Below are 60948 nucleotides of genomic sequence, written 5' to 3' on the forward strand. Positions count from 1 at the left end.
GATGAATGTCAAGATGAAATTTATTTGATTTTTTTTTGTTGTATTTGTCCTCAAGTGAGGAGAAAAATGTCTTTAATATACATGATGATGAATGTTTGATGCAAATTTTATGTATCATGTATGTATGTGTATGTATGTATTGATGTATGTATGTGTTGATGTATGTTTTTCTCGATCTGGAAGGAGAATGGTTGCGAAAGCAGTCTTCACTCTATCATTGATTCAACTTGTCCGTTTTCACCATGGTGTACTCTTGCAAACCTTGACCTGAGACCATTTGTTTGTCCCATCAAATTTTGCCCCAGCAATTTGGCTTTCTCTTGCCCCAGCTTCGATCTTGAGCTTCAGATAGATATATTTTTTTTGAATTCCAAGATACGCCTCCAGAGAGATTATCTTATTTGAAAATGTTTTTCTTCTTCTTTTATTTTCAAAAGTCTGAAAATATCAATAGTTTTGAAAAATGTTTAATCAAAAGTTTTGAAAATATTGCTCCTTTCAAGGTTTCACAATTGACAAATCATAAAACAAGAGTTCATTGGATATCAAAGAATTAATTACTCTTTTAATCCTTCAATAAGTTATAGCTATTTGACAAGTGTCAAGATCAATGCTATCTTTGAGAGATGGTTAAGTAAGGAAGGATAAAAAAAGTCTCAAGTGGTTATTTTTGGTCAAAAGTATAGTGTTCTCATTTATTTGATGTTCTCTGATCTGATGGAGTAGCTTCTGTACTCAGTTATTGGAAGTGTTCTCTGACTCCCAACTCTCATGTTCTCATTCATGTTGTGTGATGCCTCATCAAGGGATTTGAGCAATCGTCTCCTATGTAATAATCTTCATATTTGAGCCGCCCTTTCAGGTTTTCAACTCGAATCCTCCTTTAGTTTCAAGACGTTACTCAGAATTTTACGTCTTTAACCCCCCTTTGTTATTTTTCTCTATCATGCATTAAAGATTTTAGAAAATCTTTATAAGTAAAATATTAATCCTGATAGGCGGGATGAAATATGAGGATAGTCTCTTCCGCTTAGAAATCCATGTATGATTAGAAGGGACTTGTAAGGCACGTAATGTAGGTCATGGTTCAGGGTTATGAAAGAAAGGGATAAAAGGCCCAAACATGTGTTTTAAGGATATTTGAACCAAGGATCAATTAACTCTGATGCCTTCGATCTTGTTTTGCTCAATTTGAATCTACTCGCATGTCTTTCTCTTGATGTTTTATGATCTTCGAGTCAAGTGATTCTAGAGTGATTGTGTTTGATTAATCTCACGGTTTGAAGCTCAATGCGTCATTTGAGTCAGGAGACTCTTTGTCTGTGTTCTTTGTCCTCTTTTTGTTCTTTGCTTTTTCTTTGATTTTTGCTTTGATTTTTCTCTTTGCTCTTTGCTCTTCTTTTCTCTTCGCTTTAATATGATCTTTGCACTATGTATTTGGTTCACCTTTTGGTATCTTATCTGGATCAATGGTCTTCACTCATACGAGCATATTTCCTCCAACTTGCCCCCCAATATGGAGGGTGATCCTTGATTATGGTTGAATCAGAAGAAAATATCATTCAGGCTCAAATGAGGACACAAGGGATATATTTTCTCCTTTTGTGAAGGGATAAAGAAAGAAAGCCGTTCATCATCTCATACACAGAAGTCCTTGCAGAAGAGGTATCCCCAGGGGGATAAATTTTCAGGATTAATTTTTATTTAAATGAAAACAGTAATTAATGCATGATAGAATTATTTTGAATGAATTCTATTTTTTCTCTTCGCTTCTTGCTCTCAACATGTCTCAATTGCTCATGCTCGTCTTCAGAAAATTGAAGCGAGATGCCCCACACGGTGTCTTCTTTGTAGGAATGTTTATGTTCAAGTGAACATCTTGTACTCAATGTCTGTAAGTTTTATTGGTAGAAAATGTTGGTTTTACGTCTAAGAAGTCGATGGTGACTTTATTGGCTCAAAGAAAGGTATGGGTATGACTTTTGTGTCTCAAAAAAAATAAATACAGTGTTTCAAGGTGGAAAGAATATTTCAAGGTCTCAAAGAGATAGAATGTCAAAAATTGGTTATTTGGTAGTGACCAGGAATTATTTCGGGTAAAAATTGAGAGATTTTATTTTGGGGTTTTAGACAGGATAAAATAGGTCTAATCTTGGCATATGTCAAAAATCTATAATTCTTGAAGAATTAAAAGAATATGTAATTCATTCGATATTCAAAGAACTAAAGATTAAAATTTGTTCAATTATTTAACCTTAGAAGGTAACATCATTTCAGTCATCAAAGATTAAAAATATTTAAGCAAATATTGAAGAAAGAACAAAAACGAGTTCAAACAAAACAATCTCTATGGATGCCAGTGGTTGATGCAATGACTTCTCTGGCTTAGTATTAGGATACCCCTGAATAAAACATATTATGGATTTTGTGCTTTAGTGTCTTGCAGTTCTCGGTGGTATGCCCCGAGCTCCCAACATGATAGCTGCATATGGCGTTAATATCATGGCCTTCAGGATATGGGGTCTCTCTTGGTTTGGATTGAACTGGAGTCACAAGGTTCCTCTCAACTAGCATTGGGAGCAATTCTTCATATGTCATTGGGATTGGATTGATGCGACAGAATGCCTTATGAGGTTTGGTCCCCAGATTAGCTAGATAAGATCCTTCAATGTTAATATCATCTCTTTCCTCATTGTCGGAATGACTAGTGCCTCCTATCTGGCCATTCTTGACTGCTCTTTCGATCATTTCTCCACACATGACAATGTCAGAAAAACTCTTAGTGGCAACCCCTATCATGTAGTCGATATATGGAGACTTCAATGTATCGATGAATAGAGTGATGAACTCTCTTTCAGTCATTGGTGGATGCACTTGAGATGCGACATCCCTCCATCATTGAGTATATTGTCGGAAACTCTCATAATTCTTCATCTTCATATTCTGAAGCATTGTTCTATCGGGGGCCATATCAATCATGTACTTGTATTGGCCCAGAAAAGCACTAACCAAATCCCTCCAGGAGCGGACTTGAGTATGACTCAGTTGATTATACCCCCTAGAAGCGGGTCCAATCAAACTATCTTGGAAACAGTGGATCAACATCGGATCATTGTTGGTGTATCCAGTCATCCTTTGGATAAACATCGTGAGATGTGAATTAAGGCAACTGGTTCCACTATACTTTTCAAACTCGGGCATCTTGAATTTGGGCGGAAGCACCAGGTTAGGAACTAGTACTAGTTCTGTTGCATCCATCCCGTTGTGAGAGTTTTGTCCTCTCATTCCATGGAATGTCTCTCTGCACCACTGTTTCAAATTATCTGGGATCTCGTTCTTGGCTCTTCTCGTCGCTAGGTGACTAAGAATCCTGTTGGGCGAGATAATTGGTTGCGAACTAGCCTGTGCTTTCACACATTTAACTGTTTCACGGGTCAATGAAATCTTTTCTTTGCCTTTTTCTTGGTTGAGCTCAGCCATCTTTGCTACCATTTGGTCAACTAGGTCTTTTTGGTTTTGCAAGATACGATCCACGGTGGTCTTTTGCATCTGCTCCATTTTAACCTCCCACTCTGCTTGCAACTTTTGCAAACTCTCGTTCAGCTCTTTCTTCAATTCCTCAAATTTTGCATCCATTTTCAATACTGTGTGAATGTAGTTGCACAGTTAGAAGCGCTTCCTCAAAGTTTCCCACAAGGTATGATTAATGCACGTAACAATGCTTAAATGAATGTTGAATAAAATGCAATGATGAAAATGCAGATGCAAAAATATTAATCCCAACGATGAATATTTTAGAACAATTTTCACCAGAGATAACAGTTTTCACATTACAAGACAGTCCACTTTACAGACTTGACTTCGCTTAGATGGTTGAGTCTGAAGTAGATCAATGCTTCGTCTCGGATCTTCGTCCTTGAAAATGATGCCCCTCAAGCGTTCTGTAATCTGAAACCATTAATGCCCCCAACAGTGCTGAAGTCAGTGCGTCGCTCCTTGATGGATAGTGATGAAATGATTGTAGATGAGAATCTACTGCTGGATTACTCTTTGGCTCAATGGATCATCTCTCTAATCTCGAATGTTGCACGATCTTCTAACAAGTCTCATTCTTGTATTCTGAACTTTTTTAGCCTTCGGTGCATGTCTGTGTATGCGACTTCTTGATTGAAAATTTTCACCTCTTCTTGTGAAAATTTTCTCTCGAATATCCCCTTACGGATCAACACTTTTGCATTATGATGATGCAATGCAATGCACAAATGATGAAAAATGACACGAACAAAATAAATAAGTTAGTGTGCAAAAACAAAAGATAAAAACGAGTTAGTATATGTAAAATAGTTGATACGAATAAAAATATTATTCAGAGATGAATATAACACCTACCCTATCATGATATCTACTCGAACATGCTTTCAATAGATAGCAATCCTACCTGGACATGCTTTCTACCCACAATGATCTATTTTCAAGAAATTAGTCCTAACCGCATGGTATCTAGTTCGCATGCTTTTATTCAACAGGAAAATTTAAAACAAAATGAAAGGTTCAGAAGCGCTCCTCCTTTGTGTACACCTAATTTGGGTACCTACTGACGGAAAGAGGTTCGGTATATTTATACCTAGGGTGATTGTTCTACGGTTTACTATATGCATGGTTTTGGCTCTAACAGGAAAAGAGAACTCGAATTGTCCTTGATGTCGGTGCCCCCTTGGGCTGCCAAACCCTCGATCCTCACCCATTACAGGTTTCAAACGGGACGAGTTCAATTCGAGGGGATTCACTGCCTTATACCCATACGAGGAATAAATCCCTACGAAGGTATAAGGTATGTATCCCATGAGTTATTTGCTAAAACTCATACGAAGAATAAATTCTTACGAGAGTAAAGCATTCACCCCAACTAATTTGGATCGAAGCTCGTGTCTAGAGCTTATGTTATGCCAATGCGAGTGATGTGTGTGAGGAGGAACATACCTACCTTTGACTCAAAATGAAAAGAAAAAAACTCGACAAAAATTTGGACAGCCTGAAAGCAAAAAGATAAAATGTTAGTATGATAATTAAAATGAAGCAATTAAAACTTCAATAAATGGATCATAAATTAACTAAAAACTAGAAATCATAATTTCCACCAAGATGACAATATGTAAACGACATACAGCCTGACTCTCTAAAAAAAGTTCCCCAGCAGAGTCGCCAAGCTGTCATAACCATTTTTTAGGTAAAAACAATTAAATATTATTTTAAAAAACGATTACGACTTTATTTTGGAAAAATTGGGTGATTTTGAATTGATTTGAATAAAATAGAAAAGAGTCGCCATCGACCTTTGGGTTAGGTAGGTCGAATATCTAAAAACGTCTTTTTAAAACAATTTTAAGGAAAATCATTTTTAAAGACAAAAATGGTCTGCGTTTACCAAATGTTCGATTTGATGGGTTCGGGAGTCGGTTACGCGTGGGGAAGGATTAGCACCCCACAACGCCCAAAAACTGGTACTGTGTCGCTTACATGTTGTCGTAAAAGGGTGGAAATTACAAATCGAATATAAAGTTAAAATATGATCCGTTTATTGAACATTAATTAATTTGCTTCAAATCAATTAATTAGAGAAAATTCTTTAATTCGAAAAGAAATCTCGAAATTAGCAATCCTCCATCGAGAAAGCTAACTCGACTATTTCTTATCAATAAAAGAATATTCCCTCGTTAATAAATATATGAATCGACTAAAAATGAAAATCGACTATTTGCACTCGCATTCAATGAAATAAATTGATAAAAAAAAAATCGACTATACAACGTAGAATGAAAATTAATAACTTACATGAAATGAAATAAATTATTATTTAGAGACATTCATTGCAATGTTCGATTTAAAATGAAATGGATTAACAAAATAAAATCAAATTAATTTCAAGTTCACATTTGTTCGAATGTCATATCGGATTGTACCACTTCGATCAAGCGATACTTTCCATGCACGTTCTACAAATTTGTGTTCTCAAAATTATTCGAATTAGTTATGAAATGTTTAACCAAATATGAGAGATACATAAAGTGCTGACACAAAATAAATTAATATGAATATAAATCATGGAAGAAAAGCAAATATATGTATATATATAAGGCACAAAGGTGGGCTCCACACGAAATACACATAAATACACTTAACATAACACTTATATACATAAAAAATAAATAAATCCCGAATATCATTCAATTTGCAAATTAGAAATTTAATAGGAAAAATAAAGTAAATAAATCACATTGCACATACAATTTATATATATATATGGAAAACATAAATAAATAAATAAATAATTTAATCGATGTAAACATGATCTATGCACTAATATAAATATATTTACACCAAGCAAGCATACACATTATAATTTAATATTAGGGCCTAAATGAACAAACATCAAACCTGGCAAATCAAAGTATGAAAAAGTAAAACTAACTGCAAGGAATAAAATAAACACATCACAAATTAATAAGTGAAATCAAACATTTAACTAAAAACAATTAACAGTGTAAAATGACTAAAATATAAGAATGATGAAAGTTAAAGTTCGAAGTAAAATACCCAACATTTCAATTAAGGACTGAAATATAAGAAAATAAAATACTATGATACTAGCAGAAACTTACCCAAAGATAAAATAACAAAAAAAGGACCTAAATGAAATAAACACAAACATGAAGGCCGAATCATAAATAAACCAAATGTAAAACAGTGACCATAATAATAACTTTACAAATACCATGACTAGATTCTAATATTAACAGAACATGATAACACATTAAATCAGTGACTAAAAATAAAATATTTACAAATGTCATGTCCAAAATCAAATATCCATAAAGTATACAACACATGAAATTAGTGACTAAAATACACTAATAAAAACATATACAGGTTAAATAAAAATAAATAAAAGTACCATGGCCTCAGCTTAAATAAACGCATAAAATATTTACAAGATAACATGGAAGAAATTGCAACATTTACAAAACAAGAGCTCGAATTAAAAGTAAACAAAGTTTTATTGATGACTAAAATAGACGGTTACAAAATAGAAAGGACCTTTAGGGTAATAAACCCACGTGTGTAATTGCCATCTGGGTCCTCTTCAAAACGGTGCCGTTCCAAGCCATACATAAATACAAAATCCCACGGCCAAAATAGGCCACCCTCGCCATTTGTTTTCATTCCACACAAGAGACGAGAGAGAAAAAGGGTGAGAGCTCCAGAGAGCTCTCGGGAGAATGCGAGCCTCGGCCGTGCCGGCCGCCACAGATCGGCGGCCACCGCCGTACGCCGGCGCCGGAGGAGAGAGGTGAAAACGTTATCCGAAGCACCTCCTAGCCCTGAACACAAATCTGAGACTCGTTTGGCCTGAAAATGGCCTAAACGCCACAGATCTGCTAAGAAACCAATCGGTTTCTTTGGCTCCGATGGCTGCGTGAAAGGGGAATCACCCTAAGGTAACCCCTTTCTTTGCCTTATATCCTATTTCCTTTTCCTTTTTCTCTCGGTGTCTCCCTCTGTATTTTTTTTCTTTCTGTTTTTCCCCAAAACCCGAATCTCCCTCTTGTTCTTCACTCCCCTCTTTTTTTTCTCAATCCTCCTTTAAAACCCGAATCTCCCTTTTTTTTTTCTTTTGATTGGTGATGGCTCTTGATAGATTGTCTGGGATTTGCTGTTGATTTGTTTTCCATTGTTTAATGGGTTTGTTGATGGACTGCTCTTACTTTCGGTCACTGTAGATGATAGCGGCGGCGTCAGAGGCGGTCGGAGCTGACATCAACAAAGGACGGCGGCGGTAGAAGCTACCTAGGGTTATGATGAAACCCTAGGTAGTCGGGTCGGATTGCTGAGTGGGTCGGATTCTGGGCTAGTTCGGGTTTTGGGTTAGCTGTTGGTGGGTATCTGTTGTTGGGTCAATGGTTGGGCTTGTCACTTGCAATCTGGGCTTTGGGTTGGCTGCTGATTTGGCCTTGGGTGTGTAATTGGGCCTGTACAAAATTTGTAATATATAATTTAATAATAATAATAATAATAATAATAATAATAATAATTAATAAAATTAAATAATATAAAAAAGACCCGAACAAAAACGGGTGTCTACATTACTAGTACTAGGAAAATTGAATTGTTTAATGTGCATCGATATGTAAACCAAGAAAACAAATCTTGTTAAAGATTGAAATCCATGATCGCACAGTTTCACAACGTGAAGCTGAGTGTATCGCACAATTTTTTTTAATCAAGATTTTAGTCCCAAAATTATAAACCCTAGAATAAAAATATTCTCAACAATTCAACATATAAGGCGATGATACCACTTGTAATAACAGAAATAATAATTAATATGAAATCAAATCAGGATCTAATCATGTCAAATCATCAATAATAAAATAAATATTAGATTTACAGAAACATACCTGAATATATTATTGTAGATTACCTAGAAGGTTGAGATCTTGAAGATTGTCTTTCGGTTATGATCTTCCAAGAAGATATAATTCTCTTTAGTATAAACTATCTGTTGGGATAAGAGAAAATATGAGATATATATTTCTTGGGGACTATAACGTTTTATATAGCTGATTAAATCAATTATTGTTTGTACTTATAACTCTGCTCCTCATTGAATTATAAATAGAACTTTAATACTATCTACATTTTTATTTCCATAACACTTTTAATACCTTATGACTTTATAGCATAATTGGTCGCTTAATTTTTTTCATATTTTATGATAACAATATACATTATAAATATGTGTTCATAATTATAGATTTTAATCCAACACCAAAAGCTTATTAGAGTTTCTTCGTTTACCAGCCAACCTATCTTCTGTGAAGCTGAGCCTGTAGCGGGAGAACTTGGCACTAATAAAGGGTCCCTCCACATCTTTTCCATTAACACGGTGTGGAAGAGGTAGGATTTTAGAAGAAGAAGAAAGAAATAACCTGGAGAAAAAGAAGGGTGGGTTAACAGCTGTTAAGTGTCACGTCAGTAAAATTAATAGGAGGTAACGACAGGGACAGAAATGAAAATAAATTAAAAATTCGATGATTGTATTACAAGTTTTTAAAGTTGGGTGACCAAAATGCAATCGTCCTAAAAGTTTAGGGACTATTTATATTTTGCCCTTAAATAAATTTTGAAGCTTAACAACTTTATAATAAATACGGTGAGGGAATTCTTATTCGTTATTCCTCTTTTTAATTTTAGTCGGGTCTTACATTTCTGTCTATATGCAGAGATTATTATGCAGAGATTTATTAGCATGGATTACTTCTCATTACAGACGCGCATATGAAGACTGTATATGAAGACTGTTCAAATATGTATTTATTTATTTATTTATACATGCATTGTATTTTATCTTTATTTTTAATTTTCTGACTGCCAGAGGTATTCCACGGAAGATGGTCTCAACCATGTGTTGGGAGCAGCCTACTATCCTACCTCCCCTTACCCCATTGCATATGGGAATAAGGTTTTGTTGTTGTTGTAATTCTTATTCGTTAGGTACATAACAATTTCTAGTAGCAAAGCTTTATGAATGTTTAATAAATGAAAAGAAGTCATGCCAGAAACCAGCTTATCCGAGATAACTCCCCAAAAACGCCAACTTTTTCACTGTTTTATGAATTCAACAGCTTGCAAATTTTGCAGAAATGATGAGCAGGAGAAATCGATGCACCATTTATATCTCAGTTGGGTTTCTTTCATAAATAAGCCCTGGACAAGTGGTTGGCATTTGTTTCCTTTATTAAAAATAAATAAAAATGGTGATCAAACTTTTAATTGTCTCCCTACCCGTGATCAACTTCTGCGAATAAGAATTATCACATCGGGGGATTGTGTACTTTGCAATGAAATGATGTAAACTCGGTCTCACCTATTCTTTGAATGTCCAATGGCTGCTAATTTATGGGATTCTATTTTGCTTCATAATGGGTTAAAGAAATCAATCTCAACCTGGGAAGACTTGATCACATGGGCAAGCAATACCTGGAAAGGCAAATCTCCTATCTCAACCATTTTAAAGATTGTTTGGTGTGCCAAAATATGTGATATGGGAGGAACGAAATAGACGAATTTTTCGAAGAAATACAAGGACTGCCGAAGAACTTCTTGCTTGCATCAAAAATTCTGATTCTATTAAATTGAGGGGAGTAAATATTAATATGTCTGATAGTATCAATACTTTCTTATGTAATTCTTGAGGTATTAATTAACCGATCTTTTGTCTTGTAAGTATAGTGTAATACGATTTTGTGATCGGTTTTTTTTTTGTAGCAGTTCTTGATTCGTTGGGTAATAAAATTAACTGAATTGTCCAAAAAAAAAAGTTAAAAGGAAGGATTTGGGTGCTGATGTTAGGATGGTTCAATCAGGAAGTCGAAGATGGTGAGAAGCAAGAAGAAAGGGCCGAGGGAAAAGCTCGTATTAAAGTTTTCCGCCAACATCGAAGCCAAAGGAGCATAAAGGGAAGGATGGCCTTTTTACACAAAATAATCCTTGCCATTGACACGAGACTGAAGACGACGAGGCAAAGTAAAATTGAAGTTAAAACTCGCCAATAAACACTATCATGGATGCATGTTTGTTTATGTGCTCGCATTGCATTGTGCTTATCAGCTCCCTATTGCATTCCAGAAAGATGCTTTTCTAAAGGCATAAGGCTTCAGTAAAATGCATACGAAGATAACTAGTTCGAAAGGCGTACATTAAACAACTGTGAAAAGGAGGAATCGGTGAACGAATTCGACAAGAATCATCACTGTCTACCTCAAGTTTCAAACCATCACCGAGTATATGCATTGTTGGTATTTCAGATAAGCAAACGATGTGAATAACTCAGCTCGGTCACTGATAAATACATGATTGTGTCAAATTATGAGGCTTCCCAAGCTTGTTACCTCTGAGAGTGACAGAACATCGGATTCGCCCGTAGAACTTGGTTTTCACTAATCTGCCCAAAATGTTGGCCCTTGACCTCATCACAAATGTCAAGTTAAGAGGCACGGCAACGGTGTTCAGATGCTCTCTAGATTTCACAAGAGACGGTATCCCACCATACAGTGGAACTTGAGACCCTCCGACGATCGTCACCAGTTTCCGCTGACTCTTCCGTGACTGCGTAAACTTCTTCGTCTGCTTCATACATTAATGACATCAGTAACCAAAACAACATCAAATGAAAACAGACGGGATAAGGCCCCAGTTTAAAACCACGGAACATTCCTTACAATCCTAGGGATGAAAGTGTGAAGCTATATTGTGGTCCAATGTATGCAAGCCAGCTAAGCAGCAAAGGTCCTTTTCGAAAGGCGTTTTTTTCAAATCAATTGGCCACATTCATAATTGAACTTGAAACAAACGATGAAACCAATTGAGATTATGTTGGGGCACTCCAATAAAGACATGGATAACAGTATTCAAATCCCTCTGTTTCAATTTCCCACTTCTCTAGGCTGCTAACTACTAACCCAAAAGTCCTTGCTTTCCCATTTTTAACCAAAGCTATCACTTTCCACCCTTAATTAACCCTTATTTTAAAGGCTTAAGGATCACTTTTATTCATGTAGTGCCAAATTTATTTTTTTAACTCGTATCGTATTTTTACTTCAATTTAACACTTAAAGTTATTTAATTGCATCTCTTCTCCTAACTTAAAACTCTAAATTATAAATCATAAGTTAGTGTTTAGAGGTAATAGGGTTTTAAGGATTATAATTTAGGCGTTTTAAGCTATAAGTGGATTATAAAATGATGTAATTGAACAATTGCAATGTATAAATTGATACGAAAATAAGATAAGATCGAAAGTGATAAAATGAGTCTACTAGGAGAGTAAAAGCTACCCTTTTGACTATTTTAAACTACTAATACAAATGATGTTTTACAATTGAGTGGAATATCGAGACTACTAGAAAAATAATATTATCATTTAGCATCGAGATTATTTGATGGATTCTACTAGTGCAAAAGATTAGAAGGGGAAATGAGTTTTATTTTTTACCAGTCCGGAGGCAATTTTGAGCCGGAAATAGTGAAGCTCCCAAGGGGTAGAGGTGACATGGACGGCATAGAATGTAGCTGGGTTTCTGTATGAAATCTGAACCGTTGAATTTAGTGAAATCATATCTGTTGGCACCCCAGATTCATCATTGCCTGCCTGATAATGGAAGTTCTCAAACACTATGTGCTGCTTACAAGATCAATACACATACTTTAGGGAATGTTTAGTCGTAATGATTTTATTTGATTTGATTAATTAGCAAAATAAGGCTCAAATTACGGTATAAAGCAATTAAACCGGCGTCCATTCCACATTCCTAGGCCTCCTAGATATCTGTGAATGGCTAAATGCCCCATATTTCATGAGAAAAACTAGTTAACTGAGTCACTGAGTTGACTCATGGAGTCTGGGTTTAAAATTTCATCAATCAATGGAAAAGAAAAATCCTTTTTTGTTTTTCAGGAGCATTCAATACTTTAGGTGCCGGATGGAGAGTGCCAACCACGTTTTGCAAATAAAAAGATTAAAAGTGGCTTTACATATTTTCAGTGAAAAGAAAAACCCATATAATCATTGAGTTTACTCAGTCAAAAAAAAAAGCAGGGGGTGGGGGGAAGGCCAAAAACGAATCCGGTGACAACTGAGTCAACTCAAAGAAGAATCAAAATTTTCCAAAAACATAAAATTAAAATCCAACCTTGACGAGGATTTTAGGCTTGTAACTCCTGCTAGCACCCCACAAGATCAAACAGAACACTGTGAACAGCACGAAAAACAAGAAAACCAGGCAAAGATAAAGCCTGACTTTATCAGCCTTACTGCCATCACGACCGTCCATTTCATCGTCGTCGTCGTCACCATCGCCACGACCAAGCTGCACATGTTTCCAAGAAGAAAGGCCCCTGGGGTTCTTAAGAGAAGCCGCGAATCTCGACGTAGACGATTCCCGGGAATGGTGAATGGGGGAGCAATGGTAATAATGGTGCGTTGGTGAAGCCGTGGGGCTCGAACCATACGACATCTTCTCGACGTCGTGATTCGAGGGGCTCTGGACATAGTAAACCGGCCGCCAGGGCGACCTCGGCGGCCATGAGGCATCGATGCTCGTCCCTTCTGAATCCGTTTTTGCATGCATTTTTTAAAATTTTCGGGTGTTTTCTTCACGACAAAGGGCGAAGAAGGGTGAACAGCGTTTGTTTGTGTCTTAAAGTTTTTTTTTCAAGTTTTGACAGTCACGAGACAGGGGAAATGTTCCATTTCTGTGTAATGGTTTTCAAGTTTGTGTTATCTTGGAATAAATATGGGACAGGTAGAGAAAGAAGGCATTTCTACCGAAAAATCATTATTATATTCAATAATTACATGTCTGACATAATCTCCCCTAATATAATCAATTTAACATTCTTTTTGACACGATAACAATAAAACGCAGATTGTCAGTCATGTCTTCGTGAGTTTTGTTTGAACCGGTGCCACATAAGAAAAGACACATATGATCATACGCGCCTTCATTGAATATTTGACACGTACAGAAGGAGCGGATCAAGAACCGCGCCTTTCATTATACACGATGATTTATTGAGTACTTCATTATTACCCGACCCTGAAAATTTAACTTTTTAATGATCTCTCCACTATAAATAACCCCTCTAAACGCAAATATCATCATATCAAAATTATTTATTTATCCTCACTTCTATCAAGCTAAGTAGATTTTGTTATTGTTTTTATAATGTAAAAATATTTTTATTATGTTATATTTATTTTATATTTAATTATTTGAACAAATTTTATTGTACTAATTATTTTGTATTATTTTTTACGGTTGTAAAATTGGAAGGCGGGATAATACCTCGAGACATTTTGTCGATACGGTAACAATATGAAATTGTGTTAGTTAAATTATTGTTAATTTTTTTTAATATTTTGGATTAGTTTATATTTTAATTCATATATTATTTATTTATTTAAGTGTATTTTTAGCTATTGTTTTTGTAGATATAAGACTTAATCTTTCAAACTCTCAAAATGACATGTATTTCAGCTATTATTTACTATGATAAAGAAATTCGGGAAGATGAACCGACATTGTCTTTGCATCAAATCATTATGTCAAAATATCCTTCAAGAGAAACATCACTCTTGAGGAGCCGATCACTAAAATTTCAATGAAAGTTCATGTTTGAAGTACCAGAAGACTTTCCTCAATTCAATACAGATTTCCAATCGTAATATTTCCGTTAACTTATTCAGCGTTCGAACTCTCCAACAATGACGATGTTTCTATGATGATTGATTCTCAGAATCAATATTTAGATGCTGACACACAGATGTATGTGACATTTGTTGAAGTGTATGTGGTTCGTGTTATATCATTATGCTCCCACTATGGGTCGACTCAACAAGTTGATCAAGTTGACAGCCCAACTCAAGTAATGTGTAATGATTTTAACTCTTTAATGAGAAATCCACACCATGGTGACATCTCATCAAGTTCAATGGGGAGACATTCATTAGCAACTTGTTACGATCTGTACCGATGTGACTCCATAAATAATATGTGTAGCAACACTGCTTCTAGTTCAAGGGGAATGCATTCATCTGTAAAATTTATTTGACCTAAATATAGAGATTCCCTCAACGCAACAATTTGTGCAGTACCCATTTGACATGATGCCTTCAAGTTACAGGGAGAGGCATTCAACTGCGAGCTTCTTCGACCTTAATGTGGAGATGTCTTTAAGTTCAAGGGGGATGCATTCAACTACCAACTTGTTCGACCTAAATATAGACATTGTGGAGAAACCATCATTTCCACCAGAAGAACCTCTTCATGAGCTAGGGCAGATGGTGCTGAGACTGGACTATTCGTTCAGCCAGAATCACCGCAGTCAATATGGACTCCAATGATGATGATGTAGATGAAGTTACCACAAATATGGTACACACTAAACCTCCAACACACATGTATGAAGTTGACTATGGTGCAATGTACGAGCCAAAATTTACGGATATACCTAATGTTTGTGACTACGGATTTAACTCATAAGTCAATGATAGTGAGTTATATAAAGGAATTGAGTTTCCATCCAAAGAAGAATTGATGATGGAAATTAATTATACAATATTTGTAATTTCGTTCAGTCCAAAGTCGACCGTTCTACCACCGAAAAGTATGTATGCCACTATGTCCAATGTGATAACGGATGCAATTGGATGGTTCGTGTATCGAAGAGGAAAATGAAAAACAATATATGGGAACTAACAATATATAACGGTCCTCACACATGATGTGCTGGAGAGATTAACCAAGATCATCCCAACTTGGACTCTGACATTATCTGCCAAGCCATCATGCCCATGGTCAAAGAAAACTCCTATTGCGATGTTGATTTCAGCTATACAGTCACAATATGGGTACACCGCCTCATACAGGAAAGCATGAAAGGAAAAGCAAAATGCCATTAAAAAACTTCACGGCGAGTAGGATGCATTTTACAATGAACTACCAAGTTGGTTTAGGATAGTGCGCAGATTGAATCACGGGACAATTGTCGACTTCAAAATTTTCCATGCATACCACAATGATCGAGTACTTCGCAATTGATGCCAATTTTATCATTTTTTGGACTTACCCACAATACATTAATGATGTAAAATACTGCAAGCCCGTGGTCCAAAATGATGAGAAATTATTGTATGAAAAATAAAAGCAAGTTTTACTATTGGCAGCTGTCCAAGATGGTAATCGCAATATTCTTCCAGTTGCTTTTGCCTTTGTTGAAAGAGAAAGATACATATACTTGAGCTTTTTTCCTCAGAAACTTACTTTTACATGTTGTCACAAGGGAAAAAATATGTGTCATTTCAGATTGCGGAGCTGAGATCAAAGCAATAATGGATTCTTTATGTCCAATGTGGTAACCACCATATGTCCAACATCGATATTGTATCTGACACATTGCTACTAACTATCATAGAAAGTTCAAGAAGAATGATGAGCATCAAATATTTGTGTGTATGGGTATGTTAAAATGCCTAATTTTATTTCTCAATCATTTTCATTTTTTTGTGGAAAATTAACAGTAAGTTTTATATTTGACACTCAGGTTATGAACTATTACCTAAAACATTTGAGTATATGCTTCAAGATTTGTGAGGAAAGAACGAGTAAGGATACAATACATCAGCCTCATCAACAAATAAATGTAGACAAATGCATATGATGGTGGATATCGAATGGACACATGACAACCAACTTGGCTGAGGCTATCAATTCGACCTTAAAGGGGGCACACCATTTACCAATAACGGTTTTGGTTAAAACAACTTATTTTCATTTGGGAACACTTTTTGCCAAGCTCGGGGGACAAGCTCAAACTTGGATGCAAAACAATCATGTCTATCACCCAAGATTAGTTGCAGATATACAAAAAAGAATTGATGCATTAAATGGAATGTTTATAACAATCTTCTCTAGAACCCATAAATTACTTAGTGTCATAGAGATGTCATGACCTCTTCAAGGGATTCAAGCTAATTTGTTCAAAGTTAATCTACAAGACAGGTGGTGTGACTGTGGGTTTTTTCAAGCTTTGAAGTATCTATGCTCCCATGTCATAACAGTTTGCTCTTATATCCGTCAAGACTATAACCGTTTTTTGGATCCCGTATACTGACTTTCAGAAATATTTAAGGTATATAAATTTGAGTTCCCCCCCATAGGTAATAAGAAATACCCTGATGAGGTTCAGAATTGGCTTTCAATAGTACCAGATTCGTCCTTATTAAGGGAGCCCAGTCATCCGAAATTCATTCGAATTCATTGTGATATTGATATTCGGGAGACGTCCAGAGAAAACAAAAGATGTGGGCATTGTAGAAACCTAGGACATAATAGGAAAAAATGACCATCACTTTTGTCATCAAGTAACTGTTGACGTTGTGTCGTTGTAATTATTGTTTATAAAATCTAAGTTTGTGTTATTTAATTTTCATTTACTTTCAATTAATGACATTTGAGCATCACCGAGTAATGGGTTACTCAGTGAAAATTAAATAAAAACATTACAAACTAAATACAAGAATACGATACAATTCAAACAATAAAAATAACTAAATAGAAACATTAAATGCAGACGATACAATTCGAACAATTAAATAATAAAAACATTAACAAAAATTAAATAAATTGTCATAATTAAATAAAACTTTACAATTGCTAGTAAATAAAGAAAATTAAATAAAAAACATTACAAACTAAACAATTCTATCGATGTTTGCGTCTTGAATGTGTTCCGCAGGGCGGTGTATGTCTGTGTCGATGAGGATTTCTTCGTATAACTTGTTATTCCTCCTCACTCTCGTCGTCGATATCATCATCATAATCAGGAGCAACTACATTTTTTTTGACAAGGAACTTATGACGATGTAGCACTTCCATAGAATAATAACCCTAGAGGTGTATGACTGATTATTCCACCGCTCATAGAAAATTGTGAAAACATCAACATCGATGAGTACAAAAATTGCACCAGAGGTATCTGTGTATGTGGTGAACCTTCACCCACCAAATAAGCAACATATGAACCCCACGCTGGATCTACAAGCATGGAAGTATAATATCCGTCAAGAGATGTCATAAAACCCGAATGCAGTGGCATCTAATATAGAAGTGGTGGTGTCTGACCCAACTATTGTGGCATTTGAAATGGTTGTGATGTCATCTGATACGGTTGTGGTGCCATCTGAAACGACTATAGAATGTACACCAATATATAAGGTGGTTGTTGTGATGATTCTGGTGCTACAACTGATGACGAGGCAAAAGCATCTGCTCACTATTCACGAGTCGAGGGACGATGATGTTGTGACGGTGGACGTCTTTGTCGGAATTAATGAATGCTTCCGCCTCGTGCTTCCTCATAAAGTAGGAATGGTTTCCCGTTCATGTTGAACTAATCATAATAATCATCCACATAAATGGGTTCCGTACGGGGAATGCGTCCACGTCAATCATCCCATATCATTACTCACTCGATGTGCTTCAGTAGTCAATCGACTTCTTTTTCCCCCATCTATCAATGATATGCATATCGTTGAGATTCTTAGGTGCTTCCAGAATATATTGTACGAAACCAAATTGGCAAAGCACGCGACCAGTAGGATGCCACTCGACAATAACATAACATATCAGAGGAACCACCTTCGTCTAGAAATCTAATAGGCCTATCAAGTGATGTGGGATGCAAATCCTCATTTCTTTAGTAGAATAAGGAGCCCATTGATACTAAAACAAATATGTATAATTCTTATCAAAATAATATTTTAATTATATAACGATAATTAAAAGTAAATAATAAAATTTAAATGTGTACCTCTGTATCAACATTATGGTAAATCCCGATGATCTTTTCTTGCACTTGACCACCTATTCACTGAAAAAAATTCGTTATATACTCAGCAAAATTATTTATATACGAATTCAGTATTGAAATTACCTCAACAATAGCGGGAAGACCAACAGGTTTTTCACGACCGAACATAAAAATGACATTTGATACCATGCCTAAGACTGGAGAAGAATGAGACATCCGTCGATAGCATTTTTTCGATAATCAGTTGCTCAACACATTTCCATATACATAAATGCAAAAACTGTGGAGCCTTAACTGAGTCCACCGACAACTTGAAAATCTTCGAGGTGACGCAACCACATACAATGAACTTGGTTACGCGATTTATCGGGCATCATGATCCCTCATATGAGCTGTAATATACAAGCTCGTGCATATATTTTAACTTGTTCCTCAGAGGTGTCACGACTCAAATGTTTAAAAGTTGTATCCAACCAATTTAATGGTATTCGACCACCGTTGAAATTAGGCGGGACACCTCTAAGATACTCATCGCACAAGGAATGTCAGTTACCACTCGCCACCCCAGAAATCACACCATCATCTATTGGAATCCCCAAATGTATGGAAACATCATCTAGCGTAATAGTGCACCCTCTACACGGAAGATGGAATGTGTGTGTCTCTGGTCTCCATCTCTCAACCAGTGCAGAAATAAGGTTGGGTTCAAGGTTAAGTGTCATCATATTTCACTGTGTAACTGAATCGAGCCTCACCTAAATATAGTCAGACACGACTATGTATCTCTAACTTAGCGTTATGAATGAATGAATCTAATATACATCTCTCCTAATTTAATAAATAGTATACAAATTAAAATATAAATTAATACTAAAAAATTAAATAAATAAAAACATTCACAATAACTAAAATAACAACACAATTTAAAATTATTTCCTTATCGGCAAAATGTCTCGAGATATGATTCTCATCTAAACATAGCAACCCGCCTTCTATTTTATATTTGCAAAAAGTAATAAAAAATTCTTACAATAAAATTTAATAAAATAATAAATTATTAAATAATTATAATATAATAAAAATATTTTATATTCTTAATATAAAGATTGATAATAGGAAGAATGAGAGAATTTGAGATTTGAGTGTGGTTTGAGGGATGTGTTGAGTGTGGTATTTATAAGGAGAAGAGAGGGGACGAGTGGTAATCAATGTGAGAGACGGACGATTCGACTGAATGAAAGGAAAGGTGTGGATCATGATTCGCGCCTTCCGTACGTGTCAGACATTCAAAGATGGCGCAAATGACCATCTGCGTCTTTCCTTAAGTGACGTCAGCTCAGACAAAACTCGAGAAGACGCGGTTAACGATCTTCGTTTTATTATCATCGTGTCTGAAAAGGTGCTAGATTGATAATATTAAGGGAGAGAATGTCTGATATATAATTATTGAGTTTAAGGGTGATTTTCAGTATAAACGCCAAGAAAGTAGAAATGGCTTACTTGGGTAATTACATTGGCGCGAAGATTGAGTCAACAGTTATTAACCCATCGTTTCATTCATCAATCAAATGCCAAGAACCGTTACTTCATTTTTATAGGTAAATTAAAAATTTCTCAATCAACTTTTTTTAACTCTTATTTTGGTCTTTAAATTTTAAAAAGATTAATTTACTCAGCAAACTTTTGATTTATTTATGTTTTAGTCACTCAGGTGTTAGTCATAAAAAGAAAGCAGCCACGTGAGCTGATGTGAAACGTTTTTTATTGGCATGGAATCCGTATGTATCCATGTCATTTCCCCTTTATTTCTTTCTTTTTCTTTGATTGTATCTTCTTTCCTCCTGAAACTTTTATAGTTTGAATCATGTGTCATGTTGATACTGCAGTTTTTATTTTCTAATGTATTTTTCGGCCATTGGAGATTCTGACGAACTCATCTCATTATCTCCTATCACTCTATCAATTTATATTTTATCTAAAATTACTTTAAAATCTATAAAACTCACCATAAATTCAAAACCAAGCTAACCTATAATTATACATCATTCAATCAATGTTGAATCAAAATATAAAACTCGTTTCCTCCTTTATCTCTCCACAGTTGAGATTTCGAAAGAAGATGCTCCATAATCAAGAATGAAATTTGAAATTGTGATTTTTTTTACCAAAAAAATAAGAATTTTTTAAATATGTTATTAGTTTTAAAAGAAAATTATCTACTCATAAGGATATTAAGTTATTAAATATGAGAAAATCGAAAGTTTAATAAGTAAATTAATTTTTTAAACTTTAATGATCAAAATAAAAATGAGTAAAACTTGAGGAGTGAAATTTGTAATTTACACTTTTTATCCAGATTCAGTACAATGCATACAATCTTCATTTAAGATATGGATATGGACTAATTAAACATTTCCTTTTTATATTAAATGTATAATTTTATATTCAGGAAAAAGTATAAATATTTTTATTATAAACAATGTGTTTACATGGGTGAAGTCAGAAAAATTGACAAGGAACGAGATACTATATAATATATACAGTAGACTTGGCAATTTATATCGAATTTTATTTATTCATTAAATTAATAATTATCATAAAATAATATTTAGATGTTATGTATATATTATTTATTCATTAAATTAATAATTATCATAAAAAGTGAATCAAGTAAATAATCTAAAGAGTACGTAGAACTTAAAAATTTTATGTTGTATATATATTATTTTTATATTATAATTTCCCAAATTTTATCTCTAAATTAAAAGTTAATATATATTTATATCCATTTCAATTTTCAACTCATGACTTGTAGAATATTATAAAAATTATGATTGAATTAAGACACCATCAATAAAAATAAAGTACTTTGAATATTTAACAGAAAAGAATTATTGAACTAATACGTCAAAGTTTTATACATGATATTAACAAGTTTTCTTTAAAGTGTTAATTGAAATATTGTAGTCGGATATAAATTTAAAGATGGTGGGATTAGTCAATGTAATATTGATTATAATAATATAATTAAGGGTGTTTACTAGTCACATTTAATTATGGGGGACCCACTCGACCCAACCACATTAAAACAACAAAACTTGGGGCTTAAATTAATCAGATAGCCCATTGTTAAACCAACACAGTGAGGATTTGGCTGGGATTTAGATGATTTCAACACTCTTGCATCTGAATGAATACATTAGGCTTGTCGGTTGGGACACACGAATTTGTGTCAGGAGGGGTTAGGGGTGCAAACATAAAAGATTATATTAAAATTTTAGAGGATGTGGGATTATAAATTCTTATGGAATACGAAATTAAACCATTCATATAAAATACAAAGAAAATATTTAAAATATAAGAGAATTTTAAATTTTTAAAACCGCATGGATCGGATAAGGCTTGCCGTTAGCTTTCTGAACAGCTAGCCGTTCACCGTGGCCCATGGGATCGATTAGGCTATGAAATTTCGTGGCAAGTCGCTTAAGAGCAGGGTGGTATTTCAATGCCTTCCCAATTTGGAATAGCTTTACTGCCGATGATACTGCTTATTTGACCATTGGAATCAAGATGTTAAAATGTGCCTTCCAGCCCCATCACAAATTATGAATGGCTCTATTTAAAAAGTTTAACAACGAAAGTTTTAAGATTATATATGTTGATGAGAACAACATAGTTTTGTTCGTTATAGATTGTTTATTCTTTCTGGTTTGAGTGAAAAATCATAATCGATGAAATTGTGATCATTGATAAGTATCGATATCTATTGATTTTGTCACAAGATAGAAGATAGATATGTGATTGGAAAAAGTCTAAAAAAATTATAGTGACTTTAAGTGTTGTGGTTAGATTTAGGATCATAATAATTACCTATTAATTAACCTGATTGATATCATCGGAGTTCATATTAAAAAAAATATGATTTCTGGAATGACAAAGTTTAAGGACTTCTACTATGAATATATTCTTTGGAAGTCTTAATATTCGAAGGTGACGTGACAATATGCAAAATAGGTATTTATGGTTATTAAGAACTTGTCTGCCACTGATCTCCTTATCCGATGTAAGTTTATAATCTCTGGTCAAACTCTTCTTGAAAAATTGCAGTTAAAAGGGAGGACATTCTCCAAATCCAGGGTTTCCGTTTACTAGTGTGGCTGTGTTATAATATCATGATAATTATTGACAAATAAATAAACACGAGCAAAAAATAAATAACACTAATATTTACATGAAAAACCAAAAGAAAAAACAACATGAAAAAAAGAATTTCAATAATATGATGAAGAAAATACAATACGAGATAAAGATAAAACCTAATGTCTAACTCTTACCTTTAATATCTATTTATATAAATAGATAAATAAAGTAGAAATCTACTATAATAAAATTTTCTACTGTTAATCAAACTAGATTTCTTGCTTTCCCAAATTTTATACTCCCTCTATACAAAAAAAATATATATCTATTATTGACTTTTTTGTCATTTTTTTATACTTTGACATGTTATTATTTAAAGTTTATTATTGATAAAAATATGTAAAAATATATTTTTAAAATCTCGAATTAAGTAGTTTTTAAATATATATTTTAAAAAATTTAATTATTTTAAATATTTAAAACAATAATTGGTTTAAAATTTAGACTTTTAAAAAGTCAATAATGGACATTTTTTATGGGACAAAATGGTATTAATTAATTTGTACCACTTTGAATTTGAGTCAAACTCTAATAAATATTCACATTGACATGAATTTTGAAAATGTGAATATTTCGAGATAAAACACTCAAACTCGATGCGACACTCAAATTTAACAAAAACAATTCTTCACTTCAATGAATAAGTTTTCCACATATTTCACAACACCCCTCAAATAGGTAATCTTCAGTTATGGGTACAACTGAATCCAAGCTTTTTTTAAGCTTGGATTTAGTCTTCACACCGATATGGTTATCATAAGTGCCAACTTTGCTGACAAATGTATCACCACGAGCAATATCATGCACAACACGGTCCCGATCATCAATGATAATTTTATCTTCAAATCTATTATACCCTCGAAATTGAACTCTTTTCTGCTTCACATAACCGTTTTGCCCACAATTATCTTGTTCAACAAAGTTTTTCCTTTTGCTTAATTTAGTCAAAATATTTTTACTAGTAACATCATTATTTGATAAGGAGAAGGAAACATCAATTGCATTATCTAAAATTGTTAAACCCTATAGAACATAAAACTTAGCAGTCTTTCTCTGTTCTTTCATCACAAAAATAGAGCCCTTGCAAATGTCCATAGTTAGATAATTTGTTCCCTTTTGAATCTAGGGTACCTAACAAAATTAAATTTATGCTCAAATATGGAACATGTCTCACATTACCAAGTGTTCAAACAATCTCATCGAACATCTTAATACTTGCGACTTTACAAAGGATATTATTTCCCAAAAATATATAACTTGTAGATACAACTTTATACGTCGCAAACCAGTCACGACTAGGACTCATATGAAACCTGCTAACAGAGTCAAATATCCACTCATCACTTGTTATAGAGTTGTCATCAACATCAACTAGTAGTTCTCCATCATCGCACTTATCGCTACACCGACCTCACCAGATTTTCCAAAGTTCTGCTCTTTAACATCTCTTTGATTTTATTTTGTAATTTGTAACACTCCTATTTAACATAACTTTTCTTTTTACAAAAGTGACAAGTTTTACCTTAGTTGGAATATTTTGATCTACCCTTTCATATACTATCAAAAGAACGCTCGCCTTTTTCTTTCACGATCTGATCTAGTCGATCCATGCACCACGAGACGCTCTGCCTATGACTTGGAACCAGATGCAAGATGTTTTATCTTGTCAAACGAGTGCAGGTCATTGTACACTTCTCCAAAAGTAAGTGTTTCAAGACTGTACATAATTGGTCGCTAAAAGTTGAGTTGGAATGAGGCAGAAAACATAGGAGGATTAACCTAAGTCTTTTTGGTCATACTTCACTTTTAAAGTCTTTATATCAGAGATAGTTTCCATAAATACTTTCAGGTGCTCTTCAAGAGATGAACCTTCTGCCAACTTGAGTAAATAAATATTTTGCTTTAAGTGCAACTTACTGGTCAATGATTTCTGCATGCATAGTTGCTCCAATTTTGCCCACAAAGAAGCAGTCGTTTTTTCTTTCAACATATCTTGCAATATTTAATTTGATAAGCTTAAAAGGATCTGAGATACGACTTTAAGATCCTTATGTTTTTCTCCGTTTTTCCGATCTGATGATGTATTCTTACTAAATGCTTGCAATGCATCATCTAAGTTCAATCGTGTTAGGATATCCCCGAATCTTCATTTCATTACAAGAACATGTTGTTTGTCTAACAACGAAATATCATACTTCATTTTTACCATAATCTTGAACTTGAAATTATGATATCAATTTGTTATAATATCAAAATAATTATCGGCATACACATAAACACGATCGAAAAATAAATGACACAGATTTACATTGAAAATCCAAAAGGGAAAAATCACAAGTAGAGGAGAAGAATTTCACTAATATGAAGAAGAAAATGCATAAGGAGATAAAGAAAAAGTCTAATGTGTAAGCTAATCCTTACCCTTAGTATCTATTTATAGGGATATATAACACCCTAAACCGATTTGACACACAGTCAAACGATTAGAATGCCACACAGACCACAAAGTGGCTAACCCAAAAATATTTCTTTTAATTACTCGTTATAAACAATTAAAAATCCATTTAAGTCAAATAATTCAACCACACATATATACAATAAGTTTAAATTGGGGAGCTCCCAAAATACAAGTATATCAAAATATAGAACCTACTTTTCAAAATAAAGTTACGACTCGAAATATACAAGGGTCTACAAATAATACATTCCCTCTAAAGAATAATTCAAGACGTACTCTACGCTACACTCGATCTGGAACGCTACTACTCAAAAGGCTCCTCAACTACCCTAGATACTTGTGCATAGAAACAAATTCCAAATGTTGAGCTCACTAGCCCAGTGTCACACTAACAATTAAACCACACTAAAAGTGTTCATTAAATGCTCAAGCTATCAAGTGTAATGCAATAGTGAATATACTCATATACTTCACACTCTACTCTATAGTAGATATCATGGTGCGATGAGGGTTCTGCTTCTTGGAGCTCATACACCCTCTAGTCTACCGAGAAAGAGGCCCAAAATCTCTTAATCGGACACAACACCCTTGACTAACCCACCCCTCACAAGTTTCGGGCCTCGACCCTAGTTAGTCAGTTTAAAGTGCCTCACGCACTAACTAAGGATATCTGGACTGATTTTATTTCTCGATACTAGTATCATTTGCTAAAGTAACTCGGCTGTCCTCATCATTTCCCAAGCATTCAATCAAGGCTAGTTTTATGTCACCCTAATTGATCTCGTTTCTAGATGTATTTGATTATTAACTTCTTCTCACTTGTAGTCTTATTGATAGCAACAATAGAGTTATTGGGAACATCATCACATCTCAAAATCCCATGGCAATAAAGCCCAAAAAAGTATGCTAGTACCGATACTAAACCTCTCGGTATCGGTACTGACCCTCGAGTATTAATACTTTACCTAGGGTATCGATACTCCATAGTAAATTTTAGTTAAGGAAATAAGGGTTAGTATCGATAATCTCAAGTCAGTACTGATACTCAACCCTTGGTATTGATACTCCCCTAGAGTACCGATAACAAAATTAGACATTGGAATTTTGGTCTCAATACCAACCCTTGGGTCTCATACCGAACCCCCAGTATCAATACTCCTTTAAGGGGTATCGATACTTCCCTCACAAAACCCTTTGATTTTATGCCTTTTGTCATAACCATTTTTAACGAAAAATGAATTTAAAATAATTATGACTTTATTTTAGGAAATTGAGATTTTTTATGAATGTTGAATTAATTTGATTTGGAGTCGTCATTGAACTTTGGGTTAAATAAGCCGAATACCTAAAAACGCATTTTCAACGAATTTTAGAAAAATCATTTAAAATACGAAAATTGGTCTACATACTACCAAAAATATGTTTTAAGGGTTTGGGAGTCAATTACACGTGGGGAATGATTATCACCCCCAAGACTCCCAAAATTGATACTTTGATTATATGTTGTCTAAAATGGTGAAATTTTACATATTCAAATCCAAGATTTAAATTATGATCTTTTTATTTCAATGAATGAATTTTGAAAAGAGTGAACTTCTTTGTAAAATGTTTGACTCTAAAACAAATTTGATTCACTCGATTTTATTTGAAAAGGATGTTCTCTTACCACGTGAATTAACGAAAATTAAAGTCCAATCATGTTGGATGTAATTTCGTTAACCCATGACACAAGACAACATTGCCTTTGATTAATTTGGGAAAACAAGAAATAAATGCATAATGGATGAATGCAACGGTAATAAATATTATACAAAAGATGAATGAAATATCAATCTAATGTAATAAATGAATAAAATACAATAATATTAAAAACGATGGTCAATGAATAAGATAAAATAACTAAAAGTGATACATAAATAGACCCATAAAATAAACAAAGTAATAAAATAATAAAACAAATAAATATTTATCTACTAGGAAAATTTCGTAAAAAATATGTGTATTTAAAGTAAAATAAAATATATTTGTATACTTGTAAATATTATAAAGTAGAAATAAATAATAATATAATCCTTTTATAATCGAATAACCCTTAAAAGGGCACTCCATGTATTTGAAGGCGTTATATAGGTTAATCGAATAAACCAATTAGCCTTATTTAAAGCGGCCAAAATAATATTTAATAATTAAAAATGAAATACATATACACAATAAAGTATAATATAAATATCATATTTAATAAGATAATATATATGTACTAATATATTATATATTAATATATAATAATTATGAAACTGTTGAGTTAATCAATTGACGGAATAGGCCAAGAGGGGGTGAATTGGCAATTAAAAAGTTGGTGGAAGCTTTTGCAAAAAATTAAAAGAAGTTGCACAGCGATTTAGAGTGGTTCGACTTTCTCAACCAAAGTCTACGTCCACTACCTTAGCTATCCACACTAAGGATTTTCCAACAAATTCACTAATTTGTTCTTTTTTTTAGGCCGAAGAGATAACCTTACAACTCCCTCAAGAATATACCCCAATTCTTGAGAACAATCTTTCTCAAAGAGAAATACACAAATTTGCAAACTTACAAGGAAAACCTCACAAGATAGATTGTTTACACAATTCTAGAACAAAGAAAAGAACACTCAAGAATGAATACAATTGAGTACAAGTAGTGTTCTTGAAAGCAAAATGAATATTGAATGAAAAATAGGCTTGAAGTGCTCAAACAATGAGTTTGATGCTTTCTCTTTGATTCTCACTTGATTCTTGTTTCTTGTTGTTGATTAATGGCTTCTAAACTTGTTTAAATACTCCTTCAATTGATTTGAACCTTGGGGATGATTATTGGAGTCAATAGAGTTGTTTAAGTGTGAAAATAATTAATAAAATCAGTTGGGAGCGTCATTGCATCGATGCATACCCAAGGTGCATCGGTGCATCAAGTGTAAAATTCAAATATTTTGACCGTTGGAACCTTAGTGCATCGATGCATAAAATGCAATCGATGTTTCAAAATAGCCTGAGTGCATCGATGCATGGCTGGTGCATCGATACATCAAATGCATTCGATGTTTTCATAAAACCCTGAGTGCATCGATGCATGGTATGTGCATCGATGCATGAAATACATTTGATGTTTAATTTATTCCATGGTGCATCGATTCATGGATTGGTGCATCGGTGCATCACTTTGAAAATTGATTTTAGGCTTGATTTTGATTCAAAATACTTTGTGAAAATTGTTTCAAAAATATATTAAGTATAAAACACAATTTTACACATTTAGTAAGGTTTGAAATTGATCTTGAAAGACTTGGAGTAATAATTTGATATTCGAGTAATTAAAACGAATATACTTAGAAAATCATTTGTAAAATCTTAAAATTCATTTATACTTAATTTGTTATATCGAAACATCAAAATGTTTTCAATAGAAACAAATATAGAACAAATACATTCACATACAATACACAATACAAGAACTAAATATAAAAAGAACTACACCAAGGGCTAAGTCAAAAGTAAAATAGAAATAACATGTCAAATATGTAAATAATCCACAGAAACTAAAATGATGAACTAAAATAATGACCAAAATAAAATTTACAGTGGCAAAAAAAACATAAATTGAGCATATTCTATCATGCAATAACCATAGAGGATTGGCATGCAATAAATCATAAATAGCTAGTGAAAATTAAAAATTAGACCAAAAAGATTCAAGAGTAAAAAAATTACTAAAATATAAGCAAAATAAGTATGGAGCTCAAAATCAAAATTAAAATATTGCATTTAGTGACTAAAATGATGGGATACAAACATTAGATGGCCCCTGTGTGTTTACCCCTTTACCAAGCGTGCAACAATTTCTCCCCCTCTCTAAACGGTGTCGTATTAGGGTAATATATTAAAAAAACAAGCTCCCTGGCTACACTGAGGGGAGATATTGCCACCAGTTGACGCGTCTCTTTGCTCTGAGCGTGGATCCGAGCCTTGATAGCCTAGAAAAGCTTCTAGTGCCATAGATCTACAAAAAAACTACTCGGCTTCTTCAACTCCGGCGTCTGCCAAAGCACGCAGAAGAGTGACGGTGAGTCCCTCGCTCTCTTGTTTGAATCGTCTTCCCCCTCAATTTTCTTTCTCCCGTTTGAATATCTTCTCTGTTCTCAATCTCTCTTTCATTTCTTTTTCTTTTTTTCCTTTTTCGTTCAGAGTACCCCCTTTTCTTGGTTTGATCTATCCTCTTTTTTCTCTTCGTTTCCACTCTTTGTTCTCTCTCTTTTCCCGATTCTTCCATTCTTCTTCGAATGACCCCTCTTTTTATTTGCTATTGTTTGTTGATTTGATGATTTCTTGATGGAATAAAGGGCTTTCAATGTCATAGGAAAATGATTTCCCTAAATCGAGTTTCTACTATTTTCCTATATTTTCCATGATTTTCCTTATTTTTATTAGAGTTTTTAATTTTATTTGCCCTTTTTACTGATTTGGTTGTCACTGTTGAATGACTTCTGTCAGTTGTCGGCTGAAAATGACGGGCAGTGGTTAGTGTCAGAAGCGACGACGTCAGGGAAACTTTGGCTAGGCGGTGGTGACAGAACTGATTTGGAATCAGGCGGCAATGGCATGTTTCGGTTAGGGTTAGAGTTTGACATCTAAGGTTTTGGGTTATTTTGGGCTAGGTGGGCTGGTTTGTATTGGGCTTCAGGTCTTGTAATAGGGACGATCTATTGTATTTGGACCAGTTTGGGCTTGTAATGGCATGTAATAAAATAAAATAATAATAAATAATGAAAAATAAATCCAAACTAAAACGAATGTCAACACATTTATTAAGAACAATATCAGTATTGTTCTCTTAATATCGATACTTAGCCTAGAAAATGCCATATTTGGGCACGAATTGAACATTCAAACTCCCTCAAAATGTTATCTTGAGGTTCTCAATCATTATATAAGTCTTATGTGATAATAAGAGTCATAAATAAGGATTTGAAACATGTTAGAACACTAAAACGTAGAATCTGCCATGAAAATACTCAACTTGCTTCAAACTCAACTCTTAAGTAAGAATGCATTTCTAGTGGCTCACAAATGGTATGAAGAAGTTGTGAATGTGTTACCCTACGTACTAGCTGCTGAAATCTCTCCCGAAATCAACCAATGGTCAATTTCTCATTTCCCCCAACTTTAGAGCTTTCCCCCACTTCCTTCTATAATTTAAAGTAAGAAAATGCGTTATTAACTTATCTAGAGCTTAGATACAATTAAGAACACTCTATATGGCTTAAATTTACTAAAAACGAGCTAGAACGGTTGGTTCTCTTAAACCTCCCTAAAACCCATTTTTGAAACTATGACCAAAACTTGAGATTAATGGCTTGAATTGAAGCTTAAGGAATGAAGATTAATATGCTTACCTTTGATGACTCAAACTAGGCTTAAAATTTCAAAAGATTTCAGCTTTAGCTCACCCTTGAAGAGGAAGAAGAAGAGAGAAAATAAGAAGAAATGAAAGAGTGTTTGGTGGTGAAGAGTACACGTGAATCATCCTAAAATAAAAGGTTTTTCAGCTTTGGTTTCAAACAATGGTATAATTGTATTTTAGTCTGTAAATTTCATCCTAATATTACAGATGGCTTTTCTTATCTTAAATTGGGCTTAAGGCAAGGCCCAACTTTTGATCTATTGGGTCAAGCTTTCTTACAAGATGAATAGGTTTATCTAAATATCTTGGGTTAATCCGAATCTACTAACCCGAGATTCAGGGAGTTACAGGATATATATTTGATTACAAAGGAAACTAAATAAAGTAGAACTCTATTTTAATAAAGTTCTCTACTTTTAATCAAACTACGTTTCTTACTTTCTCAAATTCATATATTAATTAATTTGTCACTTTAAATTCGAGTCAACCTCTAATAGGCTCAACCATTTTATTCAACTGAGATTGGAGGTTGATTCAGTTTCATAAAGTGGAGGTTGTTACTATTGGTTTGCTTCCCTCTTTTTGTAAAGTGAATGCTATTATAATATCAGAAAACTTGGACCACATTGCCTCTCTTGGATTCAACTTTAATGAATCAATCCCTTGATTTCGGGCTCAAGATTTTGATTGCAAATGTGTTCCTCTTTTCTTTTAGAATGGAATAAGAACAGAGGTTGTTTCGAGTTATAATCTCCTTAATGTATTAGTTACGTATGATACAATTCGAGCCACCTTACAGATTTTAATTCTCGATGAACTTTGAAATGAAATAGTAATGGTTTGAAAGGTGAGTGAGGCTTGCCGGCGGTCAATTCCTTGTGCTAACCAGCAACACAGCTCAGCAGCTGAAAAGTGAGGGATTTTCCAACTGGCAAAATCGCCTGAAAAGAGCTGTGAAACCAACATGTTCCATTTAGGGTTCATTTTCGATTTTGTTATTGTCTAGTATTAAACGAAGACGCTTACTTTTATTTGTCTTGGAAGATGAAAAATGGATCGACATTTTAAAGCTTATTTCATCAAAAAGTTCTCATTTAATTGTTGACAACTACATAGAATAATTTGGAAATAATTTTTTTTCAAATATGATGGCTATCTTTTTCATTTCATTTCTACAATATCAACTCACCCATGAAACATTTATCGTTTCGAAAGAATTATTCTTCACCAAATTCATCTTAATGAATGTTAAAAAAACAGGCAAAATGATCACTGTTGTACCTGTAGTAAACCCAATTTATCATTTTCACCCTATCATTTTTTTTCATCAATTTAACTCTCGAAGTTATCTATGATGTTCATCCTAACACTGGAAGTCTGTTTTGAATAACATAACCATTAGTCTTCTGCATTTTTCAACACCAACAATTTTCAAATCAGCCAAATAATACTGACATGGCTTGATGATGGCATGACATTTATTAAATAAATAAATAATAAAATATTTACTAAATATAACGATTAGAAAAAAACCCAGAAATTTGATATAATCCCTTAATCTCACAGAAATAAAAAATAAAATTTTAGAAATTTATTCTAACTAGTGTGTTTAATAAATATTTTAATCTAATCTCTTAATTCACCGACATAAAAAGCTCACAGTTCTGTTAGTAAAAAAAAATCCAATGGACTTAAGAGGTTAGGATGAACATCATAGACAGCTTCGATGGCTAAATTGATACAAAAACAATGATAAGAACAAAAAATGATAAACTGAGTTTATTACAAAATCAACAGTGGCCCTTAAACCTAAAAATAATAGACTAATAGAACAATATCATCATGCATTAACGTGATACTGATAAATCATATAGGCCAAAACGTAATCGAAACAATCATGTTATGTCTCGATTACGTTATGGACAAATCAGAACCAACACACTAAACTCTCCGAGGAGATGATTCGAAAACGGACAATTAGCAACACGATACATTGTAATCTTAGTTTTACCAAATGCACAAGTTAAAACCCATTAATTTATTGGCATGACATTTGACTTTGCAATCAAATCAAAGAAAATCACAAATATGAAACCCAACTGTCATCGTTCTGTCGAAACAACTGGAAGAAGAAACGTCCTGCAGGCTACAACATCTCATTTGTTCCCATTACATTCTCCGCGTACAAATTAATGATTCAAATTTTTCCATCGTCCAGAAAAAGACTAATTATGGTCCATCTCCACCGTTCATTAAAGTGAGTCTCAACTTATATCAGCCGTTTGATCTAGCCCGAGTTGGACTTGTTAGGTCCAGAGTCCACAGTAAAGCAATTTGCCCACATGGAAATGCCGTGTGTCCCGTCAGAAATCACGGGCATGTGTTTTGATTTGTCTAATTACACTTTCACTCCCTCTTATATGTTCCAATTTAGTATCTAACCCTTTAATCATAATAGTTAATCACTTCATTGATAGCATTATAAAAGTAACAGTGATTAAATTATATTAAATTAAAATTTAATAATAGATTACACCTTGACCTAATGACAAAGAAGAGATTTTAAAATCTGTAAAGTCTTTAATTCAAACCTCTGTCATGTGCGAGTTTGATTGAGATTTATTTCGAGTTCTCTATTTATATTTTGTTTTTCGAATTCGATCATATAGGTATAAGTTATAACTTAAAAATAAAGAAAAGGTTTAAATCATAAATGTTTAGCACAGTAAAGGGACTAAACTGTAATTAAACCCATATCAAGTCAACCCAGTCAGCTCATGCATCGAAGTCCCCTAGCCCCCCACGCGGTTCCCTATCCGTCCTGATTTCATACTCTTTATTATAATTACTTTACATTATCAAGGACTTCTATATTTGACATGCAGTCCTTACGTGTGAGACACTTTAGGGGTTTAATTACAGTTAAGTCCCCATAAATTGTAAGATTTCGGTGGCTCAATCACCGCGTAATTTCACTGACACCCCAACTTAAGCACACTATAAAAACATGATTAGCACTCCAACAACCAACACCAAATCATTCAATTCCTCTTCTTCCTTTTTCGCGGGGAGGTTGGATTCTCCATCTTCTTTTTGTTTATTTCATTCATTCATTTCATTATTTCCCCCCCTTTAAGTCACGTACCGGTGTCTCCTGCTCTTCTGTAAAGCTTGTAACTTTTTTTTCTGGAGCTTCTTAAACCCTCCATATATCTTCATACTGTGTGTCATTAAATCATATCAAGTTCTTCAGAAAAAAATGGCGCTTAAAGGATCGTCTAGCAGATTATGGCAAAGATTTGCTGTCGGTTTCGTTCTTGTTTCTGTTGCTGTTGTTGTTCAGGCTGAGGATCCTTACAGGTTCTTCACCTGGAATGTAACTTATGGTGATATTTTCCCACTTGGGGTTCGCCAGCAGGTTTGTATGCCAATACATTATGCTATATTGTTTTGTTTTTTATTCTATATTTGACGGTTTTTTTTCATTTGCAGGGAATTCTTATTAATGGGCAATTTCCAGGGCCTGATCTCTATTCTGTTACTAATGACAATCTCATCGTCAATGTGTTCAACAACTTGGATGAACCTTTGCTTCTTTCATGGTGAGTAATACGCTTGTTACAACAATAACGATATTAACTGAACTGGTAGCATATACATCGTTATTTTACGAAGAAATTGTGCATTTAAAAATTAGTATTTAGTCTGTATCAGTATACCTACATGGCTACATGCATTGTGTAGAGATTTCAACTAATTATAAATCTATGCAAAAACAGGAATGGGGTGCAGCAAAGGAGAAACTCGTTCCAGGATGGGGTGTACGGCACGACATGCCCTATCCCACCGGGCAAGAACTTCACGTACATTTTACAAGTGAAGGACCAAATCGGTAGCTTTTACTACTTCCCGTCCCTTGCTTTCCACAAAGCAGCCGGAGGGTTCGGCGGCATCAGGATCCTCAGTAGGCCAAGAATCCCGGTCCCTTTCCCGGATCCCGCCGGTGATTTCACCGTTCTTATCGGAGATTGGTTCAAGACCGATCATAGGGTAAAATAAACTACTCATGATTAAAACGACTACAATAGACGTTACGAATTCGAATATTGACACATTAAATTTTGGCAGAAACTGAAAGCTAGGCTAGATGGGGGTCATAAACTTCCCTTCCCTGATGGTATTCTAATCAATGGCCATGGACCTAATGGTGCATTCTTCACAGTTGATCAAGGTACACCTTGTGCTAAAAATTTAACCCTTTTTTTTACCAAAATTTGAACAAATTTAACAGATTTGTATCGTTCCATGTTACCCACAGGCAAAACTTACAGGTTCCGGATATCGAACGTTGGGCTTCAGAATTCACTGAATTTCCGAATTCAGGGTCACAAGATGAAGCTGGTGGAAGTGGAGGGAACCCACACGGTTCAGACCGTCTATGAATCACTTGATGTCCATGTGGGTCAATCCTATTCCGTGCTTGTTACTATGGACCAGCCTGCCCAGGATTTCTACATTGTGGCCTCCACTCGGTTTACTGACAAGATCCTTACAACCACCGGGACTCTTCACTATAGTAACTCCAACAAGCCGGTTTCCGGGCCGGTTCCTGGTGGACCGACGACCCAAATTGACTGGTCTCTTAACCAGGCTCGATCCATCAGGTAAAAGCTTGATCCACTTATAAATTGTTTTCGAGTTAAACCATGGACTTAACTATAAATTGAACCCTAAACTTCAAAATATCAATTAGATCATTTCACCAACCTATTGCCAACTTGAATGTTAGATGTCGGTTTGGATCTAGCAAGAAATATATTTAAAATACGTGGATCGAGTTTTAAACATGTTTATGTCTACTATTTGGATAATTTGAATATGATATGTTAAAAAGTTATCATTAACATTTAAGTTATTTACTTATTTATACATCATATTCAAGCCCTTCATGTGTGTTTTAAATTAGAGGTCCTAGGCCATATTAAATTTGTGTAAGAATGGTTATGGGATGGGTCAATCTGGTTTTTGGTTAACTCGAATTGGATTCGTACTATATCATATTTAACACATATTTTAAATTTTAGGGTAGAAATTTTTGATCGATTTAACTTGACCCTACATAAATATAAAAGGTTTCTTATTTTTCGATCTAATTTAAAAAAAAACAGAGATAATACTATTATAATAGTTGTTCCTAAACTTATAAAATAATTATCGTATTACTCTGGGTCATAAGTTTTTCAGTGTAAAAATGTGAGTTCTTTCTTAAAAATATCAATCCAAAATATAATTTAAAAAAAACTAATTTTATAAGATCAAAACTCCACAAATTCAAGTAAAATGATCATCATTAAATGTGTTAAACATTTTAACGTCCAAATTAATATCTAGACAGACCACAGACAGAATAATCTCACTCACGATATTCCATTTTGGTGCACATCAGGACCAACCTAACCGCAAGTGGACCAAGGCCGAATCCACAGGGATCATATCACTACGGTCTCATCAACATAAGCAGAACAATTAAGCTAGTGAACTCAGCTGCTCAAGTCAATGGGAAGCAAAGATACGCTGTTAACAGTGTCTCTTTTGTTCCAGCCGATACACCTTTGAAACTAGCCGATTACTTCAAGATCGGAGGCGTTTTCCGAGTGGGAAGCATCTCGGATAACCCAACCGGTCAACCAATGTACCTCGACACATCAGTTATGGGTGCCGATTTTCGAGCCTTTGTGGAAATCGTGTTCGAGAACCACGAAAGCATTGTCCAGAACTGGCATATCGATGGATATGCCTTTTGGGTCGTCGGGTAAGAACTTATACATAACAACCAAAGTCAAAATATTGCCTTCTCGCCCTAAACTTGCATTACTTTTCCATGGCAGCATGGATGGAGGATTGTGGACACCGGACAGTCGTAGAGATTACAATCTAAGAGACGCAGTTTCTCGATCGACCACACAGGTTAGAAACTTTTACATGTTTAAAAACTCGAATTTAGATTAACACGACTCGAATAACGGATGGTGTTTGCAGGTGTATCCTAGATCATGGACTGCTATTTACTTGGCTCTTGATAATGTTGGGATGTGGAATGTGAGGAGTGAATTTTGGGCACGGCAATATCTTGGGCAGCAGTTTTACTTGAGAGTGTATTCACCAGTGCAATCAGTGAGGGATGAATATCCCATTCCGAAAAATGCTTTGCTCTGTGGAAGGGCCCAAGGGAGAAGCACAAGACCTCTCTGAAACAATTACTGGCCCAAACAATTCTGAATTGTCAATAAATGTATCGATTTTATGCATTCTTTTGCTCTGTAACAAACTTATAATGTCCAATTTCTACTATAAATCAGTCTTCTAAACCTTTATTGATGACTAAAATGGTTGATGAAATTCTAATTTTGATAAAAGGGACTATAAAGTGAAATAAAAAATAATTTCTTTTATTTCTATATCAACATACACCATCACCAAACTATTATATTATACTACAACAACAACAACAAAACCTTATTCCCAATATGCAATGGGGTAAGGGGAGGTAGGGTAGTAGGCTGCCCCCAACGCCAGGTTGAGAGCAGCTTCCGTGGAATACCTCCGGCAGTTAGAAAATTAAAAATAAAGATAAAATACAATGCATGTATAAATAAATCAATAAATACATAGTTGAATAGTCTTCATATGTGCGTCTGTAATGGGAAATAATCCCTGCACATAAATCCCTGCGTAAAAAATCTCTGCATATAGACATAAACGTAAGTCCTGGCTAAATTTAAAAAGAGGAAACATGAAGAGAATGATACACGGAAGTCATCGATAGCAAGCTACGAGAAGGAATAAAGTCTAATGTGTTAGAACCTAAACTAAGACAACACAACTCTGCTACTCTAATTCTAATCCTTCATAAAATCCAGTGACAGAAACGTATAAAAAGTAGAGGTCATGGAAATTACTACAAAGGCAATTTAAAAAGAAGACAGATATACTACACCCTATGGCTGTGACCCACACTACTCGGCTACCTTGGTCTTTAGTCTCCATACTTTCCTATAAGAGGTCATGTCCTCGGTAAGGGCTAAATCCTTCAAATCAGATCTCAAGCAGTCTATCCACTTCCTTCTTGGTCGTCCTCTCTTTCTGACACCGTCGACTGTAATCGACTCTACCCTCCTGATTGCATCCGACGGTTTTCGCCTAAGGACATGTCCAAACCACTGTAGCCTTCCCTCCCTCAATTTTTCGGATACATGCACCACCCCCAAGGACATCTAATTGCAGAGTTTGGTGTCATCTCCCACAGAGTCCTACCACATGCCCATCACAGAGTCCTACCACATGCCCATCGAAGCATTCTCATTTCTGCGGCCTCCATCCTCCTTACGTGATCCTTCTTGATTGTCCAACATTCTGATCCATACAACAACGCTGGTCTTATTGTCATTCTATAAAATTCCCCCTTAAGTTTTAGAGACACCTTCTTGTCACACAAAACTCCAGTAACAACCCTCCACTTTAGCTATCCCGCTTTTATACGGTGTGTAACGTCATCATATACACCCCCATCTTTATGTATCATAGACCCTAGGTATTTGAAACAATCATTTGAGGGAAAAACGTGTCCTTCGATGCATACTTCTACATCTCCATCGTTTTGGTTTCCACTGAAGTTTGAACATAAATACTCTGTCTTTTCAATATTAATCCTTAGACCTTTTTCTTCCAAACTATTATATTATCTTATTATTAATAGGCTTTCGATCTAATAATAAAATTATATGTAAAAATTTGTAATTTAGTGACAAATTCATTACAAACATTAAAATATGACTGTATTTGATGCAGATTACATATTTAAATATAAATATTTATTTTGATGTAATTGTATATTTTAAAAAATATTTATTTTATATTGTTTTTGGATTAAACTGGGTTGGGAGAGTCGCCCTCTCCTCTGCAATACCTAATCCAGATTAGTCGATCGATAGATTTGATACCAATGATTAATTTTAAAAAATTATTTATCTTAATCTAGTTATATATTAAAAATATAATTATTTATACTTAATATTAAATCATAATAAAATTATATATATAATTATATCAAACAAATGTTTCAGATCTATTTACAATTTTTAAGCATATATCTTAAAAGAAATAATTGGTCAGTTCTAAAGTTTGAAAGCTAAATTAATTGCAGTTATCGCTGATAAAGATGAATTAAGAACCGTTTAATTTCGTAATCCGATGTCTTAGGGATGTGAACTCACGTCATTTTTATTAGGGTATTAAAAAAAACCCAGAACCGTTAACCGTAATTGTTAATCGGTATAACTGTTATATTTAACAGGTTAATTAAACAAACAGTTAATACTAAATGATTTCGATTAACCGAACCACTAAAATTAATGGTAACGGTTAACGTCACTGTTACGAATTTTAATCAATAGTTAACAGTTAATAAAATAAATTTATAATTATATTTCTAATTTATTATATTTTTACATAAATAACTTAATATAAGTTTATATTATTTATAATATATATATATATATATATATATATATATATATATATATTAATAAAATTTGTATACAAATAACTTAATATATATATATATATTATTTTTTATTTTTTAGTTATTTAAAAATATAGAAACATACTTACACCATATGATTATATGTTTATTGTTAGACACTAAGATATTAGAGGATGTACATACTTATATCGGTGTAAGTATGTGTCAAGTGCTACACTTTTTTGTTTTATTCACTGACACATGTGTAAGTATGTGTTAAGTGATACACTTGTTTATTTCATTCACTTACACCGATGTACGTACGTGTTAAGTGTTACATTTTTTGTAGTATGAATTATGAAAAAAATTTGACAAATAATTGTAATAGATTAACCTACGGTTAACCTGTAACCAAACCGTTAATAACGATTAATCATTAGCAATTAATCATTTTTAATGATTAAGTTACGATTAAAAAAATCTCATTTATAACGGTTAATCGATCGTTTAACCTAAATAATACGATTAACGCACCATAAACAACTTAATTTTTTATTGTAAACAGAATTATAAGCGCAGTTTGGTCCCTCGCAAATGCCGTTTCTTCAAAGTTGTCCACATTTGGGACTCAGAACATCTCTGTCCACGCAAGCAGATTCGCTCCATACTGAGGAAGAAATCTGGCCACGTCATTTGCAAATTCCAAGCAAGCTCGACCATAACAAAATCGTAATAAATATTATTTAAAAGAAAATGTTAACATATATATCAGATAAATTACATATTTAGTTATTTAATTATTTATATAATTTTATCTTAATCTTCTAATTATTTCTTTTAAAATCACATATAATGTTATGTTATTTTTTTAACAATAAATAATTAAAATTAAATTAAAACAAAACATTAAATATACATATTTTAAAAAAATAATTAGATTAAAAAAATCACAATAATAATTGGATGATTACCTACCTAGTTTACCCTATATATTAATTTGGAAAAAAATCATAAAAAATAGGAAACACTGAAACAGAGGGATGGGTCCAAACGTAAGGTTCGGTGTCGGGTGAAAAGACCAAACCGTGACGAAAAGAGAAGCACCGTCAAAATGCCGTCACTTTTGCTTTACGCCACACAGAGACAATCATCACTACCACTAAAACCATAACAGTACTGGAGCATGTACAGGCACATTAAACAATTTCATCGAGAGTGAGCAATCAAAGAAAAAAGTGTTTCCAGTCTGTTAATTCTACTTTCCTAACCAATCATTTCACACTCTACCGCTACCACGCGAGGCAGCCGAATTTCTTCTCATTTCTGTTAGCAGATGTGTGCGCGCTGAGGGATTTGTTCTTCTAACCGTTGGATATTGTGATTGACAAGGTCATGGGAAGTGTATCTTCAGATGATGGCTTCGATCAGCGGAGCGAGCGATGCGGGAGTTATAGTGTGAGCGCTGATGTGAGTGAGTCCGAGAGTTGTAGTAGCTTTTCGTGTCGGCGGCTCGATGGAGAAGGTTGTTCGAGTTCCATGACCTCATCTCCAAGGCTACCGGCTGCTGGAAGGTTCGGTTTTCAGGTGCCGTTGATGTTGCCGGTGATTGGAGGCAAGGATGTGGTAATACGGGATGATGAGAGGCCTGAGAAACAGGACACCAAAATTTCTGGTATTTCCATTTTATTTGTTTATTTTGATATTTTCCCTATGGATGTGACTGGATTGCTTCAACATTTGGTTAATTATAGGCTGATGCGAGATGTAGATTTATGCTTAGTAAATTTTGACCGAATTGATTTTACTTGTTTCTATTTGTAGCAAATTTTTTGTATATGTTGTGCTTTCTTTTTAGTTATAGTTTCAAATAAATATCGTTGTTAGGAATTTTTGGAAAATTGAGTGAAGAATCTACTTGATCTGTTATTATTCATTTTTTTTCATTTTAATTTGAATTTCCTATGATTTTCGATTTTCGTAATGGTTCGTAATGTTTTGAATGTTATACAGAAGTTGAGATGATGAAGGAGAGGTTTTCAAAGCTTCTTTTAGGAGAAGACATGTCCGGAGGTGGGCAAGGAGTGTGTAGTGCACTTGCCATTTCGAATGCTATCACAAATCTCTCTGGTTGGTGTGATTTTGCTTATAATTTCTTGTACTGAATGCTTTTTTTATGTATCGGATCAGTTAAATTTTCTTATAAGCTAATGGCACTCTTGTTTGTAATGGCAGAAACCGTCTTTGGTCAGCTCTGGAGTTTAGAGCCATTAGCACCACAGAAGAAGGCCATGTGGAGGAGAGAAATGGAGTGGCTTTTGAGTGTGAGCAATTCGATTGTTGAACTTGTACCGTCTATACAACAATTCCCTGGAGGAGGCACGTACGAAGTCATGGTGACAAGGCCACGTTCAGATTTGTATGTAAACCTTCCTGCCCTTAAGAAGCTTGATGCAATGTTGATTACCATACTTGACGGATTTTGTGAGACAGAGTTTTGGTATGTTGATCGGGGGTTGGTTTTTGATGATGTCGGTGATTGTGAAGCTTCTCCATCATTTGTTTCTGGAGGGAGGCCCTCGATTAGGCAGGAAGATAAGTGGTGGTTGCCGTCTCCGAAAGTGCCACCAAATGGCTTGTCAGAGGATGCAAGGAAGAAGTTGCAGCAAAGTAGGGATTGCACAAACCAAATACTGAAGGCAGCCATGGCTATTAATAGCAATGTGCTTGCAGAGATGGAGATACCTACTGCTTACTTGGAGAACTTACCAAAGGTATTCGACTGTATTCATTTTTCAAATAACGACATTTTTGCAGTTTTTTCTGAATAACCACATTAGCTATCATGCATTTGATCTCTTCATTAGGTAGTAATTCTTCAATATGAATAGTTGGATTGAAAACTTAAAAATAGCTTTGGAATAGAATAGATATACATGAATACATTTCTCCTAGTTTGAATGTCAAAGTAACAAGTGCATGAACGACTCCTTGTGACAGTTATGGTGAAGCAACTGTTTTATGGCATTGCTTTTCTTACATTTGGTTTGAATGTTAACAAATTTTCTTTGCCATCAGGATGGAAAGGCTTGTCTAGGAGATATCATCTATCGATACATAACAGCCGATCAATTCTCGCCAGAATGTCTCCTTGATTGCCTTGATCTATCAACGGAACATCACATTCTGGAAGTAACGAACAGGATTGAGGCAGCTGTGCATGTTTGGATGCTCAAAGATCAAAAGAAACACGTTAATGACATCAAAGCTAAGCGCTCATCATGGGGCGGAAAGGTTAAAGGCCTTGTTGCTGACAATGAAAAGAATAATTTTCTGGCCCAAAGAGCCGAGACCCTCTTAAACGGCTTAAGGCATCGTTTTCCCGGTCTTCCGCAGACAACATTGGATATGAGAAAAATTCAATATAATAAGGTATTTTGCATAATGTTTTTATGGGGGAAAAAGTAAATGTCTTTATTCTTCACTATAACCAGATAATTACTCTAACATGCGTATCTACAAACCATGTACCCTTGTAGATGAGATTCTGGAAGCTCCTTGTATTATACTAATAAGCAGAACTGAAAATAGTCCATTATTATGTTTTAATTGCAGGATGTCGGGAAATCGATTCTTGAAAGCTATGCAAGGGTGATGGAGAGTTTGACCTTCAACATTATGGCACGAATAGACGATGTCCTTTATGTTGATGATACTATCAAGCGCTGTGCCGAGGCAGAAACAGTTTCCCTTCTGAACAGGAACAGTTTGAGCGGTCTTCCAATGCCAAAAAGCACCTTCTCAATTCAGCACACTCCGTATGCCTCTCCTTTCACAACACCTGCCTTCTGTTCTTTGATCTCGCGCACCGGAAGTCCCATAAGGGCACAGTCCTCTTTGAATAGAAACGTTCTTAAGGAGGAATCTGACGGTAAATTCGAGAAACCATGCTCGACTGAGTTCGAGAGGGTGTGGTCATCATATACAGGGAGCCTCAGCACGAGAAGAGTTTCCGAAAATGCTCCCGAGAGAGATTGATGTCAAAGATTCATGACCCTATGTGAGATTAAGTTGTATGAATGCAGATGGGTTAAGAGAATTCGCCGGATGTAATCTTGTACGTTTCTTACCATTAGGAATACGAGTATGAAAGTTTTGATATCTTTTTCGTTTGTTTGAAATTTTAACTTGGAGTCGTGTTAGTCAACGGAAAACTAACACGAAAATTATAGCACAACAAGCAACGGCCGATTACTGTGATAAAATCTAATAAGATAAAAGGTGTTTATGGAAATGTTGTTCAGGGGTATTCACATCTACTTTGTGAACGATTTACGAACAACTTTTCATTTACATTTCTAATGACATTACGAGTTGTATATATATATATATATATATATATATATATATATATATATATATATATATATATGTAAATATGTAACAATTTTAAAAGGATAAAATGATTTTTTAAAAATATTTTTAAGGACCTAAATAAACATTTTAAAATTTCAAGGGGCTTAAAGATATTTCCCCAAGTTTTAGGGGAGCCAAGACCTGTCTCGTCCTTGATTATAACAAAAGAAAAAGTATTTCGTTAAGTAAAAGAATTAAAATCATATAAGTTTCAGACTCGGTATATAAAAAAAATCAAATGTGCCCTACATTCCCCTTAACTACACATTATATCGTACTCTGCAAGCAAAGCCGAAGGAACTCCCAATACTTAAGTTGTTAGCTGCACTGGATCGATTCTTTTAACTGAAACGGTGAGTAAAGAGAGCTTTGGGAAGCTCACTAATACAAAACTACCCGATGATGCTAAATGGCATGTAGATAAACGACAAGCATTAAATTTCATTATTGATTCAAGCTTCTACAGGTTTTTGTGATGAGATGAGGTTTCACTGCTATTTCTTAAAGTAAAAGACATGAAACTTACAGTTCAGAGAAAACGTTAAGAGGACCAGGTTCAGGAGATTGAAAACAGACGTTTAGTGTGTTCCCTCAAAACCAGAATAAAATGTAATCATAGCTTAAAAATAATAGTAGTTTATTTCAGTAAACAAGTTTTTAAAATCAATGTAGTACCCTCCACCCAAATACTGATATGCAATTCCCAGAAGTGCGAGCCTACCTAAGGAAATACCTTGGCCTTAGAGCCTACCTAAGGAATAGGCCTCAGAGCCTACCCAAGGGAAGCACCTCGGGGCCTGAAAGCCTATCTAAGGGAACATTTTAGGGCATAAAAGCTTATCCAAGGGTCACCTTAGGTCCGTAAGGATTTACCAGCTTGATTAGAGTTAAACCTCCATACTCCAACCTACCCAGATGGTGTACCAATAAAACAGTTAAAATAACAAGTAGTAGTTCCATGATCTATACATCATACATATTTCATTTTTCTAGTAAAACAAGTAACCAGTAAATCATTATATCAATCAGTAAAAACAATTGTAAATCAACCATATATCAATTTATAATTTCAATACAAATAAAACGAACATATAACACAGAGAACACACTAGAAGATTCAGTTAATTTTTTTAAAGGTACTTGATCGTTATCAAGAAGGGAAAACGTAGAATTTCTATAGATTGATTGGATTTCAGATACACGGTCCCTATAAAAAAGATTCGATTACTAACGGATCTAATCAGACATTCAGGAATTGATACTTCTGGATCACTTAGGATTTTAGGTGCATCAAAAATGTATTCAAAAACCTTACATCATAATCATTTAAGGTTTATATATATTTGGAAAAAGTTAGCATTCGTATAAATATATCAAGAGGGATTCCATTACTCGGTTTGCTCGGGACATTTTTGACATTTTAATTCATGAAAAATTCTTGGTAACTTAATCCAATAATGGTAAACGATGATTTATGATATCCAAGATTTATATTGAATTTTCTGAATTTCGAGTCAGATCAGACTAATTAGATCCCAACAGTACAATTCAGACCGAGATCCTTCACAACATTCTATTCTTAATACTAACTGCACTAGCTGAACTGATCACCTTCAAAATCATCATGGATCAGTTCTCAAAGAGTCGAATAAGTTTTCCGATGGTATTATTTATTTTCGTATTGTATCAGTATCAAGAACGTTAGGGATGTCTCGGTCGTGCTCCATAACCTTTAGGGATGATACAAAGTTTATTGGTATTTCTAGAATTTATCCAAAGACATTCACTTATTCCAAGTTATTAGGATATTTAGGTCACTTCAACACTCAATGTTACTTCAGTTATCTTAGAGTTCAAGGTATTCCAATCCCTTTAGGGTTCAGAGGTATTTTAGTCATTTGAATATCGGAGGATATTTTAGTTCTTTCGCAGCTCGATGACATTTTGGTAATTCTTTTCAAAACAAACATATGCACTTTTTCTAGTAAGTTGGTCAAGTATGTTCTTTATGGGTTATTTTTTCACTTTCAAGGGCAATCTTGGTCTTTTTATATTACAAGGGCATTTTTGTAATTTTACTCCATAGAGTTATTTTTGTAAGTTCTTAACCAAGTATTCCTGACATTTAACCTTTAAACAAATTAATCAAAAATTTGGATTCTAAAGTCAATTTATTTACTAACTAATCACTGAACTTAGAGTTATTTCCAATCGGTCTACCAATTTCTTTTGCGAGCCGTCTGAGTCTTATATAGTATTCTGCCCTTATTTCATATTCAATTTGAGTCCAATGATAATTAAATACATACAAAAGGTAGTAGAATATTAATGAGTTCTGAAAAACATACAAAAGGTAGTAGAATATTATCTCGATTTACGAGCCACATCAGTTAACCAATTAAACTTTATTTAATCGCCCTTGAACTTTAATTCCACTTCTCATAATGTCTTGGATACATGGCAAAACCAATTATATTAGAAACATAACTTAAACGTGAAAATTCGTATTGAATCAGAAGATAAAATGCCAAAAAACAGCTTATTGAGTTTGAATTTGGCAAAGCGGACTTCAGATTTGGACTCAAGACGTCGAAAAACATATAATATGACTTTTTGGGAAATTTTGACTTTTTGGTCAAAGTTAATGGTCAAATTGGTTAAAGGTCAAGGTCAACGGGTCTGGAAAACGATCAACGGGCAGGTCAAAGTCAACGGGTCAATATCGGTTCGGGTTGACTCAAGCTACTTGAACTGGTTCTAGGAGGTTGATTTCGACGATCAAATTACTCCAAATGCATTACAACATTACAAGTAACCCAAAACAACATAAATAACGTGCCAACACCACGTTGAAATAACTGACAAACAATTAAAAGCTTACCTCCGTGACATAAAAAGAAATTGACGACGGTGGAACGACCCATTGGTTGGGTTTTTCTTGGATCAACGCGATGAGTTCATCGGCATAGGCGACGAGGCGAATGGACAGTTGGTGTGGTTGGAAATCATCAAAAATTCGAATGAGAGCTTTGGGTTTTCATCGAACCTTCAATGAGCTCTCCACGACGAACGGCGGCAAGGCTCGATGAGTGGGTCATTGGGTTATGATCGGACGAGGGAGACACTTTCACGAGTAAGGGCGGTGACAATCACCGGTGAGTCATGGCCGAGATCAACGATGGGTCTTTCGAGCGTCACTTCCCTGTTTTACGACGAACAGAGATCGATCTGGGTGTTTAATGGTCGGGGGACAGGGTCGCGAGACGGTGGCCATACAGTTGGAGGCAGGGTATCAAATAGCGTTCCGAAAATGCTATAGTGGTTGTGATATTACGGTCGTGCCACCGTTCGAAACTACTATTCATGGTTTTTGCGATGGGTCATGGTTTCACACCGTTCGCGGTCGATTGCGTCCGCAATTTAACGGGAAACAGACGATTGCGCCGATCACAGGACGCAATAAGCGTTATTCCAACCGTGATTTCAATTTTCAACCGCAATTTTTTCTTTGTTTCAAAAAAAATGAGAAGTCGGGGAGGAGGAAGGGGGAGTTGAGAGTGAAAGAATATTTTTGTTTTGTTTCAGACAATGAAATCGGGGGTGGAAGGGGAGGAGAATAAGAAATTTGAGAGGATCGACGAACCTGAGAAAGCGACTGGAAGAAAAATAACTGGGCTAGACTGCTGATCTTCTGGAATAATCTTCCTTTGGGAAACATAGTGTAATCGCCAGCGAGAATAAACATGCAGGAGGAAAGGGGAGGAGGAAAAGCAGAAAGGTGAAGGAGGAGGAGGAAGGGGGAATGTCAAAGCACAAAGGTCGGGGGAAAGGGGGAGGGCCTTTATTTATTCTTTTTTTAATAATTTTTAAAATATAATTTTAAAGGATATATTAATTTGACATCCCTCCAACTTTTAGAATTTATAATTTAATCCCTAGTTTAAAATGTAAACTTTATTTTTTATTTAATTTAGTCTCAATTTCAATAATATAAATTTTTACAATTTAAATTTTACAATTTTATTTTAATTATATTTAATTTAGTCATTTTAGGGTAAGTTGTACGACATTTAAAAAAATTCACGATCGCGATACTCGCAATGACATCCGTTATGTCTGCAACCGTGATAAACACGATGCGACCGAAAACGTGACCGTGAGCGCTATTTAAAACCATGGCTGGAGGTGGCGGTATACTCCAACGCTGGTCGGAGGCAACTGAACGGTGTTGGGACTCGTCGGTGAAGAAGATGTTTGAGGGACGATTTTGCAAAGGTTACAACATTGGGGTGATTTTTCTAGTGGAAAAAAGAACGGGTTTTGGGCATTAAAAACTAATCTATAAAGTTAAAATGTATTTTGAATGTTTTAATACCAAATTGTTCCTATCCTAATGGTAGAGGCATGGTTATCCATGCTATAGCACGCGGGTTCGAAACCTAACAGCTTGGTTTCATTCATTCAGATTTTTTAGCCAAATAACGATGGAAAAATCAGGCTTCAAGCCCCTAAACTGTTCAGACTTTAGAGGCCTACGAAACAACTCAAGATTTGACAAAACTTTACAATTTGATCCCTCAAATGAAAATTAAAACAATTTAATTTGAACTCTAATTATTGGGGTGTGACAATTAAGGTCCTCAAGCCAGAGAGTATAAATACTGATTTGCAGAAAGAGTTTGCCCAGGAAGTTTTTATTGTGATGAAATGCCTCAATGATTCTAACTTTTAATTCTAACAATATGACATCTGCAGATTTTTTTTATTTTATCAGAATGGAGTGCTTCTTAGTTCCAGGAGTAATCTATTCCGCTCATAAGAAATTTCCTTCAAATGTGCAGGAAAGTTCGGCATAAGAACGTTGTGCAATTTATTGGTGCGTGTACCAAGCCACCAAACTTGTTTATTATAGCAGGTACCCTACTGATTCTTTAGCTGTCTTTATTAACTTGATGAAAGTGAAATTTATGATCATTGATCATTCTCACTTTGTTATTCTTTTGTGGTTGAAAGAAAATGCTAATGCTAGGTTTCTTTCTGCCATTTCTCTCTGCAGAATTTATGTCTGGTGGAAGTGTATACGACTATCTTCACAAACACAAGGGTGTTTTCAAGCTTCCAACCTTGCTTAAAGTTGCAATTGATATTTCTAAAGGAATGAACTACTTGCATCAAAATAATATAATCCATAGGGATTTGAAGGCTGCCAATCTTCTAATGGATGAAAATGAAGTAAGATGATTGAAGTTACTTAAGTTTGTACATGGAATTGACTTAAGCTTCTCAGGGATTACTCCTTTACTGAAATTTTGCTTGGGAACAATTCATTTTGGTTAAATTCTAATAAAGGCTTTGCATTACAGGTGGTCAAGGTTGCTGGTTTTGGGGTTGCTAGACTGAAAGCTCAATCTGGAGTTATGACAGCTGAAATTGGAACATATAGATGGATGGCTCCTGAGGTGAGGTCTTATTGCGAGAGCCGTTAGAAACTGTTCCATGAATATCCCTAAACTCTCCTTTGGGTGTCCTACGAATTATGAAAAAGGATACGGGCATAGTATGCTGTGTATCATGTTCTAGAAATGTGGTTTGGCTTAATGAATGCTAGCTGATCCAGTCAGTTAATTTCCAGTAAAAGTTAATTAGAGAACTGAAGTCCCGAAGATGCCTGCTGGTTTGTTTTGGTTTGTTCGTTGGTTCCCCTGGTTATTTGCCTTTGTTTGCATTTTCAGATTCCATACGAGTTCTTAACACCATTACAAGCTGCTGTTGGAGTGGTTCAAAAGGTTTGCCTTCTGTCTCTATCCATTTAATCTTACGGTTTAGAAAAGGTTATTTTTGTAGTGCTTAGATCAACGGTGATCACTTTTTTTTTTAAATTCATATCGATTCTAGGGTCTACGTCCTACAATTCCAAAGCATGCTAACCCGAGGCTCACTGAACTTCTCGAGAGATGCTGGCAGCAAGATCCGGCACTAAGACCCGATTTCGCTGAAATTATAGAGATTTTACAGCAAATTGCCAAGGAGGTTTGTTCTCATTCTCTGGGAATGGCATTTTTTATTTTCTCTCTTATTTTCAAACGGTCACGCTCTTCCTTCTCTTCACCCTTTTCCGAAGCACAATCTGGTACAAATAATGAATATGAACATAAAAATCAAAAGCTTAACGCTGCATAAATTTGTAAAATAGGTAGAAGATGAAGGTGAGGATCGAAGGAAATCTTCGGGAGGATTTTTGTCTGTCCTTAGAAGAGGCCACCATTAAAGACAAAAGACGTGTTATACGGTAGATATGTTCATAACTTGAATATAAAGCTTTTTAGCTATGTCGGACAGGCCATTCCCGCCATTTTCATCAGCACTGTACAGTATTTTTCATTCACTTGTTTCTCTTATGATTTATGGTCGTCTACAACCATGGATGTCAATTCTTTCAGCCAGCCGTTTTCATTGGGATATAAAAGAAAGGTTATATTTTGTAGGTATTAGCATTCGAATATAAGTTTTACGAGTAATTTGAATTATCCAATAGGATAAGTTACAGGTTCATTGTGAGTTTTCCTTTGATTGAACAGTTGACCCCTTGGCTGTTAAATCAGCAATCACTGTTTTTTTTAGGATAATCTATGTCAAATACCACTCATCTTTATGCTCGGGATCGAAAATGTCACTGACGTTTCAATTTTGTCAATTTTAGCACGAACATTTATGTTTCACTTCAATTTTGCCACTCTGCCGTTAATCCGTTAACGGCGCGATGATATGGCGTTCGAATGCCGTGACGGCGATGACATGGACGGTTTAGTAAAACGACGTAATTTTGCAAATGACTATTTGTATTCCTAAAACGGTGTAGTTTTATAGTTTTGTGTTTTATTATTCCCAAAACCCATTAAACAATTCATTAGTATTCCAAAAAAAATTAAAACTTTGCGTTGGTTTCCCAAATACAACCCATCAGATGAATGAACCAGAAGTTTTCATTCATTTTGTTCATTTGTATTCCAAAAGAGCGTAAAAATTCTCTATCACTGAAAAACATTTCCTTCATTTCATCTGTCGCTGCAAAAGCAAAATGGAGAAACGATTCTTGCGATCGAAAGGAATGGCGAGCATGAAATACGGTAATGGCGTTTGAAAAGCCTCTGACGTTTTTTAAGATTTTTTCGAAATACTTTTAGGGATTTTTCTGAAATACTTTTAGGGGTTTTTATGAAAACACTCTATCTCTAACTATTTGTTGTTTTCTTCGTTATTTATGTAACTTAAATATGGTTTTATTTCTGTTTTTGTATTCCAAAAGAGTCTAAAATATGATTGTTGTTGATTTCCCACATGATTTTTATTCCGGTGCATATATGACTGTGTTGAATGCATAGTTGTTGTATTCCAAAAGAACTGACAGTGTTTTATGGCAGTGTATATCAATGTAACTATTTGTTGTATTCGAAAAGAGTATAAAATATGATTGTTGTTGCTTTCCCGCATGATTTTTATGCCGATGCATATGACTGTATTGAATGAATAGTTTATCCATATAAATGTATATTGTTGGATGTTGGGTATTTTTAATTTTTTTTTATGGTCGGTGGTTGTTGCATCAAATTTGTTGCATATATGATTAATTGTTCTATAGTTGTCATCAACGGTGGTCCCAAATTTTAGTTTTTACAAGTTAATGATGGACCGTTTACTGGTTTTGTCTGTTTGTTTGCTATCAATGTTGTAAAAGTAGTGTAAGGGGACCACCAGTATTGTAAAGTTAATTTTTAATGCTGGCTGATTTTTTAATGCATTTTGACAGGTAGAGAATCTGAATATTTTACAATTGTTATGCATCATGGTGGCTTTATGGTAAATTCATATGGTTTTAAATACACTGGAAAGGAGGTAAGTTTTATTGATACGTGCCATGTGGACAATATGTCAATGCTTGAAATGTATGATATTGTGGAAGAGTTAGGTTATTCTGGTTTGTGGCATTTGTTTTGGAAACAATCTGGGCATAAATTTACTGTTAAGCCATTAAGAACAGATTGTGATATCATTAGCATGTTAGAAGATATGCCCAGGAATAGGCACATTCATTTGTACTTAGAAGAAAATGAAGCAAACTTCTCGAACGAAACCACTGAAACCACTCAAACCAGATATCACAATGCAACTGAAACTCATGAAACTGTTATAACTGAAATGCATGAAACTCATGAAACTTATGAAACATTCATGACTAAGTTAAACTCTGAAGAAGATACATAATATGTTGCTGATGACACTGATTCTTCTGTAAGTGGTTTTGAATACAGTGAAAATGATGTGAGTGAGGAAGAGGGGTCTGTACATGAGGTATATGTGGGTGTAGATTTTGAAAGAGATTTTAATGGGTTAAACAATAGAGATGAGGGAAATATTAATGCATCTTTGAATGATGAAAATGAAACTGATGAATTAGAGTCATTGCATACTGAAACTGAATCTGATTTTGAGTCCGACTCTGATGGTCGAGGAAAACATAGATGTCCTGAGTTTAACGATGAAACTGATATGGAAAACCCACAGTTTAAAGTTGGAATGATTTTTGGTGATAAGTTGAAGTTCAAAGAGGCTGTCAGGCAGTATGGGATTAAGAATAGGGTTAATATCAGATTCAAAAGAACTAACAGTGTTAGGGTGCATGTTGTTTGCAAGGAAGGGTGTCCGTGGTATATTTGGACATCAAGGGTTGATCTAAAAGATGAAACAAACACCTCATGGCAAATTAAGTCTTATGTAGGAGATCATAATTGTTTGATGGGTTTTAAAAATAAAAATGCAACCTATAAGTGGATGTCTAAAACATATCTTGAAAAATTTAGGGCTAATCCTCAGTACCCAATTACAGCTTTAAGGCAGAATGTATTAGAAGATCATGTATATAAAGTGTCATTGAGTAAATGCTTGAGAGCTAAGCACTTAGCTCTTGATATGGTCCTTGGGAGTCACAAGGGTCAATACTCAAAGATATATGATTATCTTGGAGAAATTAGGTCTTTTAATCCTGGAAGCACAACCATTCTAAAATTGGATAATAGAGTGTTTGAAAGAATGTACATATGTTTACTAGCATGCAAAGAAGGTTTCAAAGGTTGTAGACCTATAATTAGCATTGATGGTTGTCACCTTAAGGGCTATTATGGAGGTACTCTTTTGGCTGTTGTTGGTATTGATGGTAATGACAACATCTATCCAATTACTTATTCTGTTGTTGAGAGTGAAAATGAATCATCTTGGACTTGGTTTCTGTTACTGTTGGCAACTGATTTGGAGATTGAAACCTCCCATAATATCACATTTATGTCAGACAAACAAAAGGTAATTTTGATTTACCCTTTAATTAATTATTCCTTTCTATTATGAACAATTTTTCTAATACTTTGTGTCTTGTTTTTTAGGGACTGGTTGAGGCAATGATGCATGTTTTACCTAATGCTGAGCATACGACTTGTGTGAGACACTTGTACTCCAACTTTAAGAATAATGCTCAATTCAAAGGAAAAAACTTAAAGGATGCACTGTGGAAGGCAGCTAGAGCTACCTACAAAAAAGAGTTTGAATATGCAATGGATGAACTGAAAGCATTATCAAAACCAGCCTTTGATTGGTTGAATGCAAAAGGCCCTGTCAAATGGTCTAAATCTCATTTCTCCCCAAGGAGAAATCAGACATGCTTCTCAGCAATTTGTCTGAGTGTTTTAACAAGGTAAAATGAATAAAATTATTTAAATATGATTATATTATAATATGATTCTAAGCCATTTTTTGGTTCTGTTACAAGATGATTCTGGAAGCCGCGATAAACCAATTTTGACTTTAATGGAGATGATTAGGACCAAGATAATGGAAAATATTGCCAAGAAAAAGGAAGTTGCAAACAAGTACACTGGAAGTTTGTGTCCAAGAATCCAAAAGAAAATTGAACTTGCAATTCAACAGTCCACTAGGTATTGTTAAACTATTTATTCTTACTAATGTGTAGGTACTATTAAGTTTGTTTCCAATTAAGTTATTTATTCTTGATTCATTTTTATGTGTAGGTGCTGGCCTACACACGCAGAAGGTAAAAAATATCAAGTGTATGCTGGACCATCTAACCAGCATGCTATTGATTTAGAAAATCATTCATGTTCATGTAGAAAGTGGGATCTCACTAGTTTGTATCAAGTGTATTATGTTACAATATTGTTCTCATTTACTTTATTAATTTAACCACTTTTATTTCTTTCATCGATAGGAATCCCATGCATACATGTTGTTTCTGTAATGGTGTTAAATAATCAAAGGCCTGAAGCTTATGTTCACAACTCTTATTTTGTAACCACTCAACGAGAAATTTATAGTCACTTCATTCAACCCATGAGAGGCCCCAATCAGTGGCTAACTGACACCACTTGTGAACCAGTTATACCACCAATAATTAGAAGACCACCAGGAAGACCTAAAAAAAAGGAGAAAGGAAGCGAATGAGCCTACAAATTCTCATGTTACAATGAGCAAGAAAGGTCTAATGATGTATTGCTCCAAGTGTGGTCAACCATGACACAACCAAAGGACCTGCAAAGGGATAGTTGGAGGCAACATGCAACCTAGGCGACCTAATTTCAACTCAACAAGAGAAACCAATGAAATAAGGGTTGAATCACGGCACATCCGGAGAAAACTACATGTATATATTTCTTATTCTTTTTTAACCTTATATCACAATTACAATTATGTTTTGAGATTTTGGTACACTTATGACTACAGGTTAGGAGAAGAACTACAACAAGGATTACACCATCATCAAAGGCTGCAACATCATCACAAGCTGCAACATCACAACCACCATCATCATCACAAGCTGAGCCTCCATTTATCTTTATTCCTACTCCAAGCCACACCTTTTATCCAACCAACCAGCAAACAGAAAATGTAATGTCAGTTAGATGGATGCCACCCTCACAAGAATATGTAACTACCAGCCAACAATTAAGCCAGTTAAGCACTATAACCCAGTCTTCCCAAGAAGAATGTCGAAATGTTTTTGCAAAACGACCAAGGATGTTATAGGTTGATATTCTCCAATTTTATTTGGATGATTTCAGAACTTAGATACTTGGGTTGATATTTTGGATTGAATACTTAAGTTTATGAACTGTCTTTTGAACTCATGTGTTTATTCACATTGATATTTTGTGTCATATTTTGCTGGGTTTTATAGGTTGATACTTAAGTGCTTATGTGCACTTTATGTTGTTGTACACATGTGTTGATTATCAACTACAACTCTTATTGAATAAAATTTATTTTGTTTATCATTCATGTTTGACATTTTAAAGATAAAAAAACTGTAAGCATCAAAGCACCAAAACACCAAGTTTTTTAACAAGCAAAGCTCAGTAGCTAATTTTACAAAACCATCTAACAAGCACCATCATATTTAACAAGCAAAAACCCGTTAATCCTAAAATTTTCACCCTCAATTTTTCATCCCATTACAAACCAATAAGTACTATCATCACAAATTCCACCCTAAATTTTTTTCACCATCACCATTTGTTTTACGTACCAACCCAATACAAACCCTAAAATAAAAATAATACCCCAAACAATTCTCTCATTCCTCCTCCTAATTTCAATTGCTTTGATTTTCTTCAACAATCCCACAAGAACAACACGTGCTCGTAGAGTCATAGGAGGGTCAAACCAGCAAAAAAATCGACAACCGGGTACAACCAAACTCCCATAGTTTTTACAGCCAAAAAATCTTCTCCCGGGATTATCATTGGACCATGATGTCCTCAGTTGAGCCGGATATCCACACCCACAGACTGGATATGCAAAGGCTTGCTCCATTATTCTGCTTCTTCCACCGTCGAACTTCTTCTTTCTTCATGTTTCTTCTGCTGCTGAAAATAAGAGGAGAAATGAAGCAAATGGGGTAATATAGGGTTAAATTAGTTATTTATATAACACAAAATACCAATCAAATGCCAACAACGATCCTACGTGGACTAAAAAACTTTAATAAACCGTCCATGTCATCGCAGTCACGGCATTCGAACGCCATGTCATCGTGCCGTTAACGGATTAACGGCGGTGTGACAAAATTGAAGTGAAACATAAACATCCGTGCTAAAATTGGCAAAATTGAAACGTTAGTGGCATTTTCGATCCCGAGCATAAAGATGAGTGGTATTTGACATAGATTACCCTTTTTTTTAATGAGCAATTAAATCATCGTTAAATCAGAAGAAAGGGTGAATATTTGTTGTACTACCGAATTAGACTATAGTTTGGGGGATCTCTCGTGTGATAAACCCCAAAATCTTAAGTTGTTTGACCTAATATGTGTAGGTAGAAGTAATTGTTCATTTATATTCCGGTGTTTACAAGTGCAAGCTTTTTATGAGTTGTTGGGTTTTGGTTCTGAAGCTGAACGTGAGCGTACACAGTGACACGTAGGAATTGGTTGACTTTTTTCTATAACTTTTTTTGGTTCAAAATACTGGGATCAAGTCTTCATCTACCTCGCGTGAAAACTTTCTTGCAACACTGTTAATGGTTTTCACATGTCTCCTCCTCTCTGTCAACACGTGAAGTTTTAAATCTCCCTTCTTCCTTCAGATTTTACCTACTTTCAAGTCGCCATCTACGTGAGAAGAGGGACCGTCAGGATCTACTCTCATCAAATAACTTGCTTCTTACTAATAAAAATAGGGTAAATTATAAATTTCATCACACAACTTGCTTCTTACTCCTATTTTTGATCACTAAAGTTTAAAAAATTTCAATTTATTCTGATTTTGGTCACTCCGTTGATCAATACTTAACGGTGTTATAACTTGACATTTTTCTTCTAGAATTATGAAACATCTCCACATTTTTGGTAAAAAAATACTAGTTTTGAATTTTATGTGATTTATCAATGATGAAGTATTTTCTTTCAAATCCTAACGATAGGACAGTGGAGAAGGAGAAAATACGTTGTACATCTTGATTTTATATTGATTGGATGGCATATACTATAGATAAGAGTGGTTTGAGATTTTATTAGTTTTAGGGTTTATAGGTGAGATTTGAAGTGATTTAGGTCAAAATCTAAATCGACAGAGTGATAGGAGATAATGAGATGAGTTTTTCAATATTTGGAGTGGTCTAAGAATGGTAATTGCAGAGCCAATGTGAAATAAGGATGAAACTGTAAAATTTTCATCTTTGGAGGAATAAGATAAAATTAAAAAAAAGAAAGAAAGAAAAGAGAAAGTGACATGGATGACACATAAATTCCATGTCAATAAAAAACAGTCCACGCCAGTATATATGACTCCCATGTCATTATTTCATTTACGTCAAACCGAGTGATTAAAATAGGAGCAAATCGAAAGATTTATAAGTAAATTGAATATCTTTAAATTTTAATGACCAAAATAAGAATGAGAAGAAAAATTAAATGATGAAATTCATGGTTTATCCTAAATTGATTGAACATTTTACCAGGGCATATCATTCGTAATATTTGATAAAGATAAAAATATTACGGATACAAATAAATATTACGAATATTAGAAAATTGTATATTATTTGAGGGAGAAGACCTTGAACTTGGAAATTAGATAAAAAAAAATGAAAATCAGAAATTAGTTATTCTAGATGGAAACCCCCCCCAGAAATTCTTATATCTTACTCTTTATAATTAACACTAACTGTGTAACCATGCATTTTCTCTGTCTCTTTCGTCTTCAACGCCACCTTTTACTCTAATCTTCATATTGCTTCTCTCTTTCTTGGCTTTCTTGATTGTTAGTATGTTACCATTAACAATTTTTTCTCTTTCAGTTTTCTCAACAGAAAAAGAGAAGAAAAATTCATTTGGAAGAAGATCAAGCACGACATCAGTATCTTAGCAGCTCCAAACCCTACGTTTAAGATCGAAATTTTTGCATTGCAGCCATGGCCTTCATTGAAGCGAATCCTCAATGCCGGAATTGAAACCAAAGGCCTTCTGATCGTCGAACTCGTCCAACAACGTGGAGGAAAGAAGCAATAAATCCAGCACCGAAGAGGTTCCGACTCTATCCGATTTCGATACGAGGAAGCGCTGTTCGCCATGGATGGGGATCCCAGGAAATCTTCGGTATCGCTTGAGCCGGCAGAGTCGAGGACAGGAAACAGAGATCCAAACCACGAAACCAGTTTCAGGCAGCCCAATTACGAGTTCTGGGGCGATAGGGATGAGAAGATGGACGGTGGTAATGATGGCTTCGATTACAAGCAACGGTGGCCGACGGGCGAACAATCGTGGAAGATAATGAATGATCATCTCATGAACAAAAGCACCAACAGCAACGAGATTGCATTAGAGATGGGGGTAGACATAGATGATCTTAGACACGATCCGTCCGCTATATCTCGAGACTCTAGAAGAGTTTCTTTCGAAACAGGCGCCGCGAGTTTCCAAAACCAATCGCAAGGACACGACGGAAACGGGATAAACGATCGGAACGAAGATGCATCGAGACGTTTATCGAACGTTTCTGCTCCTTATGGAAAGTCGGGTTTGCTATCGAGGCTGAGGAGTACTAAGTCGAGGCTTATAGACAGGTCACCGGAAGAGGTACAATTGATGTCCGGTTTGTTAGGAGCTTCGGGTCAGATGAAGTCCGGAATGTTAGGGAAAGCTTCGGAAAATGAAGAAGACGATGACCCTTTTGCAGATGAAGATTTTCCCGATGAGTACAAGAGAACCACTCTTAATGCATTCACTTGGATTCAATATTTGAGTCTTATTGTTATCATCGGTGCTCTGCTTTGCAGCTTAGTCATCCCTTCATTGAAAAATCTGGATCTATGGCAGCTTAAGATATGGAAATGGCTAGTGTTCTTGCTGGTTTTGATATGCGGCCGATTGGTTTCGGGTTGGGGAATCCGAATAATCGTCTTCTTCATCGAGATGAACTTCTTTTTAAGGAAAAGGATGTTGTATTTCGTTTATGGTGTAAAAAGACCGGTGCAGAATTGCTTATGGTTAGCCCTGGTGCTTTTGGCTTGGCATTTCTTGTTCGACAAGAAAGTTGAGAAGCAAAGCTTATTTCTTCAATACGTTACCAAAATCCTCATATGTTTCTTGATTAGCACGTTCTTATGGTTACTCAAGACACTGCTAGTAAAAGTAATGGCCTCATCTTTTCATGTTAGTACTTATTTCGATAGGATTCAAGAAACGTTGTTCACCCAATACGTGATCGTGACACTCTCTGGTTCTCCGATAATCGAAGCCCGGAGGATGGAAGAAGAAGACGAGAGAACTGCAGCAGAGATCAGAAGGTTGCAGACTGCCGGTGCAACCGTGCCTTCGGATCTTCGTAACAATACCTTTCTACAACAACAAAGGAGTAGTGGGATGTTGAAGAAAACATTCACCAAGCTAAAAACACTTCCTAAATCGGGTTCCACAAAGAAAGCGGATGGCGGGATCGCATTAGAACACGTCCATAAACTCAATCAAGAGAACATTTCGGCTTGGAACATGAAGAGGTTGATGAAGATGGTCCGACACGGGACGTTGATGACATTGGATGAGCAGATAATGGAGGATGACTCGATGAGGCAGATCAGAAGTGAACAAGAAGCAACAGCGGCTGCCAAGAAGATTTTCCATAATGTGGCTCGCCGTGGCTCGAAGTGAGTATCACCGGTTAAGTAGTTTGTAAAATGTATTTGTTACAAAGTTAAAAGATCAAATTAAGCAATCTAAGGAACGCTCATTTTGGTTGATAGATTTATCTACTTGGAGGATTTGATGCGGTTCATGCGAGAAGACGAAGCTTTGAGGACAATGGCTACCTTTGAAGGTGCTTATGAGCAGAGTAGAATCAGCAAGAAATCCTTGAAGAATTGGGTGGTAAGACACTTTATCATTAGTAAAATATCCATATCCGAAAAATATTCGAATACGAATACGAGTACATAAGCAGCCTACCAATCTATAAAAGAACTAATTTGTTCATTGTTGAACTCTATCTATACATACATTAGCTTTTTGTTTCAGTTGAATGCCTACAGAGAGCGAAAAGCTCTCGCCTTGACCCTAAACGACACAAAGACGGCAGTGAACAAGCTTCACAAGATCATAAACGTCATCGCCGGAACCATCATCATCGTAATGTGGCTCGTCGTCCTCGAAATCGCTTCATCACGGTTAATCACACTCTTCAGTTCCCAGCTGGTCCTAGCGGCCTTCATCTTCGGAACACCTGCAGAACCATCTTCGAATCCATAATCTTCTTGTTCATCATTCACCCTTTCGACGTCGGTGATCGGTGCGAGATCAATGGAGTGCAGGTACAAAAAAAAAACCCCATTTTTCTGTTAATTATAACGTGTCGTCAAAACACGCCTTGGTGGTTTCAGGTTGTGGTGGAGGAGATGAACATTTTGACCACCGTATTCTTGAGATACGACAACATGAAGATGGTGTTTCCCAACAGTGTTCTTTCAACGACGCCGATTGGCAACTTTTATCGCAGTCCGGATATGCTTGATTTAGTCGACTTCACCATCCATATTGCCACACCAGTCGAAAAGATTGCCATCGTGAAGCAAAGAATAACAAAGTAGGTACAGCTGGAAAACACATCATTTTCAATCGCTATTTGTTAGAGCAACGATTGAACTCAACCTTTCATTTCTTCTGCAGTTATGTCATAAACAGAAAGGACCACTGGTGTTCTGATCCGATGATTGTGGTCAAAGAACTCGACGAGTTGAACAGGATGAAGTTTTCGCTTTGGGTAACTCACAAAATGAACTACCAGGACATCGGAGAGAGGCTGGAAAGGAGGTCTCGACTGGCTGAGGAAATAGCCAGCATTTTCAGAGAACATGACATTCAGTACCGGTTGTTCCCCATCGACATCAATATCTGCTCGTTGCCTACCTCCTCTCGTTACCCTTCGACATGGCCTACGGCAGAAAACTCTGAGCAAAAAGCTTCGGATTAATTGTTGTAAAGTTAAGGTTAATGATTTTTACTGATAGTGAGATGTTAGTGTAGACAGGGACCACCTCAGAACCCTATCCTCAAAACACTTATTATTTATTTAGTTCCCTAGAAAATAATGATACGATTACTACTCCACATTTTAAAGAATTATAACTTAGTAGTATAGGGGCTTGAGCTCAAGTTCTTGGGACTTTTTATGTTTTTTTTGTTTCTAATTTTCTTTTAGCCTTCTTGGTGTAATTCATTTCTTTCAATAAATGGAATTCATGAGAAGAAATAGTAATAAAAAAATCAATAATAAGATAATATGAGTATTTGTCTCCTTGATGCAATTCATCTCTTTCTTTGATTATGAAATGAATAACCTCTTGATGTAATTTATTAATTTATAGCTTCCATTGATCTGGGATTAGAAATGAATAATGATGAGTGACAAACCATGAAAACTGGCAACTAAAAATGTCTTCT

The 60948-nt window shown here is 35.0% G+C and overlaps 5 protein-coding genes and 1 pseudogene across 5 annotated transcripts; 5 read left to right on the plus strand and 1 right to left on the minus strand.

The window, feature by feature from the left end:
* Window positions 1-10877: 10877 nt before the first annotated feature.
* On the minus strand, window positions 10878-13286 carry LOC120176993. Its single transcript, XM_039183261.1, has 3 exons — window positions 12750-13286; window positions 12053-12238; window positions 10878-11184 (listed from the first exon to the last, which is right to left on the minus strand). The coding sequence occupies exons 1-3, from the start codon at window positions 13185-13187 to the stop codon at window positions 10897-10899; spliced, it is 912 nt and encodes a 303-aa protein (XP_039039192.1). The 5' UTR covers window positions 13188-13286; the 3' UTR covers window positions 10878-10896.
* A 20479-nt stretch (window positions 13287-33765) lies between these two features.
* On the plus strand, window positions 33766-36901 carry LOC120177018 (L-ascorbate oxidase homolog). Its single transcript, XM_039183283.1, has 8 exons — window positions 33766-33941; window positions 34016-34125; window positions 34303-34573; window positions 34652-34754; window positions 34842-35187; window positions 35970-36335; window positions 36412-36490; window positions 36563-36901. Exons 1-8 carry the CDS (start codon window positions 33783-33785, stop codon window positions 36773-36775), a joined length of 1647 nt encoding a protein of 548 aa, XP_039039214.1. The 5' UTR covers window positions 33766-33782; the 3' UTR covers window positions 36776-36901.
* A 3535-nt stretch (window positions 36902-40436) lies between these two features.
* On the plus strand, window positions 40437-43202 carry LOC120177017 (rop guanine nucleotide exchange factor 1-like). The gene is made up of 5 exons (XM_039183282.1): window positions 40437-40716; window positions 41055-41171; window positions 41277-41815; window positions 42120-42473; window positions 42657-43202. The coding sequence occupies exons 1-5, from the start codon at window positions 40437-40439 to the stop codon at window positions 43077-43079; spliced, it is 1713 nt and encodes a 570-aa protein (XP_039039213.1). The 3' UTR covers window positions 43080-43202.
* Window positions 43203-49114: 5912 nt separating this feature from the next.
* Window positions 49115-49862, plus strand: LOC120177008 (serine/threonine-protein kinase STY17-like; the record flags this gene model as incomplete). The annotated part of the gene is made up of 3 exons (XM_039183274.1): window positions 49115-49243; window positions 49353-49487; window positions 49651-49862. Coding segments are annotated over 3 exons (339 nt in total), but the record flags the coding sequence as incomplete, so codon positions are not given.
* A 360-nt stretch (window positions 49863-50222) lies between these two features.
* LOC120177009 lies at window positions 50223-53450 on the plus strand. Its single transcript, XM_039183275.1, has 5 exons — window positions 50223-50274; window positions 51265-51655; window positions 51767-52811; window positions 52892-53180; window positions 53275-53450. The coding sequence occupies exons 1-5, from the start codon at window positions 50223-50225 to the stop codon at window positions 53448-53450; spliced, it is 1953 nt and encodes a 650-aa protein (XP_039039206.1).
* A 3775-nt stretch (window positions 53451-57225) lies between these two features.
* Window positions 57226-60493, plus strand: LOC120177000 (annotated as a pseudogene).
* Window positions 60494-60948: the final 455 nt, after the last annotated feature.

This window comes from Hibiscus syriacus, unplaced genomic scaffold (genome assembly GCF_006381635.1).
Source record: "Hibiscus syriacus cultivar Baekdansim isolate YM2019G1 unplaced genomic scaffold, ASM638163v2 tig00112276_pilon, whole genome shotgun sequence".
Lineage (NCBI taxonomy): Eukaryota > Viridiplantae > Streptophyta > Magnoliopsida > Malvales > Malvaceae > Hibiscus > Hibiscus syriacus.

Bases quoted from the DNA above. Each gene is read 5' to 3' on its own strand.
- LOC120176993 (XM_039183261.1), bottom strand. From the start codon at position 13,187: ATGCATGCAAAAACGGATTCAGAAGGGACGAGCATCGATGCCTCATGG. The intron at 12,239-12,749 runs GTTGGATTTTAA...TCTTGTAAGCAG, and splicing joins AGCCTAAAATCCTCGTCAAG to CACATAGTGTTTGAGAACTT. The intron at 11,185-12,052 runs GTAAAAAATAAA...TGTATGAAGCAG, and splicing joins TCAAAATTGCCTCCGGACTG to ACGAAGAAGTTTACGCAGTC.
- LOC120177018 (XM_039183283.1), top strand. From the start codon at position 33,783: ATGGCGCTTAAAGGATCGTCTAGCAGATTATGGCAAAGATTTGCTGTC. The intron at 33,942-34,015 runs GTTTGTATGCCA...TTTCATTTGCAG, and splicing joins CACTTGGGGTTCGCCAGCAG to GGAATTCTTATTAATGGGCA. The intron at 36,336-36,411 runs GTAAGAACTTAT...TTTCCATGGCAG, and splicing joins TATGCCTTTTGGGTCGTCGG to CATGGATGGAGGATTGTGGA.
- LOC120177017 (XM_039183282.1), top strand. From the start codon at position 40,437: ATGGGAAGTGTATCTTCAGATGATGGCTTCGATCAGCGGAGCGAGCGA. The intron at 41,816-42,119 runs GTATTCGACTGT...CTTTGCCATCAG, and splicing joins ACTTGGAGAACTTACCAAAG to GATGGAAAGGCTTGTCTAGG. The intron at 42,474-42,656 runs GTATTTTGCATA...TTTTAATTGCAG, and splicing joins GAAAAATTCAATATAATAAG to GATGTCGGGAAATCGATTCT.
- LOC120177009 (XM_039183275.1), top strand. From the start codon at position 50,223: ATGGCGTTCGAATGCCGTGACGGCGATGACATGGACGGTTTAGTAAAA. The intron at 50,275-51,264 runs GTAATTTTGCAA...GCATTTTGACAG, and splicing joins GGACGGTTTAGTAAAACGAC to GTAGAGAATCTGAATATTTT. The intron at 51,656-51,766 runs GCATGAAACTCA...TTTTGAATACAG, and splicing joins GAAACTGTTATAACTGAAAT to TGAAAATGATGTGAGTGAGG.